The 63721-nt window shown below is 37.5% G+C and overlaps 3 protein-coding genes and 1 pseudogene across 3 annotated transcripts in view; all 4 read right to left on the minus strand.

Moving 5' to 3' along the window:
• Window positions 1-1553: 1553 nt before the first annotated feature.
• Window positions 1554-10777, minus strand: metrnlb (meteorin like, glial cell differentiation regulator b). The gene is made up of 4 exons (XM_055204095.2): window positions 10025-10777; window positions 7561-7958; window positions 4144-4203; window positions 1554-2385 (listed from the first exon to the last, which is right to left on the minus strand). Exons 1-4 carry the CDS (start codon window positions 10105-10107, stop codon window positions 2063-2065), a joined length of 864 nt encoding a protein of 287 aa, XP_055060070.2. The 5' UTR covers window positions 10108-10777; the 3' UTR covers window positions 1554-2062.
• A 187-nt stretch (window positions 10778-10964) lies between these two features.
• b3gntl1 (UDP-GlcNAc:betaGal beta-1,3-N-acetylglucosaminyltransferase-like 1) lies at window positions 10965-27220 on the minus strand. The gene is made up of 12 exons (XM_055204091.2): window positions 26917-27220; window positions 25728-25844; window positions 25542-25641; window positions 25303-25367; window positions 21498-21563; window positions 19426-19521; window positions 16575-16670; window positions 16368-16492; window positions 14324-14459; window positions 14170-14238; window positions 13286-13360; window positions 10965-13067 (listed from the first exon to the last, which is right to left on the minus strand). Exons 1-12 carry the CDS (start codon window positions 27046-27048, stop codon window positions 12987-12989), a joined length of 1158 nt encoding a protein of 385 aa, XP_055060066.2. The 5' UTR covers window positions 27049-27220; the 3' UTR covers window positions 10965-12986.
• Window positions 27221-29238: 2018 nt separating this feature from the next.
• Window positions 29239-55773, minus strand: LOC141354872 (uncharacterized; annotated as a pseudogene).
• Window positions 55774-58842: 3069 nt separating this feature from the next.
• Window positions 58843-63721, minus strand: part of LOC141363557 (uncharacterized) — a 16855-nt gene continuing 11976 nt past the window's right edge. The window contains exon 3 of the mRNA XM_073866408.1: window positions 58843-60499. Within this exon, the coding sequence (XP_073722509.1) occupies window positions 59178-60499 (1322 nt within the window). The 3' untranslated portion in view covers window positions 58843-59177. The remainder of the gene's footprint in view (window positions 60500-63721) is intronic.

Below are 63721 nucleotides of genomic sequence, written 5' to 3' on the forward strand. Positions count from 1 at the left end.
CACACATCTGAGTTATCTGTAGTTTCATTCCATTCGTACGTGAGACAGCTGATGGAGAAAAGCCTTCGGATGACAAACACGCACATACTTTTACACAAATTAAATTATTAAGGCATTTAACACAAAAGCAAAAGAAAAATTAATTCTTCCCATTTTTCATTCTTCAGTCAACTGTGTTTGGCCGTCTGCCCGCCTCTGATCGGCTGCCGTACGGGAACTAACGGTCACATACAAAGTCGTCTGGACTCTGAACAATGCTGCTATGACATCATGAGAACCCCGTATCCATGGAAACACAATTATCTGTTGTCATGGTTCTCATGTAATGACAGCACAGTCACATTCTTGTGTGTGAGAGAGATGTTGAATGAATAGAGGGATGTTTGCCCAGTATCTCTAAGCAAACAAAAGAAACACTCTCTCTCTTTCCTTCTGTTTGCTTCTCAGTCTGAAACCAAAACTTTGGTAGAAAACACTTATTCAGATACATCTCAGATCTCTGGATTCAATGGATGAGACTATAAATCTAAACATCTGCTGTGTCTCTCATAGCGAAGTCAAAAGCCAAATTCACACAAATTCAGTGCAATGATATGATGCAATGACCCAACGCTAAAGAAGCCATGAAACATCAGTGGCAGCTAAATTGAAGTGGGAAGCATTTTGTGTCCCTCACGCCTGTCAAAAAGTTCAGTGCACGAGTCCAACAGAGCATTAAAACTCATTTCAGAGATTTTGGCTTGAAATATTTTGCATAAAAGATTAATGACCATCTGGATTTGAGAGTTTCAGAAAGTCTATCTCACTAACTTACAGTCGTTTTCTCACTGAAAATAAAATTGGCACAAATGTTAATGTGGAAGAGACGAAAACATAAAACAACAGAATATTAAATTTAAACCAAGCATTTTTACCTCATAAACATTATATGCATTCTTGCATTACCAGTTGAGGATTCAACTTTTAGTTCACTTAATTAATGTACTTATTTAGACACTTATTTGGTATTAAATATTCAGTAATTAGTCTTTAGTACTGAAAATAAACTTAAGACCATCTAACCCAGACAACAGACGACTCAGGGCCAGATCTGCACTGGAACTGCCCTAGCACTAAAAATCAATTTAAGTATTACTGGTATTTAGTATACTATTTTCAAGTGCACTAAAGCACTACTAAAGTAAAATTAAACTTTTAATTAAAATATTTGTCGTGTATAACTTTTACATTTTTTTAGCAAAAAAAACAAAGTACTACAAATGTACTTGCTGATATTTAAGTATTGTTTTAGTACATTCAAGCATAATTTATTTTTATCTGGGTTAGTGTGGTGAAATAGTTTCCATAAAATGTGTTATCTCAAGCTATCTAAACAACCAGATGAATATGTTGACAGTTGAACTAACTTTTTCAGCATGCTTCTCAATAAACCTTCTCTGCTATGAGGGTAGTACAAGAGAAAACTGGCATTTAAAGCATTAAAATACAATAATGCAAAGATTTGGCATTTGTCTCCTCAGTTGGAACATTGAGAAAAAATGTTAAATGTCAAATCATTTTGCTTTCAAGAGTCTCTTTTATTCCTGGAAATTTGATGCGTAACAAGAACAGCAAACTCATTAAAACTGCAGAAATACACATAATTTACACACATCTCACATGTGAGCATACAAACATGCCCATAAACATGGAAAAGAAATCGGTCAAGAATCGACCGCTCTGAATATGAACAAAGCTTTAAACAAAAGCATTAGCAACCTTCTCTCACGGCACATGTGTGCAAGCAAGAGTTAACAGATTCATAAACTTTGATTCACAAGTGTTACAACACACTTTCTTAATATAATTTTTTGAAATAAGGCAACATTGCTTTGGAGTCATTGATGATGGAGTGATTCAATCTCACCTCCGTCTGAGTCCAACTTTTCTACAGGGACTAATCTCTTGAAACCTGCCTTCAGAAATAAATAAGAAATTATATTTGACTTTATGGCAATTAAGTATTTTAAGAGATATTAAGAAGTTTTAAATTGTGAAATTTTCACATCAAAATTTCAAAGTCTCAGTCTGTATCTACTTGACAGGGGTTTGTCCCTAAGTCCAAGGCTGAGCGGTAGAAGTTGAGAAAGTCTTTATAATTAGGAGCACATCCCAGCCAAGCTTCTCCAAATCTCACAGCTCCTGTGAAAAGAAACTCATCCTGTCCCACCCACGGGCCGCAATGCTGTGGAATCTTCATGCGACCCGTCCACCGGCCACGCCCGTGCCCCCCACCGCCAGATACGAACACGCGACTCTTCTGGCGATACACTTGACTCAAAGACACCACCACTGTGGTCTGATCTTCATCCTCCTCTTCAGTCCTCTGAATACTGCCACGAACCGCTGCGAGACAAAGACACAGTTAGACACACTGACAAAGATGTAAGAGAGTTATCTGAGAGATACCTTGACACATCAACAGTACAAGGAAAACTTTCATAGACTGAATGTGGAATAAAAACTAAAATAAATATTTAAGACTCCTGCTTTTCAAATTAAAGTTTATCCCCAACAAAAGTGCCTTTCATAAAATCATCTTAAAAATTATGCTCAGACTAGGCGAACAAGTCTACAGTTTAAAGTAAGAGAAAAAGAGAAATTCAAAAATGTTTAATCTGTTTATACCAGATTTACCACATTAAACTAATGCCAGAATAGGAGATGAGAGAGAAGTAAAAAGAAGAACGATAGAATAAAACCAACAAGACAAAAAAGAGGAGAAAAGAGTAGATAAGAGAGAAAAAGTAATGAAGAAAAGAGGAGACAAGAGAGACTAAAGGAGAGAAGAGGAGACACAAGAGACGAGAAAAGAAAGAAAAAAGAGGATACAAGACAGAAGAGAAAAGAAGAAATGAGAGGAAGAAAGGAGACAAGAGAGAAGGGGAAATAAAAGGAAATAGGTGACACAAGAGACGAAGAAAAAAAGAGGAGATGAGAGAAAAGAGGAGACGAGAAAGGAAACAAGAGAGAAAAGTGGAGAAATTAGAGAGAAAAAAAGAGGAGACATGAGAGAAAAGAGTAGACAAGTTAGATAAGTGGAGAAATGAGAGATAAAAGCAGACAAGAGAGAAGAGGAAAGAGGAGACACAAAAGAAGAAAAAAAGGAGACGAGAGAAAAGTGAAGAAATAAGAGACGAATAAAGAGGAGACAAAAGAAGAAATATGAGAGAAGAGAGAGAGGAGACACTAGGGGAAAGTGGAGAAAGGGAAAAGAGGAGAAAGGAGAGAGAGAAAAAAGTTGAGACATTAGAGAAACGGGTAGACCGAAGAAAATAAAAAAAGAGTAAACAGAAGAGAAGAGAAAAGAGGAGACAAGTGAGTTAGGTGGAGAAATGAGAACTAAGAGCAGACACGAGTGGAGAGGAAAGAGTAGACGAAAGAAAAGTGAAGAAATAAGAGACAAGAAAAGAGGAGACGAGAGAGAAAAGTTGAGACATGAGAAAAGAAAAAGAGGAGACGAAAGAAAAGTGAAGACATGAAAGAAGAGAAAGAGAAGATGAGAGAGAAGAAAGGAGACAACAGAGAAAAGAGAAAAGTGAGATAAGAGGAGACACAAGAGAAGAGAAAAGAGAACACACAAGAAAAGAAAAACACAGGAGACAGGAGAGAGGAAAGAGAAGATAAGAGAAAAGAGGAGACAAGAGAAAAGTGAAGAAATAAGAGATGAGTAAAGAGGAGACAAGAGAAGAGATATGAGAGAACAAAAAGAGGAGACGAAAAAAGTGAAGACATGAAAGAAGAGAAAGAGAAGATGAGAGAGAAGAAAGGAGACAACAGAGAAAAGAGGACAAATGAGAGAAAAGAGACAAGTGAGATAAGAGGAGACACAAGAGAAGAGGAAAGAGAACACACAAGAAAAGAAAAACACAGGAGACAGGAGAGAGGAAAGAGAAGATAAGAGAAAAGAGGAGACAAGAGAAAAGTGAAGAAATAAGAGATGAGTAAAGAGGAGACAAGAGAGAAAAGAGGACAAATTAGAGAAAAGAGACAAGTGAGATAATAGGACACAACTGAGGTAAGAGGAGACACGAGAGGAGACAAGAGAAGCGAAAAATGGAAACGAGATTAGAGAAAAGAAGAAAGAAGAGAGTAGAATCTTACCAAAGTCACTGGTACACAGGGCCATGAGCACCTCCTCATCACTGCAGGGTTTACACGAAGCTGAAACAGACAGACAGAACTTACATCAGACTGAACCTGCTGCCTTCATATACACACTCATGAGTAGAAGACAATCTAAACAACACTACTAACCAAATGTTATACTATGCGACATTACAAACAGAACATTTGAGATTGCTTTTCCAAACACGCACGTCTGGATTGTGTTACGTCACACCTGGAAGATTCCAGCTGTACCCAGAGCTGTGTGATGTTTAACCTCTGACCCCACTTAAACATTATTATCATCAACCCACTCCAAACCCCTGTAAGTATCTCCAGTAATGTTAAACCACAAAACAACACGTGAAGGTTTTAAAATAAATATATGCAAAAGACTTGACACAATTTCAACATATCCCTTGACTTCAAGTATCAAGTAACCTGAACCCTCAACTTGTGTGGCTTGCAGAAGAGAGAAAGAGAGAGAGGCTACTGTTTTTAGCAATTTGTGAAAACCATTCTGAGGACCCGGGTGAATGCATAGCAATACCTTAGCCACCACCACAGACGAAGTGTTAAAATGAACAGTAATTTGATTATCAACAGGATACTGTCTTAAGCTCCAACGACAGACCTCAGATCAGCTGTTAGCATAATGATGTGATGAAACGACATTTAATATAAACCCACAACACAAGTGTTAGCAAACGTACGGCTACGACAGAGTCATGACTGACTGAATAGTGGGATTTCATGAGTTGGGCATAATTATCACAAATCTTACATTCATTTTATTTATGCATTTGCTCGGTGCATCCAAATTGACTTGCACTGCACTACACGGTATACATATCATCGCCATGTGTGTTCCCTGGGGACTGAACCTATGACCTTTTGTGGCTGAGCAGTGCTCTATAAATTGAACTACAGGAAAACCGAGCTCAGTTTCAAGGCTAGTGTGTATAATAGTCAGGCAAGGTAAATCATAGCCTACTAACACACACGTTTTCACACTTAAATCCCTTTGGACCAATCAAAGGAGACCTTCACACGTTACAGAGTGAGTGAAACTGACAGGTGAGGACCTGAGATCCCTCAAGACCTGAATGTTAATAAATCCTCTTGGTTGAGAAGAGAAGTGAGCAAGGCAAGACATTTTTTTACTGTGTTTTAAAGGAATAGTCTACTCATTTTCAATATTAAAATATGTTATTACCTTAACTAAGAACTGTTGATACATCCCTCTATCATCTGTGTGCGTGCACGTAAGCGCTGGAGCGCGCTGCGACGCTTCGATAGCATTCATTCAATGGTACCAATCAGAGATAAAGTTAGAAGTGACCAAACACATCAACGTTTTTCCTATTTAAGACGAGTAGTTATACGAGCATGTTTGGTGGTACAAAATAAAATGTAGCGCTTTTCTAAGCGGATTTAAAAGAGGAACTATATTTTATGGCGTAATAGCACTTTTGGGAGTACTTCGACTCGCCTGAAAAGTCCGCTCCCCTTCTCACTCTCATAATGGGAGAGGGAGGGTGTTACTGCGCCGAGTCGAAGTACTCACAAAAGTGCTTTTACGCCATAAAATATAGTTCCTGTTTTAAATCCGCTTAGAAAAGCGCTACGTTTTATTTTGGCAGCAAGATAAAAAGTAAAGATAAAAACTTTAAAAAAGTAAGGCTACTAAGCAACAGTACTACTTTGTATAATTTAATATGTTCTGATTAATTAAAATGTATGTTTTAGAACACATTTGTCATACATTTTCTTTGGGGGGCCGCAAAGGAATGCACCATACACAAGGGGGGGGGGGGCACGTTAAGAAAGTTTGAGAACCACTGTATTACCACAGTAAAGTTAACGTTAATTCACCTCACATGAACACCCAATACCAAATACAAAAGCAGTCAATAAGAGTCACATCGGCAACCATAAGGCCAATCATACGCAGGCCCTCAGCAGAGCTCTGTGATTTGCAGCACTAGAGGCTGATTGACCAGGGTGTGACCTCTTGATTATAGTTTTTTTTCTTATGCCACACAGAACATGGGACCCGGGGAGGGGCATCGGCGGCGATCTTTGTGTCTGTCTTTCAGGGTTTATAGGGTCAGGGAGGGCAGACATTTTACTACCTTCCTGAACTTTCATCTTTCATCTGAATGACAACGGGTTGACAGCGTTGTTATTCTACCCTCAAGGCCTCTTACACACACATCTCTGTCGCGCACACACTCGGACTGGGTGAAATAAATAATACATTTGAAATAAAGAAGCATTGTGAAGATTGCAAGGTTTTAACAGGTTTCAGTGGTACATTATGCTTTCTAAGGATCAGGGCAGAGGAGTAGTTTTACATGAGCTGAGCTTTTTGCTGTATGGTATAAAGCCTTGTTAAAAATGTTTTTTTTTAAGAGTTATTAAGCAAGAATGATAAATACATAATACACGGTTAATGTAAGTTTGACTTAATTTAACTTTAATCGTAAATAAAATAAGTAATTTGCAATTTCATCTGTCAAACAGAGATGGTGATAAAGAGGGAAATGTTACGAATTACTCCATATCAACTGAAAAAACTGCATTAAATACTTATACCTTAAATACACAATTTATAAAAATTGGGGGTGTGTCGATACCTCTTTCTATTACCGATCTGATATCTGAATTCTGAGTATCGGCCGATCCTGATTCTATTTTTTAATTCATTTAGAATAGTGCGTGTACACACAAATTAATATATATATACACACACACAAAATCAGGAGAATATCATGTCAATAGTTATTTAATGCTATAAAAATGGTGGTGTCACGTCATGATTGACAGCTATGATATGCGCATTCTGCGAGGGTGGGGCCTTGATTTCGCAGCTTTACTTCCTGCTCACTACTGCGCAGGACTAGTCTCGAAATCACTACTGCGCAGACTCAAGATGTCAGCACCGTATCGTGACACTGGCGGCTTCACTTTTCACCAACGGGCATTGTCCATCTTTTTTTTTACAGTCTATGAGTGTACTGCATTTATTCAGTGAAGATTTTTTTTAATCAGATGCTTAAAATACGGTTATTGTGTGTGTGTGTGTGTTTGTCTGTCTCGTGTGTGTATGACGAGTTTAATTCCCTGTGAGCACCACAACATTCAGTTTTTATGTGTTTTTCCAAATAAAGCTGTTGAATATATAGGGAAGACTTTGAATGTATTGTATGAAAATGTGTATGGTGCCTTTATAATAGTCTGACCTTTCTATAGCATGACAGTAACAACCACGAGTAGTGCACAGTATCGGATTTGGATCGGCCCTGTTAGTCCGATACCCGATCCAGCAAAAAAGATCTGGATCGTCCCACCCCTAATAAAAATAGTAAAAAATCTGAAAAAATTATTGTGTACACCGGCCTCTCTCTTTACCTGTAGGCGAGTAGAGCTCATCTCCTGTCATCTTTGTTGAGATCAGTTGATATTGAAACGCTGTGATTCTCTTGCTGATGTCCTGCTGTCCGGCCGCCTCCACAAACAGCGCCCCCTCCTGGAGACTGAAGCAGCGTACGAGACCAGCGGCCTGCTCCGCCTCTGACAGCAGGGGTCTCAGCTCCCCGGCCCGCTCCACATACAGCACGGCCCCTCGCGAATCACTGCGAGGTTTGATGCAGGCGTGCAGTCGCTCGCCGGGCCCTGCAGACGTCTGCAGGTTGGGCCTGAGGTTGACTATGATGGCCCCTGTGGGGTAGAGCCACTCCAGAGAGCCTTCAGCACAGCGCAGATAAACCTGCTCCACATCCCGGGCATGAGACTCGTGTGTTAGACCACTTTAAAGAAAGAAACAAATGAAAAACAAGATAATCAAGGGGTTGCAAAAGTTGTTACGTAGACGCTTCTATTTATAACACATCTATAACGAATCTTTGATGGATAGGAATTTTGAGGGTTTGGAAAGAGTCGGCTGAATCTGAAATTGGGAATCATTTGATCCAAGTCAATTTTCTCAACTTTGGTTCCACAACAGATCAATACTTTTGCATGTTTCTTTACATCCATGCAATGTCCCCACTGAAATGAAGGGTTTTCTGAGGTACTCTGTCGAAACTCTACCATGTAGGGTAACACTACAGGAATGGTCCCTTGGAGGACCCTGAGGTTAAGTGTCTTGCTCAAGGCCACAATTATGGTAGTTCACAGTTTGATCTTGATCTTCTGGAAGTCAGCCCCGAGCCTCAAGAAATGTTTTAAATAAGACAGAAACCTGAGAACTTTAAAGACTAAATTTGGATGTCTTGCGTGAGCGTGACCTTTCCAAAGAAATCTTTGAGACCTCACAAGAGCTTTCAGTCAAATGAGGACAGATAGATGTCAAAAGAAATGAAGTAAATCCAAAGCCAAATGTCTGACTAGCACTGAAGCTTTACAATATTGATTTGATCTGTATTAAGAGCTCATCTATGATGACGATAAGCAGGGGAACAGATGAAAGATATCTTATAAGATTTAAGAGGGATGCCATCTTTTCCCAGAAAACATGAAACATGAACGTTGGTTATATAATTATCCATTAAAAATTATTTAATATAATTTCCATCGGTTGTATAAACTTAAAGCGTTATCGTATTACATAATTTTATGACTTGCTACATTATTTAGTATTCGTATCGCATTTTTCAATATCGTCCAGCACTGGGTTAGAGGTCGAGAAAATATATTTTATAACATAGACTACAGCTCCAGGATTCGTGATATGGCATTATAATGAAAGTAACGCATTTCTCCAGACAGAGGGTTTGGTTTCTGCTCTATTGAGTTACTAAAAACGGTGCCAAATGTGCTCAAGAGAAAATAAAACCCCAATCGCAGACGCCTGACCCCGAATTCCCCCATTTCATCTGGCTGGCTTTTAATTAACGTCATTAAAAGGTTTTCTGCAGCCAATTAAGCCGTGGAGTGTGTAATAAAGGCCAGATTCACCTCAGTCAAAGACTTAAACAAAGAGACTGAGGAAAAAGTGCAAGCTCCTAAATTCAGTCCCCTTTCTGAATGTTAAACAGAGTTAATAAAGAGAGAGAGACATCGATTGAGTGTGAGAAAGAGACAAATGTCAATTGTTTTTTAACGTTTTAAGTGATTTTTAAAATGTATTTTTCAAAAGCTGTTTAAAACAGATTACGTTATATTAAAATATTGTATGTTTTCTTAATCATAACATTTCTTACTACGTTTTCGTTTACGCCGTAGATGTAAGTTACTGTTTAAGATTTTAAACCGGCCAACCACTTTCTCTTCACTCCCGATTTGACCGAATCAACAAACAGAACCGGAACCGAACATGTCAACACACGTGCAATTTAAGGGCATGTCCAGACTTCCCATCACCTTCATTACTTGAACCACATTTTATATTACAACGTTAACTTTCAAAATGTATATATGAAACGAGACCTGTTATAATAATTATAAAATAAATAATTTAATCCAATACAAATTACTAAACGAAATAAAGGACGCATATTTTGAATTAAGTAGCCCACCACAAAGATAATATGTAAACAAGAAATCACATTTTTCTTACTTTAAAAAACAAATGTTATTATAACACATACAACTATACATAACTAACTATATAGTATTGCAAAACATTAATTTTTTTTTTTAAAGTCACACTTTGGTATCACTGTTACAGTGTAAGTATACATTAAATTACAAAGTAATAATCATTAACAACATGTACTTAGCCTACTTTAGGGTTGGGGTTAGGATTAGTTGCTTGTAATTATGCATTATTAACTGTTATTACTATAATAATTACAATTAGCATGTGAAACAAAGACCGTAAAATAGTGTTACCAAAAACGTCTAATAAAAAAATTACATAAAATATTCTCACCTTCCAGTCCAGTTGCATTGGTCACTGGAGTATTGTGCAGATCCACTAAGTACCAAAACTGATAAAATAATGACCAAAAACATCCTCCAAAACCTAAAGATCTGCTCAAATCTTCCGAGAAACAAAATTATTGGATCAAAGATCTTCTTGACCCATTCATGACGAGGTGATGGACCTCAAAGATATATCAAGAAACTAGCACTCATGTTCGCGCGCGTGTCTAAAACCCGATAGAGACTGAAGGGAATCCTGCTGATACTTTCTCCCACACAACCCCTCAAACCACGCCCCCGTCAACGCAGCCACGCCCCCACTGAACGACGCACTTATAAAACAATATAACCTGACTTCTACAGAGACATTTTCTTTCAAACTAAGTATAAACAATCATTTAAGGTCTAAAAATGATATTAACTATATGTTGCATCTTTTGTTAAATAAAATGACTTTTTAGGGATGTACCGTGTTCTTTAAAATAAAACATATGGAAGTGTGCTATCATGCCCAAAAATACATAGTAATAATTAGATAGTATATGGTAGATGAATATAAACCTTCAGTACTTTGGTATACTGGTATTTGCATTTTCCCCCAAGTATATGGAAACCGCATTACTTTTTACATTAACTATGGTAGAAATCTATAATTTATCTTTACTTATATTTATGTACCACAGTAACATTATAGTATAATAACATGTTAAGTTACTACAAAAGTATAATTGTTTTATTATCATCTGATACCAACAGTATTTGTGTGCGTATGTGTTTAGCTCTATAAACACGTATATATCAGATGCTGCTGACCAGAGCTCCTTACACAAAACAAGACAGATGTACAAAATATACAAATTATAAAAAAACATCATGCTGAATATCAAAATATAAGAACAATAAATGCATAATACAGTAAGTTCAAGAAGAACCGCAATAGGGCAATATTATTGCAATGTGGTATATTTGTAATGTGCAGGCATTATTAAATACAGTAAACATAAGAGGTGTGATGTGCGTCAGGAGGAGAGTCTGTGATCTATGTACAGACATGTTTCACTGACACATGTAATGATCGAGCCTTCATCTCTACACCATCCTAAATATTTACAGGTCGTGACCTCTGACCCGACCCCCCCTCTGAACGCACACACAACAGGCTTCATCACCTGAGACACGTCAAGACTGATGACAGACTCAACACACAAACAGACACACACACAAAAACGCAAACACACAGACACAGAGGAACGTGCCCGCTGACCTCAGATAATGTTTTAATAAAACACACACACAGACACACATTCCAATCTCTCCCTCCCTTCCTTAAAAGAGCTAAACTATCCTGACCAATCAGAGTCTGACATGAATTACCTGCAATTATTTAGCAATACACACATAATAAATATTCTAATAATGTCTGCTTAACATTATGAGCATTTGAAAGAAAACAACATAATATTGAAACAAAATATGTCGTAAGATTCATCCCACACTGTACAGACAGTGCAGTTTTACCTTTAAAATGTATTTTCTAGCAAATTTCAACATTAAAATGACTTTCATAGGTGAAGCCAACCTGATTCAGTCAAAATGCCTTTGACTTTAAACTATTTGAAATTACCACATTTACAGGCAACCTGACTTAAAGGGGTCAGGCTAAAAAAATCAGACTTTTTCCATGTTTAAGTGCTATAATTGGGTCCCCAGTTCTTCTGTCAACCTAGAAAAAGTGAAAAATAACAACAAAGTAACTTAGTTTTGGTAAACTATTCTCTGCAAACGTATGTATTGTATGTTTTGTGACGTATGTAGCAAGTCTTATTACAATAATACCGTCCCTAAATCTGCACTATCCAACCACGGCACTGCCGTTCAGTGCAAAGAGAACAAGAGAGAAAAAATATTAGTTTCAATTTCAACAAACCACCATCATTGTGATCAGAGTTGCATTTCATCAGCTCATTCGCATTTTAAAGGACACACCCAAAAAGTGGCAATTTTAACATGCTATAATAAATTGTCTGTGGGTCTTTTGAGCTAAAAACCAAAGACTTATTTAAAAAAATAATCTCATAATATGACCCCTTTAACATCAGTCAGTGCACATGGACTTTACACATGCAGAATTCCATGGAAAGCACAGATTTGATCAAATCTAATCAGAATCAGTCGTACTGTTTAACCTGAAATCAGCAGAGAAAATACAAAAAGTCTGCTTAAATTGATCCACAGCGACTTTCAAGGTACACATTTTTATCCGTATTTGTGTTTTCTGGGATCGAACCTGTGCAAAGCTCTACCAAGGAAAATGAACTTAAAGGCGGAGTCCACGATGTTTGAAAAACGCTTTGGAAAAGGAGACGGGCCGACTACCAAAACACACTTATAGCCAATCAAATCAAATCAAATCCGGGTTGCGTATGTGTGGGGCGGGTCTATCAACAGAAGGTCCAGATTCTATTGGGGTAGGGGCGTGTTTGTTTGGGTGATTTCAAATATCAACATTGGCTTTCAAACATCATGGACTCCGCCTTTAAGTTACCTAGTGCCCACATCTGTCTTTTCTTACCTGTTAACTATGATTTCCCAAGTAAGAAACTTTTTTTCTTATTTGCCTGAAATACCATTGTTTGTAACTAGAAGAGAAAACACTTCATTTATTATTATTACTTAATTTAAGACACATTAAAACAACTCTTTCTCTATTTCAGCCGCTTTTAGGCTGTTTTTTCTGAGATAACCAAGCAGGTCTGCGGGAAAAAGCCTGAGGTCTGTAAGACAGGTCATCCAGAAAAAAGGGCGACATGGGGCATTAGGAATGCAAACAAACATCACTGTGTGTATGGTTATGTGTGTCTACAAGTAGGTGCTAATAGTGATGTGAGAGGTCTCTCAAGACAGAAATACTGAGAAGTAAAGCATGAACAGGTTCCCAGCACATACACACACACACTTGTGTTTTAGGTTCAGTTGAAATGGTAATAATGTTTTCCCTCTGTTAGCTTCAAGGACAGCAGATTTTCCTCCATAACTCCATCAGTCATGTCCTACAGAGAGACAAAACAGGTGAATTTCATGAAAGCCTTTTCACTTTAAAAATATTGCATCCCACTGGACTTTCATTAGCAGGGAGAGTTTTTCATTATGATTAATATGAGCCTTACAGTTATTTGGACATGCACGTGTTTGTTTGCACATCAGACATTGAATTAAGGACTTGTCTCCAGACCTGAGGCTTGAAAACAAACACTTAAATGCAACTTACCAGTTTCACACAGACTATAAATGGAGCACATGCATTTTTGAAATGCACTACGGGAATCTTGGGTTTAGGACGTTCCTGGAAAAGATAAGAAAAAAATAAATGAGTGTGTGCAGAGGGGGTGTGTTTGGATAAGACTCATTAGTTTGTGTGTGAGAGCTTTGTAAATAAAACTGACACTTTTGCAATCACCGATTAGTGGTTACGATTATGTGGATGTCTTCATGATGGAGGTTTCTCAGGAGGTGAACGTCCTTGAGGAACTATTCATGTGCAATTGTGCGATTTCTGCAAAAACTTTGTGACTCAAGATTGATTTTACAAGGATTAATTATTGGCAAGAGCAACTGTATACGGTTTTATAAACAGCTGTGGGCTCATTTCTGTCTGGACATAAAACTTGATTCATTACTATAGGGTTTGCTCAATGTAGTGCACCATTAATAGTGGACGATCCCTGCCAGTATCAAACCAGGCCTAAATAGATTTTGAAATCTAGCCTCTTGAACCACTAGCTCCCATTATTGGGAAGGCTAAATGTCAGGTTCACCCTCCACAGCATCTCCACATGACCACGACCACATTCCAATGTATCGTAAGAGCGAAACAACAGTACTGCTTATGAATCATTCTTACAATACTTTGATGTCATCAGCCGATCGGTCTGCGCAGTGCCACATAAAGAAGTCAAACACACCAATCGTAGCAAAAGCAGAAACTGCATAACCCAAACATGACACCATAAACACGTGACTCTCTGAACAGGGAGAAAATTCTCTGAATTCAACACTGTGCTAGTAGTTTGTAAATATGTTGATGCGAATCTTAATGCGTCTTCAAGTTACAATGAAATATCTATTGGATTTTTTATTTATTGGATTTCTTACCTTTGACTCCTCATACGTGTAAAAGCCCTTTTGGATTTTGTTTTCATCGACGTCACAGAACGCCTTCACCTGTGTTCACACGATCGCCCTGAATTAACACTGAATAATCACTTTAATGTTCATAAACATGTATTAACACGCTGTGGTTTATCACCTTCCTCTGATTGGTCGGAGATAAGCTGCGGTAGAGTTTTCGTCCCTGTTTCCCAGCATTCCATATGGTAAATGATTCCCATTGGCTGAGCACTCGCTCCTGCAGGAATTCCACACGGAGTCTCCAGATCGTCTCCCTGAGAACAAAACAACAGATGGAGAATGAATACACCTCATCGCCAATGTTTAGTGTTACCTAAAAATTATGTTCTGGTTTTTATTACTAAAAACAAAACACTCAATTACAATAAAACTATTTTGTGAAATAGTACCTTAAAAATGTGAACCGCCTTTTTATTTATAATTGTATGAAAACATGTAGTAAGATTACTTGGATTCAGATTAAGTCATTAACCAGTAGATGGGTTTCCATGGAATTAAAGCAAATCTTTTGAACATTTGCAGAAAAAGAAAAGCAATCAAATGCGAATTAGGTGCATTTCCATCAAGTTGACGGTGGTATTGGGAACCTATTAACCAACAGTAAATAAACAAGGCACGCTTAGAAAATGGAGACAGAACTGCATTTAGTTACGATTTGGCAAGTTATAAATTTACTAGCAGTGCAGCTTGTAAATGCCAAACTGAATGCTGTGCACAGAAGAAGAAATGCAGAATTTTTGATGCAGGCACTAACGTCGAGCCCCATATATGAGAAAGACAACGTCAGCAGATACAGCTAGATGGCCAGTCACGTGGATTTAATGTTCGCTACGTCAAAATGTAATTGGCAAATGCGTTTTTATCTTCCATTGTTTGCATTTACTAGCCTGGCTAACACCAGACCAGTCTTATAGAGAATGAGACTTGGTCTGGGAACCACATGTTCATTTTCTCGTATTTGAGGCGTTGTTTCCGAATGCCCAGAGCCGTTTATTGGGCGCTATGAATGTCTATCAAATGCGTCTGTACGTAGCTCATAGCCAATCAGTGTGTCGCATAGACGTCATCATCGTCTTTTTGCCCCCTCCCCATTCTGTGATTGGTTCCCTATTTCAGCCGAAAATTTTGGCCATGGTTTCCATGCTAGACTTGCAGCGTGAATAAATTTGCGTGCAAGGCAGCATGGGGAAACACAGGCTACGCATTTACTCTTTTTCGCATAAATCAAAAACCACCTCAAGCGAGCGTAAAAACTTTTTTACGAATTAAGTGATTTTTATTTAAAATTTGGCCTTCGATACGTCAAAATGCGCATACAAAAAGAACAGGCAAAAAAATCTATAAAAACAGGCTTATTTACTGCAATATTTTTTTTCTCGTCAATTAAACTTAAAGGCGGAGTCCACGATGTTTGAAAAACGCTTTGGAAAAGGAGACGGGCCGACTACCAAAACACACTTATAGCCAATCAGCAGTAAGGAGCATGTCTACTAATCGACATCCTTGCCGGGTTGCGTATGTGTGGGGTGGGTCTATCAACAGAAGGTCCAGATTCTATTGGGGTAGGGGCGTGTTTGTTTAGGTAATTTCAACTATCAACATTGGCTTTCAAACATTGTGGACTCCGCCTTTAATTTAAACTGCAAACGTTTTAGTGTAGATTCAAAAACCATACAAAACCAATGCAGAAATAAAATGGATGCGTGTGTGTGTGTAAGCTCATCCTGTGAGCCAAGACTATGACTTCATATGAAGTGGGGTTAGAAAATAAAAAAACGTAAGGGTCAGAAAATTACGTTTTGTGCTTTTTAAAGAACACAAAGCGCCCTTTGTGTACATTCCTCTGACATCATAAAACTCAAAAGTAAACACATTAACAAAGACAAATCAACTCAGAGCAAACACACACACACACACACACACACACACACACACACACACACACACACACACACAGTATTGTAAGTATGAGTCCAGCTGTGGTCTTTTGGAAGGACAGTAGAAATGTATAAAATGCCAAACATGCAGAGAAGATAAATACTGTCCACACAAGATCAAGTATTCTGTAAGAACATCAGGATCCTGAAATCTTATTTTCAACCATTCTTCAATCTTTCATTGAAACATTCATTTAATCAATACTGATTGAGATTGAATCTTACTCTAGAACAGAATGCGTTGCGGCATTTTCATGATATCGATAAACCAGTAAACAGTCGTCTACTCTGACCACACCCCCTCCACAACGAAGACTCTCATAGAAGAACAGCAAATCTTCTGGAACGCCCTGAGAGTGATAAAGTGAGAGAGATTAAGTAAAAGATAAATCACAGGTTGTTTATGAAGGAAAAGCGAAGTTTTAGTGTCACCTTTCCTCCCTCATTAAACGGACCAACTTTCTTGAACCAATCACGTGAGCAGAACCAAGTTGGCATGATGACTGTTGGCCCATGAGAGGTGTAGACCTGACACACAAAAAAATTAAGGCCTTTTCACACCAAAAGCAAAACCAATACTGACTGGTTTGAACAAACACAAATTGTATTCCAACAATAAAATCGACAAATAATACTCAACTCTGGAAACTTGTGTTTCAACAATTTTAACCAAAAACAGAAAACGTTTTTTGTGATTGGGCAACAACAGTGTTTTTGAATCCTGAAAACACAAACTTTTGGAAATGGCTTTCAAATTGTAAATTAAAACAATGTAAATGTAAACGAGAAAAAAGTTTTGTGAAAACTTATTACGCGCATGGTCTACAGATATGCGCGAGCACCTGACAACCACAACAACCTACTGTACCTCCTCGTCCATCTTAACAAAACTGATTGACTGCTTTTACCAACAAGATTACTTGTATATATCGCTCTGTAGAAGTATTCGTATGTGCGCAGGTGTGAAGTGCTTCTTTACAAAGTGACATCGCCATCTACTGGCCTGGCATGCATAATTCAGCACTTTTAGAGTTCATTTTGACAACAGTATCGTGTATTTGCAAAATTTTTCTGAAAAGTTTTTTTACTACTTCATTGTCTTGTAAATGTAGCTTTAGTATAAAACCAATACATCTATGAGAAGTCATTATTGGTCATAGTGTGTATGCATCAAAATCAGATGCTTGTGTTTCTCAGTGTTTACAGCGTTACCCTGAGCAGTTCTGAAAGTGTCATAACAAAAAAAAGATGTTGCCCTCTGTTATTCCCTCTGGATGCCTGTGCGTGTGCATGTTTCACTGAATAAACTTTGGCTGGAATGTGCAAATATACCCGAGAGAAACATGAAAAACAGAATGTGCCGATTTTTACATTTTCTGATGCAATGTGTGAGAGAAACGGCACCATCAATTGTTTTCTGAGCATTTTAAAGCATTGACATTACTAGGGAAGTTGCAATGGTACTGAGTGTTCTAGGTAGTTGACGACTATGTCAAAAGAACCATTGTGTTACTGTAGCTTAACTAGTAGAGCACTGCACTAGCAGCACAAAAGGTTGTGGGTTTGATTCTCAGGCAATACCTTAGACTATAAAAAACATGGACGTAGTAGCCGTTTCTCAATATGCGTTCTTGTCTGTACTTGCGTTCTTGTGGACTTGTGAAACGTCATCAGTCGCGGCCCAAGTACTGTTCCAATTCAAAGTTTTATCGAGGATGCATCAGAGGAGACTTGTGTGGACTTATGACAGCGAAGTTTCCCAGAATGCATTTCGCGTCAGAAGTTCGTTCTTCCGAGTCTGAACTTGCAAGTTCGAACTACGAAGGACACAAGTCCGAGTTTGGCATACTTGGTATTGAGAAACGGCTAGTGTCCGTGATGTAACCCACAGGTTTGTGCAGAGCTTATTTTTTTGCAAATAGTTGGCAAAGCATGCCGTCGCCATCTTGGCAGCGTGTCACCTTGCATCACTCGCAGATAACCGAAAATGGGCACAGGCGGGATGTCGGTGGGGTGGGATTGCCTGGTTGCTAAAACCACACCCGCCTAGCTCGACGATAGTGACAGCAGTGTCACCTGTCACTCAAGTGGCCACGCCCTTAATTATGCAGAACTTTAATGCTGCGTTCACACCAAATGCGAATAGAGCGTCAAATTCGCGTATACCGCGTCTAGTTTGCTGCTTAAAATTTTGAATGCTATTGCACGTCATGAGTGAAATATACACGCGTCAAAAGCAAGCGTTTGAAGTGAAGTTGACGTGCGTCCGAGGCGAAATCCTCTTCTTGTGGGAGGGGCAAAGAGTGACTCTGGGCGGGCCTGCCGCCAAGGCAAAAAGCAGGCTCCTGATTGGTTAACATGGCATGAATTTGACGTCAAAGATTGAATTCGCGTCTTTTGCGCTAAACGCCTCATTTGTGCCGTGAGACCTCCAGATGCCCCCTGGGTAAAACACAAACTGATAACTGATGTACAGCTTAAATGCACTGTAAATCGCTTTGGGAAAAAGGGCCTGTCGAATACATAAATTTAAATGCACCCAGCCTCAAAGTCTAGGTAAGGTCCCTCCTTTAAAGAAAAATAAAAATTTATTTAGTAAAAGCCAATATTTGTAGTGTAAAAAGTTTAAAATATGACTTTTTTCATACACAAACCCAATGTTTCACTTTATCAATACATTTACTAACCCTCTGGAGACACATGAATTACTTTTATGATTGACGTGTGTGCATTACAAAGGGAATGAAAAGCAGGATAATATTAAATATAGACTCAAATTTTTTCAGCTAAAGATAGTCATATACACTAGGATGAGTAAATCATAAGATCATTTTCATTTTTGTACAAACCGTTAAATAGGGAGTACTAGTAGTTTAATATTTATGGTTAGATGTTTATTCAAATCACTAATTACAATCTCTTTCTCTCTCAAGTATTATAACCAATATGTTCAGTCTAAAAGGTTACACACGTCTCTCTGATCTCATGACCCTTGGGATCCATTTCCCGTCTGCACGTGTGGATGCTCTCGCTTACATTTCCGTGGAAAATCTGTCTCCAGGTTCGCATCCTGTTTCTACAGCGACCTACTGACCGCATGGCACGCGACCCCTCTAAACATAACACGACTCGCCTTTCCTGACACACGCACACACATCCTGCTGACCCACCTACACACACTGAGAAATTAATAACTTTCATTTGGTCTGCTTCGCTGATCATGTTGACGTACAGTAAAATAATTATTAATGTGTATTAATCAGTAAACGTGTGTTTGTGTTACCTGTGTGAGGAGTTGGTCTGGTGTGAGACTGTTAATCCATCTGGTGTATCGTTCAGTGGAGCCTTCAGGTACTCGACAAACTTTACAACCAACAATCTGAGACACAACATCACATTAGTGACGACTATACTGATCATTTGGCAACAAGTACAATACAGAAAGAATAATGTTTGTACACACAAGCATATAAAGAAACGTGTTAATCTGTTAAGGCAAAAATATAGTCCATTTATTATGGCTAAGCGATTTTACTGTATGCGCCTTGCCAGATTTTTGAAACCTTTCGTTCGTTGTGGTATGTAAGCCACGAGAGCTATTAGAATTTGTCGCAATGTGCATGCGCCGTGTATGAGTCAAATGAACTATTCTTTGCAAGGCTGTGTGTTTCTGTCTGATCAGCTGCTGTTGTGTTTGGATATCAGTCTGTTGCTCACTGTGATCTGAGATCAAAGGTCAAAGCAACAAATCACTTTCTCCAAATATCACATACTTTAGTGTCATAAATAATCACTGACCCCCAATACTGCAGCAGATAAATACAACTACCATTCATATACTGTAAAACATCAGTAAAAAAAAAAGACATTTCAGTTGATATATAAATTAAATCTGGGTCATTATTACATAAGAAGAGGAACAGACAATCACCCATTTCTCTAGCAAATGCATCACTACTATGAAAACAATAATATGCCCATTTGAACACAACACATATGTATATGAAGAGTTTGGTTCCAAAACGCAATAAATCCATTTTGACTCATTTCGGTAAAAACGTGTTTTCTATAACAAGAAGGTGACAAGATGAAAACCACTATTTCCTGTTACAAATGTTCACATAGCATCTTTGGGTTATAATAACAAAAAACATCTAATCCATAATTGGATTTTACAAAGATTTGTTATAAAAACTAATTTTTTTTTCGGCAAAATGCAATAAATCCATGAAAAGTTTTCTTTCTCAAGATGCTATAAAGGGAAATGGATCCCAAGGGTCATGAGATCAGATAGCAATTTTGTTCCGGCCCGGCTCTGGCCCACACGGCCGGTTTTCCTTGGCCCACGTGCAGCGGGGAGTGGCGGCCCTGCAGTGGCCCAGTTCTGGATTGCAGATAATGGCCCGTAACTGGGCAGACTTGGGCCAGAACAGGCCTGATGGCGGCCCTCGCTTAGCCCCTTGTGTGGGCCGGAGCTGGGCCAGAACAAAATTGCTATGTGGGATGGCATTAATCAAAACACTTACTTTGTCATATTAAGAACATTGCTGCGGTTATACTTGGGACGTCAACGCTGAACTTTTTTGACAGCAATCAGCTGTAAAATGTTTTGGTCCTGCTTAATTTTTGTTGGCTTCGCGTAAAATAATGGAAAGTTTTTCATTAGATCCTCTTAAGTCAATGTGTTAGCATGAGAGAAGCTTGATGCTGTCGTGTGAGAACAAGCAACAGCCGGCATTTTTCCTTCGCCCGAGTGCCTCTCTCGTAAATTATTAGATTTTGATGGCTTACGCTTCTTCCCCGTCACAGAAAACCACCACATGTTTATCAAAATTACTATTTTGAAAATAGGATTCAGTGTGTATTCAAAGCGCTGCCCTTTTTGTTTACAATGCGTGAAATGGTGCGCTCTGATTTGTTGAGCGGATTTATTGCATTCTGTAGAGAAGGAGGACTGGCGTTTATCACGTTTTGGAAAATAAGGAAGAAACAATGACAGAATAACATGGCGGATATGGGATTTTGCATAAAATAAAGAATTTATTTTTTAATACTAACCTGATACAATATTAATTTTAGTTTTTAATTTTTTTAAAATGGCATTTATCGCGTTTTGGAACCAAACTCTTCATATATTTTGCTTATGTCAGACACCATATATATGTATGGTGTCTGACACAAGCAAAATTTTCAAATACAAAAGGCTAAGATTAATACTTATATTTCTAGCGAAATGTACCATGGTAGTATGATTTTAGATTTAAGACCGCACAGATGATCTCAGCAGACCAGGACCATGAGCTGAAACCACCATGAGTTGAATGTATGTTAGTTAGTTTGTGTGTATATACTTACTGTAGTGGGGTTTAACACAGCAGTTTCATGTTGTAGTCTCACTCTCTGAGGTTTCATGAGATCATCCTGCAATACACAAACATTTATGCATTTAGATTTGTGCATCAAGCAGACGCTTTCATCCAAAGGTACATATTATTTCTGTTCTGTACAATATAATATCAACCATTAGGCTTTATTTGTATTTGTTAGAAGATTCGCCACCTTCTAAATTATGCAAAATGATGTTTGATTTGTGAAAATCTTTAAAGTCGCCATGAAACGGAAGTAGCGATTATCCTATTTTCCTCGTGGTGACGTATATACGAGTCAAATAGCTTCTGAAATTATAAAAGGCAGGGCTGGACTTGATTTTGTCCATCGAGAACTGATTGGATCTTTTGAAGTTGGTGTCACGTTGCTATTTGCTAATAGTTGCGATATTTTGCCGGTCCCCGCACACCTGCCATAGCTGTGACCGGAAGTAAAGAGGCATCATTTCGAGGAAGGGAGGAGATTTGTATTTTTTACTGAAGATTATGAGGGCACATGGATATGTAAAAAATAATGAAGCTCACAGATAAGTTATTTGTAAAAAAATACCACAATATTCCAAAACAAATAGAGTTTTCATTTCAATTTCATTGCAACTTTAACTTAAAAATTATTTGTTACTGTATAAGTCATTAAACTAAATGTTAATGTAGACTTATTGCATTTAATCTTTGGAGGTTTTACAATAATAAGACATTAAACATACTGCAAAAACAAACAGAAGCACAAACGCAGTTTTGTACATGCTTACATTGCATTAGCAACGCAAATGTCAAAGGTTTGAGCCAATGCAGGGAACACGCAAGCGTATACTGAAAAACATTAAATGCACTGTAATTAGATGAAGAGTTTAGCTTGAATGGTAGGTTTCCAATATTCCGGTGTTGGATGAGAAAAGAATTCCTGGTGTTCCTGTTAACCTCAAGGAAAGCTGATTTTGGCCCTCTGGAAACCAGCAAAAGGGAAAATCCCTCCAAAATAACCAGCCCACCGTTACACACATATAAACCAGCCATAAAACATTTCAACACATACAGAATTTCAGTCCAGACAACAAAACCAAGAGTAATACATGCGTGTTTGTTTCCAGTGGTTTATAATCATATGCTGAATGGTTAAACAGTAAACTACACACCCTAATCTGCCAAAGTCCTCATCTGCTTTTATATAAAGCTCCTTATAATTACTAAACCTAGTCTCCATTTACTCCCAGTATAAGGAAATATTCAAGTTCTCTGAATTTTCATTCTGCTAAACATCTTTTAGTTCATTAGAGGTAATGAAAGTCAAATGATTTGGATCACCATCAGGGTGAGTAAATGATGTCAGAATTTTCACGCTCTATTCGGGTGACCTGTCACTTTAAATCTGGAAGTGCGAAAGGCGTAGGAAAGATTATTTTTCTTCTCTTTTCGGTCTCACGCTCTTTCTTGCGACAGATTTGGATGAGATCGACTCCAGCAGCTCCGCATGAGACCGTTCAGTCCCGAAGCCAGCGGGAGACACAACATCACAGATCTCCTTACACAACAGCGCAGTAATAATAACACAACACTAAATCAAACGCAGAGGAGAGTATGTTTGGTTTATGTTCATTTTAGAAAAACCTTGAGACAAGCGTGAGAAGATGAAGAAGATAAAAACATGAGAATAAATACACTAACAATAAACCGTGGAGCTGGAAATGTCCACACAGATGTCTGATATGATTTATCTACAAATGTCCACAGGGTTTAAATAAAACCTGTATTAGCTACATTGTGGAAAGCGGTTAAGGTTATGAGAACAACAGCTTTAACAATAAATAATTATGTTAATATACTTTGTAGGTGAATCAAAAGGCACAAACCAGAAGCAATAATACCCAACAACAAACGGAGAAGGGACAGCTCAAAGAACAAATAATATTTATTTTATTTTAATATTCGCATGCGCATTTATGAGGACAAAATCAAGTTTTCTTCGTAATCATAAAACTGCACATACGAAACAATTAAAATGTTTGAAAATGTAAACAGAGACCTCAAATTGGCATTTAAGCAACCAAATATTGACATCTGAGATTTCCGTAAGGTTAAAAACTTTTGGTAAAAACTATTTTTTTGCATGGAATTGCTCATTTATGAGTTAAAAAATTTAAAATATTAGCTTTTAAATATGTAAGATATAACACTTTACATTAGCATTTTATTCATAAACATGAATTAAAGAGCACCTACTTCACTGCTGCTTTTTATTTTTATTTTGTCTATTTGGTATAATACAATGTATTATTTTCCTAATTGGCCAACTAGTCCGTATGTAGTGATTGGCCTGAATACCTCTGACGTCAGCTGAAAATGTGAAGCTCCTTACCATGTTTGAAAGATTCGGTTGCTAACAGGAGTTAACTTACAGCTGTGAGTCCGAAGCGGGAAGATTTATGATAATGTCATTCTTGTCTACATCACCAATCCCAGGAAGTAAACTGTTGTCTACAATCTGTGTGTTTGTTGTAGTCCAAGATTTACATTGGAGATAATAACTTGCGTTATCATTTACTTTAGGATTTGTACCTTTTGCACATCGTTCCCATGTACTAATAAAAACTTACACACCAAAGGAAATGTAAAACGTGAATTGGACAATAGGTGCTCTTTAATGCATCTTTAATAAGCAGCTAATTTTAACAACCTTTGCTGTTAAAAGGCATTAATAAATGAAAAAACTAAAATGGCTTAAGATCAATAGTCTAAGTATTATATATTGTTATTTTATGTTAACTAATGTAATTAACTTAAATGTTGATAAATGTAATGTAAATTGAGTGTTACCTTATTAATATAATAAATATAATAAGTGACCCTGGACCACAAAACCAGCCATAAGTGTAACGTTAAAGCTTTCCATTGACGTATGGATGGTTAGGATATAACAACATTTGGCCGAGATACAACTATTTGAAAATCTGGAATCCAAGGGTGGAAAAATCTAAATATTAAGATGTTTTATATATTTACAGTAGGAAATTTACAAAATATCTTCACAGCACATAATCTTTACTTAATATCCTAATGAATTTCGGCTTAAAAATTTATCATTTTGACCCATAACAATGTATTGTTGCCTATTGCTACGAATATACCTGTGCGACTTATGACTGGCTTTGTGGTCCAGGGTCAGATATAATAATGAGAGGGATGTTGAGTTGTTTAATAGATTTAATACATTTAGATACATGACATAAGAAATTTAAACGTTCACGGAAAGTTTTCATTATAGAATAACAAACACGTGTGTATTTCTCATGATCTAGAGGACATTGAATCCTTTCACACTCCACAGGAGATATTTCACACTCACAGACGGCTCACAGCAAGAATAACATTTGTCTGTATTGAATATCTGTATTGAATATCACAATGAGTCAAAGGCTCTCAACTCCAACCACTTGACATGAAACAGATGAGATTTCATCATGTTGAGAGATCCAACGCACGCACGCACGCACGCACACACTAATGACATGTCTGTCAAACAAACTGTACACTGTGGAAGTCACCTGGCTGTGTGTGTCTGTGTTCATTTACACCCACATGTGTGATTTACATTTTACATTTATGCATTTGGCAGACGTTTTTATCCAAAATAACTTACAAAGCATTTAAGCTAAACACTGTTTTATCGATACGTGTTTTGTGTTCCCTGGGATTGGATCCATGACCTTTGCGTTGCAAACGTAATACCAATTGAATTACAAGTAACAGGTGTTATATGTCTGTGTCACACTCACCGCGTCCTGAAAACAGAGGTATCGTCCAGAGCTCTGACACACTGCTTGGTTTTTTGCAAATCCAACTGGTGAGAAATCATATATTATAAATATTAGAATAAATTGTAATGATTCATAATAGGGAATTATAAAAGCCTGCCGATTCAATTTCTGATGTCTGAAACAGATGACGTGTGTGTGTGTGTTTAATATTGTAAAGTACTGAAAGAAACAATAACCGATGGAGGAGAAATGCGCACCTCCTTTAGGGCTGTCTGAGTTATGTCCTGACATCACCATGGAAACGCCTCTCTCCTCAAACCTCTCCCTCCAGCTTTCGATGATTTCTCTGGAGTTATCCTGAGAGACAAAGATAAATGTGATGTTTAAAAGCACTCCTCGGGCCAATATTCAATATAAAATATCTCAGTGGAGTGAGTTTGTACCGAACTGCCGTCATCATACACAGAAAGCTCCATACTGCCCTCGAAATCCTGCTGGAGTATCGCCTGCAAACACTCATCCAGCCATTCAGAGGCGTTATACACCGGCATGATCACAGACTGAAAAACACAACAAGTATGTGATTATGGGGAGTCCTTTACAGAAAAAAGCATTTCTATGACAGTTATTGATTTAATGTTTGTGTGTTTAATAAACAACACAGATTTTTTTTTTAATTATTTTTTATTTCTGTCTTTCTGATTTCTGCCTTTCTCACGTTATACAACAGCCATGCTGAGGAAAATGACAATCTAGCGAATACTTAAGTTTCCAAAGACTTATGCAATGTGTTTAATAGTTTTCTGATATACATATAAGGTCGGTGGCATAATTAAGTGCAAAAACGATCCTAAGATGTCCATTTACAACCCTAGGATTTTCCTTTAGAATGCAATGATCTATTATTACCTTATTTGAAAGGGTCATAAATAATAATGTTAAGCTCTGCTCTGATTGGTTGTTTTTCAGAGCAGCTCCTTCAGTAGCTCTGTGTGTGTGTAAACAGACCTTATGTTTGAGCCTGTATCAGATGAAGATATAGACTTTGAGGAATAATTAATAATTTGGAGATTGTTAATGGACGTTTCTGAGTGGTAAGTTTGTATTTTTTTCAGTATGGACCTGCAAAATGTAACTGTAATGCCAATAATAGAATTTCAGCCTAAACGCTAACTAGCATATAGCATTAAATCAACAGTCACAACTTTGTTTTTAGCATTGTAACTAATTTAATGTGTAATTTAATGTTTGGGCGTACGTCTCGACTGTGACGTCACAGTTGGTGTTATGTTTGGCCTGTTTTCCAGCGGTCTTTTAGATGCACGAGCTTTACACAAGAATGAGGAAATAATAGTGTTTGACGCTCATGATGTGTCATTATTAACATATACAGTTTTATTATGTATTTATTAATTTTTCCTTTTTTAGTAAAACCATATAAATAACACAGATGCAAAAGTTTCTTTATGTTACAAACCATTTAGCCAAAAACGTTTATTCTATGCCATCGCATGGTATCTTTATTTTTATGAGTGTACTTGTTTCCATGTATAATGTTTTCGCAATATCGTAAATAAACTTAACGACACCAAAATAAGTATTTAAAATTGAAAACTGAAATTAATAACTCACCACTTCATAGCTGCTGCTGCCCTCTGCTGGCTGACTGCAGTCACGTGCTCTCATCTGCGAAGGGACTCGCGTGCAGAGCCGCTTTGATTCGGACCCGGACTCTTCTTTACTGGACTTCCGTGGCCCACTCATCTCACAAACAGAAACTAACACACCACAAACTTATCTTGAATCCGTGTTCATTGTTGCTCCTACACTGATAATAATACACATAAAACGCGAATACTGTCTGTGTTTTGATTCTTCATTGACTCCTTCACGACGTGCGTCGATCAGCGCAGGCGCACAGTTCACTTCCGCATGAGGGTGGAACCAGCGAGCTGATTTGTCGATGGAAAACGCGGACATGAGTGTGATTGGTCGAGTTATCTGTCAGTCACGCACGTGTGTGATGAATTTTAAGAGTTTCTCATTAAGTTTTAATTAGTTCTCATTAAATTTGTACATTTAGGAGATGTTAATAAAGAAAAAAAACGGGTCAGGCTAGGATAACACACAGCAAACAACGAACAGCCGTTTAATTGTAAATTGTGTTCACTTAATGCAGATGCATCCATTATTGTGTAATTAGAAAGGCGATTAAATACGACGGAGGAACATGTTGCATATTTTTGCAAAAAAACAAAACCAAAAAACAACAACAACAACAACGTATGAGTGTAGTGTTTTTGGCACAGTGATTCTGCTGGTTAATTAAATTATATGCAATCAATAAATATATTAATAACTTAATAAAATGCATATATCAATATGTAGGGATTAATAATAATTGAAAGTGATGAAGATTGCATCTCCCACCAGATGTTCATATATAACAACAACAACAACACTAAGCCAGGGGTATTATAACTTATAATAAATTAAATGAAGAAGTTCCATATGAGTCTTTTTTAAATCTTGATCTGTGTATATTTACAAATCAAACAAAATATATTTTTATATACAGCACTCAGTCAATTGTACATTATAAACATGCGGTGATGCATTTTAAAGCTTTGAGGCAGAATACAACATGTTAACAGGGCACATACCAGCAACTGAGCATACTAATCTTCTCAAATTAGTGGATTTTATGTCAAAAAACATTGTTGATGTAACTACATAAGGTACATTTTCTAACCAAAATGCATTGCAGTTGTCAGGCACCATTTCTTGTGGCTTTGACTTTTTTAGTATATGAAGCCATGAGGTTGCATAGCCATGTGGGTACAGTAGGTGAAAGTATGTTCCTGAATAAGTTGGTATTTAATTACTTTAGATATGGTTATTATCATGTATTCTTGCCAGTAACAGCAAATCCAAACAAATCATTACAGCATTTTTAAAAGCGATGAAAGTTCAACCTATTGGTTCAGCCCTTCAGTACAGTCTCAGTTTCTTATGGAGCTCACGTCTGGTGTAGAAATGCTTAAGACGAATGCATCATATTTTAAATATTATTTACTTTCTGTCTCTTTAAAATGCAATATGTTCAGTTTTCACAAATCACACTACAATGCGAAAGGGGTGTTTCAAATTTGTCCACTTTGGAGAACATTTTCTAAAAAGCTTTGCTTTGCTGACAGAGTTGTCTCAGTGTAGACGAAGCCTAAACCATGTCCAGATTGTTATTTGTTTTCGCTTATTTTAAAGGGGTCATGTCACAAGACTTTAAGATGTAAAATAAATCTTTGGTGTCCACAGAGTACGTATATGAAGTTTTAGCTCAAAATACCATATAGATAATTTATTATAAAATTGCCACATTGTAGGTGTGTACTTTAAAATGCAAATGAGCTGATAAAATCCAAACACTGATTGCAATGATGGTGGTTTGTTGAAATTGAAACTCAATTGTGCTATCAATTATTTTCTCTCACTCTCTTTCTCTCTGCACTAAATGGCAGTGCTGTGGTTGGATTAAGGGGTGGGATTATTCTAATAAGATCTCCTTATGACATCATAAAGAGCCAAATTTCAATGACATAATTTTTCACATGCTTGCAGAGAATGGTTTACCAATACTAAGTTGCTGGGTTGATCTTTTTCACATTTTCTAGGTTAATAGAAGCACTGGGGACACAATTATAGCACTTAAACATGAAAAAAGTCAGATTTTCATACCATGGCCCCTTTAATGTTCATTTTGTCTTTTTTTACATAATTCAAAGTCATCTTGGGTCCCGCTTGGAAGCTTGTTGAGGCCGCTAAAAGTCTCGGTCCCCTGGTTAGTAAACACTGTTTTGTGTGTGTGTAACTGATCTTATATTATTCTTGCAGCTACATTTTTATTTGTTAATCAGCACGTTGTTTATGAAAAATGCTAAAGAAAAATTCTTGAAATCATTCTTGAAAGACATTATTTATTTTTGCTTCAAATCACTGAACTGATTTGGATAAACAGAAAAACACTTTTCCACGGAAAGCTATGATGATTACGGTGTAGTTTGTTCTTCAGCATGTTTTTTCTGGTGACTCTGAAAACTTCCTAAATAAGCAAATTTCTCTTCACAGATCGAGCAGACATAAGGTTTCTCTCCTGTATGAACTCTCTGATGGGTCTTCAGGACATCTGATCGAGCAAACGTCTTTTCACACTGAGAGCATTTGTAAGGTTTTTCACCTGTATGAATTCTCTGATGCTTTAGTAAATTAGCCTGTTGCCCAAAACTCTTCCCACAAACATTACAGTGATGAGGTTTCTCTCCAGTGTGAATTCTCTCATGAACTCTGAAATGAGAAGGATCAGAGAACGTCTTACCACAGTGGGAACATACGTAAGGTTTCTCTCCAGTATGAACTCTCTCGTGGACTATCAGATGAGGTTTATCAGTGAAACGTTTATCACAGTATGAACACTGATAGTCCTTTTCTTCAGTGTGTGTTTTTTGGTGTAACTTCAAAGAACGTGACTTCGTAAAGGTTTTTCCACATTCACTGCACTGATACGGTCTCTCATTGGTGTGTATACGCACATGTCTCTTCAGATGAGGTTTGTATCTAAATCTCTTCTCACAGTGAAGACACTCGTACGTTTTTTCTCCTGCGTGAATTCTCTGATGAGCATCAAGATTTCCTTTGGTGCTGAAATATTTGTCACATTCAGTGCAGTGGAAAGACTTTTCCTCACTGTGTGTCCTCATGTGAAGTTTAATAAAAGATGACGTTGTAAAAAATTCTTCCCACAGTGCTCACAGTGAAACGCCTGCTGCTTCTTCACCCTGTGCAATTTTGAATGATGACGTTTAAGCTCGCGTAAGGTACGAAAGCTGATCTTACATCTCCTGCAAGTGAAGAGTTTCTGCTCTGTGCGTTTTTTCTTCTCTCTGTGCACTTTTGAATAATGACCTCTCTGCTCTTTTAAGGTAGGAAAGCTGATCTTACATTTCTTGCAGTTGAAGAGTTTCTGTTCGGTGTGTTTTCTCTCATGTCTCTCTAAATGTTTCTGTGAGCTGAATGTTTTTCAACAAGTGATGCAGGAAAGAGTTTGTGCTGTCAGTCGCTCTTGTGATGTTTCTCCCTCAGAACATGAATCAACATTCTCCTCTGAAGGAAAACGAACAGCATTATGAAATCTCTTCTGACTCACATTTCCATAAACTGTAAACACAGGCGACAAGAGGGTAAATATAGTATAATTTCACCCTGACTACATTATCACTCGTGTTATGAAAAATTATACAAATGCATTCTATAATCATACTATATAAAGTGAAACAAACAAATGTATGTTTGATTCACCTGTGCTATATATCAGGAGATATAAAAGTGAGCTTGTTATATTATTCACACACAGTGCATTCTTTATTTCCATTAATTACAGTTATACCATGGGTCTGTTGAATGCTGCATTCTGATTGGCTGAGAAATGTTCTATGGGTGTTGATTATTTTTATGTAAACCGCACAGCTAAACTGTCAAATTTCTTAAAAAATAGGCACCAGTGCATTGTTTGTGGTCACTGTGGTATAAGCGGAATAATTTGATCCGGTCCTTTGAATTATGTGAAAATAATGCACACCTGCGGTGTGTGCATTATTTTCTTATAATTCAATGGCCCGTCGTCAATTATTCCTTACGTAATTCCCATATATTTTCATTCATTCCCATAGAAAGTTTCCAGCCCTGAAAATTCCCGGATTCTCGCAACCCTACAATGAAATATTGTAGATAATAGAGGACACATACCTGAAGGAAAAAAATCCTCATCATCATCATCATCACCACCACGATTGTCTTCATCAATGTGGTCTTCCTCTGCTGTGGTCTCTCTTCTCGTCTTCATCGTGAGGTTCGTGTAGTCGATGAGTTTGACTGAACACATGTTGAGTTTGGTCTGCAGGATCTGCTGCTGTTCTCCAGCGTTACAGACAGAATCCAGAGACTCTGTGGAGGTTTGATCAGTAGATTCATCATCCTGTAAGTCCTGATTACTGTCACACACTGTAGTGTCCTGAGCGTCTGTGTGCTTTGACTCAGTATAACAGAGTAAAGTCAGACTGAGCTCGGAGTCCTGTGTGGAAGATTCACAACAAACCACATCCACATCCTCACAACACAACAACACAACACACACAGAGTAAGATTAGAAATGATTTGATGTTGTCTGATTCAGGTTAAGGATGTTTAAGCTGGACAAACCTCTCTCTTCAGTCCTTCATCTCCTCTTAATCTCAGCTTTGTCTCCAGTAACGCCACCTCTTTCTTCAGCTGAGAGATTTCTGTGATGAAATCATCAATATCCAGCATGGACAGATCAGTTCCTACTGATTTACAGCACATCACATCCATCATCAACACTAAAATACACAGAGACAAGACTCTGTTTACACTCAAGAGAGAAAAACACTGAGGATACACAAACACATCACACGCGAGCTCGCTCTTTCTGTCTTTAGTGGGTTTATATGCGGAGTAAAGAGCTGCAGAGCGCCTCCTGTTGTACTGGAGAGAGAAGACACTCAACACTTCATTCATCTGTCATTCGTACATAAAAGAATGAAGTCACGAGTTACATTGTGAGTGGCAAGTAAATGATCATGTGATACTCATGAACTCACTAACATTTATAAAGATAGTCAGGCACAGGACTATGAAGGGATGTATACAAAGTTTTATTATTACCAAGATCAGAATATGTATTTGGCTATGCACCCAGAAAAAAACGATTTCCCTGCTCCACATGCATTTTAAGACATCAGAAAAGCAAATATTCAGATAACTATAGATTTAATGTCAGTATGCAGTAAATTGAGCTAAAGTGTGTGTTGATTAATGACATAAAGGGAAGCTATTAAATCTGATAGCCCTGAATAACATTAAAACACAAAATACTATTATACTTAATGGTTTGTAAACATATAACATCTTAAAAACATATTTTTAGAATTACTACAAACCTTTACATTTTGCATTAACTTACATTAAACTTACAATTACTACAAAATACCTAATGTGCTTTAAATGATAATTTTTTTTATAAATTTAGTGTGACCGGCCCTTAAAGGGGCATATCATGATAATCTGGCTTTTACAATGTTTAAGTGCTATAATCAGATCCCCAAGTGCTTCTATCAAGAAAATGTGCAACACGCAGCCTATCTTTGTGTTTATCTACATACAAGCATGCCGTCTATCTCTGTGTTTATCTACATAAAAAGTAGCTAGCTAGCGGCAGCATATTTTATGATTTATGATGAAGTTTTATGCCTTCCAGAAACATTTTCTTTTTAAAATATATAAACATACAACATATCAAATAAAAAAAACAGACCCTCTGCTTTAAAAACAATAAAACCTATATATATATCACCTCTAAAATATGGGTAGGTTTCTCTTAAAAACACAAAATTTTGAGCAAAAAGCTGAGATAATTGCATTTTTGTGAAGGACTTTTGATCCGATTCAGAGTGATGATCAAAACATACACAGAGCTAGAACTCTTTGCCCTTAGCTAATACTTCCACGTTTTATAAGTTGGGTAAGAACGCCACCTGGTGGGTAATAGCGGACATACAGTTTGCCGGAAAAACTTGGCAGGGAAGCGTTTTTTTTCTTAATTGATGAGTAAGCTTGTCAATGGCGGGGAAAGAGTTAAAATCATCATCATTCAAGATTAGAAAGGATGACAATGTGCTTTTCCTGGTTCGTCTGATAAAATAACCTTATTTTCCTAAGACCCGGATGTGACCAAAGAGTATAGAAGCACAAGAGGGGAAACTCTCATTCGTTTTTGGCAACAGTCACTAGGTGGCGCTTGAGTAGCGTGGCCGCCATTTTGGAATAAAAATTCTCACAGCCAACTCATTCTCAAAACATTCTCAGCGAATCTAACAGCCAAATCAGAAGCGCAATAGTAAGTTTCTTAAATTAAAATTTTGTTCACTTGCTACACCTACATGAAATGCTGTATTGTCTTGTATGTATGTGTTGATTTGTTGTTGTTATCAGTTGTGGAATCCAATCATATACACATTTGAGGTAGTTTTTTCTTGCTTTATTATGTAATTATGCTACTTTACACATTTACTACTATTATTAGTTACCAACTCCACTATGAAATATATTTTGTACATATTAATCCCCTGGATCCCGAGCAATTCAGATGTATATGTGTATGTATATGCAGCCAAAATATTATGTGTGGATGAGTTTATGTCGGTATGTTTGTATGTAAAATAAGACTTGTCTAAATATCTGAAAATAAGCTGTAAAAAGGGATTAATGATCACTGGTCTGATTGTATGTTATTCTGTGTTATCATCATTCAGTGTGAAACAGGGGCGTAGCCAGTAATGGGCCAGGGCGGCACTGGCCCGCCCACTTAACTCCCTGGCCCGCCCAGGCAAGTTTCATCAAAATACACTTTTAGTTTATTTTTATTATTCAAATGTATTTAAGAAAATATATTAATATAAACCTGATTTATCTTTGACTGGTGTGTGTTTAATTTGCTTTCTAAATAAAATGGAATTGTTGAAGCAAGTTGTAGGAAGCCGCCGGAACGTAATTGGTTTGCTTGGTTGCTCGGGCTTCTTCTGACAGGGAGACTCTGTGGGAAGCGGCGGGCTTAGGCAGCCAGCCAGCTAACTTTGCTAACTGCGTTTTTTAGCTAATATTATTAACATTGCCACAATAATGGCTAAAGTTTCTTTAATGTGTTATTTAAAAACGCAAGTGTTGAGGAAGACAATACGCCACTGCCTCCATCTGCCGAGTCCTACCAGCGCAGTTCTGCAGACTCATTAACCCACAAGAAGGCTAGTCAGGCGCTGGTGGCGCCGGTTGCCGCTTGCTCCCTGGCGGCAGTTCCAGTGCTCTCTCCCGGTCAGCCTGACACAGGTTTACCCGCCGATCTAACGGCAATTGATAAACCACCCTCACAACCCAATTTGAATCCATGACTCGATTACTCGCCTCAAAAACCCGTGCCTTTTGTTTTTTGAGAAAAAACTCTGTGACTCTTTGGAATATAATGAGATCAATGCTGTTTTCAACATTAAACCCAGGCGCTTCCCAGCTAGCAAAAAGTCGTCTATTGGACGTTGAGTAGACATAAACCTTCAACGTCTAATTTTGGTCCACTGAAGGTTGAAAATGAAAATTGAAAAGACGTCAAATTTGTCCAACTTTTCAATGTTGAAAACAGGTCGTTCTTCAATGTCTAATTATGGTCCAGTGAAGGTTGAAAATGAAAATTGAAAAGACGTCAAATTTCTCCAACTTTTCAACTTTGAAAACAGGTCGATCTTCAACGTCTAATTTTGGTCCACTGAAGGTTGAAAATGAAAATTGAAAAGACGTCAAATTTGTCCAACTTTTCAACGTTGAAAACAGGTCGTTCTTCAACGTCTAATTATGGTCCAGTGAAGGTTGAAAATGAAAATTGAAAAGACGTCAAATTTGTCCAACTTTTCAACGTTGAAAACAGGTAGTTCTTCAACGTCTAATTATGGTCCAGTGAAGGTTGAAAATGAAAATTGAAAAGACGTCAAATTTGTCCAACTTTTCAACGTTAAAAACAGGTCAATCTTCAACGTCTAATTATGGTCCAGTGAAGGTTGAAAATGAAAATTGAAAAGACATCAAATTTGTCCAACTTTTCAACGTTGAAAACAGGTCGATCTTCAACGTCTAATTTTGGTCCATATTCATCCATCTTTTCAATGTTGAAAACAGGACCACATTAACATACCAAATAACATTTTATAAAATGAAACAAAGCTTTAAAGGGTGATAATAACTTTAATAAAACAGCACATTTTAAATAGTGCAAACCGTCAAGTAACCAACAGATTTCACAGTCTGCAATAAACAGGTCGGTCCAGTAACCAACACAGAGTGCAATAAACATATACCAACACAGATTTCAGAGCGCAGTAAACATAGGTCAGTCCAATGCAATGAGCCAGAGGTTTTCAAAGCTGTCCTGGAGGACTACTAGTACTGCACAATTTGCATATCTCCCTCATTAGACACACCTGGTTTAAATTTTCAGCTCATTAGTAGAGACTGCCAGACTTGAACTGGGTGTGTAAGGTAACTGAATGAGGTGTGTCACAAAAGGGAAACATGCAAAATGTGCAGTACTAGTGGTCCTCCAGGACAGCTTTGAAAATCCCTGCTTTGAGCAGTCCAGACCTTTATGTAATCTGGCAGTTGGTTGGGCTTCTCTCTGTGATGATGGGTGGAAGATTCGCGTCACATTCACATGCCTCTTCGCTGCTTCTTCTTTAAGTTTTATGGCGGTTGGCAACTACCTTTAATGGTGCATTACCGCCACCTGGTGGGGTGGGGTAATTATATCATGAATCCTCATTGCACCTCAATCGCAGTTTCATATTTTTTATAACTTTGACGTAATATGTAAAACTCTTTACATTTACTTAAGATAATTGTAGAAATGAGTGAAGAGTCCATGATAAATCCAAACCAGCCGTATTTATTACATAAACAACTGTAGTGTATATTCAATTTACAGCTTACACAGCCACAGGCAACAAACCGAAACTAAACATTTCAACCCGGCAGGGGAATATAAAACAGTGCCAACAGGACTCATGCGCACTTCCAATAGTACGGTGTCTCTCAGTGTCCATAGAGTACGCAAGCGCATTCATTAAGGATCTACAATAATAATAAACATGGTTTGGTAAATTGTATTCTCCGTTGTTTCAGCATGTATAACAGATTATCTAGCTGTCTTAGATTATGAGTTGAAAACGTGGTCAGTTGAAAACACGTAGTCAAACAGTCCAGCCAAAACTACTTAGTTGAAATCACGTCTTAACCAGTCCAATGCGGACCGACTTATTTTCAACCATATTTCAACGTTGAAAGACCGTAATTGTTTACTGGTAGATTATGAGTTGAAAACATTGACAGTTGAAAACACGTCGTCTCACAGCCCATCCAAAACTACTTAGTTGAAATCACGTCGTAAACCAGTCCAAGGCGGACCGACTTATTTTCAACCATATTTCAACGTTGAAAGACCGTAATAGTTTACTGGTAGATTATGAGTTGAAAACATCGTCAGTTGAAAACACGTAGTCCAACATTCCAGCCAAAACTACTTAGTTGAAATCACGTCGTAAACCAGTCCAAGGCGGACCGACTTATTTTCAACCATATTTTAACGTTGAAAGACCGTAATTGTTTACTGGTAGATTATGAGTTGAAAACATGGTCAGTTGAAAACACGTAGTCAAACAGTCCAGCCAAAACTACTTAGTTGAAATCACGTCGTAAACCAGTCCAAGGCGGACCAACTTATTTTCAACCATATTTCAACGTTGAAAGACCGTAATTGTTTACTGGGTTGCATCTTGTTTTGTAGAATGAAAACAACAAAGGTAGGCCTGTTGTTTAACTCGTTTCCTTATTTTTGCTCCTGAAGTGATTTAACTAAGTAGTGTGTTGTGTATAGATGTACGCCTTATAGGTTAACTTACATTGTTTAATTTAAATGAGTTGCAATGAGTTTATTTATTTCAAACCGTGCTCTGCTGAGAGTTTTCATTTTTTCAATTTTCTGTTACGTTTAGCCTACTTTATTTCAGGTAAACTGTTTTTGCACTGCTGATTAGCCTGAATAAGACAGTTTATTGTCTATGCTGGCCTGGTTTGTCCAGCCTTTATTGAGCTCTGTGTTGATTGAACATGTTTGTTTTATTATTTTCTTTGCCGAAAATTGCAAAGTAAAGATGTCACTGCTTTGCAGTTTGTCTATTCTTTTTTTTCTACTCTAAGGTTTAATTATTATTCAAGTAATTTTATTCTTATATAAACTATAGGCCCACTCACTTTTGCCCCGGCCCACCCAAAATACAATTTCTGCCTACGCCCCTGGTTTGAATTTGATCTTTTAATATACAAAGTAGCTGATATTGCCATCACTTCTAGTTGACTCCCGAGTCGCTTTCATTCCAAAATGGCGGATTTGTGGGGCTGCTGCTGGGCGCTGGTGTTGCAATGGAACGTTCTATTGAGTTTCCCTTGTGCTTCTATACTCTTTGATGTGACATAAAAGTTTTTTGATGTTTGCACCATAATACTTAATTCTGTGTAACTGGAACCTGTTGTTAACAAACATAGACAAACACACCGCTTCACGTTCTTAGAAAACAATTTGGTTATTCTATTTATTGGTTCTTCCTAACCCCAAAATAGCTGGTAGATATCGGGAAAAAAACCCAAACCCCCTCTCTTAAGAGGTTAAATATGTTTTTTAATAGAATATGAAAAAAACAAAGATACAACGTGAGGGAGTAAAGCAATAATGTAGTATTATTGCTCCTATTTACCCTCTTTATAAGCCATTACAAAAATTAACCATGGTTTTATGGTGGTAAAAGTGTAGTTACCATGTTTTTTGGTGTATTGATTTTGTGTGAGTGATTTACAACACTATCCATGGTTTACCTGAAAATCCTGGTTGTCAAACCCAATTATTTTGTGGTTACTATGGTTTTACTACAGTAACCATGTTTTTTTGGTTTTAACTGTTGTAAAACCATGCTTAATTTTCTCTTTATCATCTCTGTAGTCAGAGTAATTTTCTCCTAAGCAATAAGATTAAATAAAGAAACAAAGACTTGAGATTTTTATTAAAGGTGTTTTCTTTTGAGGAGTAAATCTTAAAGATCTCAGGTGTGTATCTTGTGAATATCTCAAACGGATGTTTTTAATATTTTTAACTCTGATTAAAATTCTGTAAGGAGAAATCAAACCCAGCAGGCATTTGAACGACCTTCAATGTTGAAATTTGGTTGAAATAAGGTCAGTTGTTTGTTCAACGTTGAAACAACTGTGAATGGTAAACGGCTGCAAAAGGTTAATGAAATGCTTAAAAATCAATGTTGAAATTTGATTGAAAAAATGTCAGTTGTTGTTCAACGTTGAATAAATTTGCTAAATCAAAAGGTAATTCAACGTTGATTCAACCTTGTCCTTGACGTTGATTCAACGGTGAATCAACATTGTAATGCCTGCTGGGAAGGCTTCAAAATGAACTCAACCATTTCTCATCAAATGATTGTGTTTTTCACATTCAGTTTACAGGCATCTAAAACAAAACCAATACTTAACAAGACTGAAAACCCCATTAAGGCCCTCAAATAATGAAAAAAATGCTTGGGCAATAACATCTTGGACAAAGTGAAAACACATCCCATGTTCCTCTAGAGATTTTACTGTAACTCAATTACAAGTAGATCCACGTGTAGCTGTTCTCTACCTGCAGGCCTGGATTTATTATGGCTGATGTCGTATCCTCAGGGCTTTGCAAACTGATGCTGAGCTCCGCCCTCTTCACGTGTGTCACCACAGACAGGTCGAGCCAGTCTGACACATGAGTCCATCAGCAGCATGACTGTCTCTGTCTGTCTGTCTCCACACCTGCTTCAAAAGAAGATCCATCCGAGGTACCAAAAGAAGTTCTACGATTGGGAATATTGCACTCTCCTCTAGTGGCTGATCGAGTAGCTCTTTTCTTTTCTGAGTTGAGTGCAATACTTTTTTTTAGTGGAGGAGCGACACCATTATGAATTATTTTAAAAAGTAGACAAACATTTGAATACATTATTAAATTTTCAAAACTTAAGATATTGGGCTCTATCTTCGCAATGCAGCGCAATGCGCGACGCAAGTGTCTTTCGCTAGTTTCCACCCTAATTTTCACGTTTAGCGCCGCGTTGTTTAACTAGCAAACGCATTTGCGCCCCCTTTTGCGCCCATGGGCGTTCTGGTCTGATAACGAGGTGTGTTCAGGCGCATTGTTGTCGCGTTGCTATTTTGAGGCAACTAAAATAGACTACGCCATTGACCAACAAAAACCTGCTCTAAAGTGTAAAGTCAATGGCGCAATGTGTTTTATATTATTTAAAGAGCGCATTAGTAATATGCGCCGCGGGTTTGCTTATCACAAAGTACATGAATGCGTAGCAGCACAAAAATGCTTTTAAATATGAAAGATTAAAGGATTGAATGTAAAAGATTATTATTGAGTCTCTTGGACATAAAAGAGGACTAATTATGAGACGTTGGAAGGCGCAAAGAGCTGCTTCACCTGCAGCCTTGTAAATAAATGCTTTGCTTTAAACAAATGCATCTGTTTTTAAATGTTTTTTTAATGCTACCTCACGGATTTATTGTATATGATGACTCTGTACCAGCGTATAAGTAATGCTTAAAAAAAACCTCTTTGCTAAAAACGCTGTCCAAAGTGCTGAAACGCGCAGAGAGCCGTTTGTAAATTCTTTATCTCCTGTTTGTTACAAATAAAGTATTTTTAGAGTATAAACCTTATCTTACATACTTGTAAATTATTTTTTGATGATATTGGATAGCCATACATTTAAAGCAATTACAAGCCTGCTTTTTAACTTCCATGACTAAAAGAAAACGGGTTTTAAAGGTTTTAATAAAAAAATAACAATTTCAATACAAGTGAAAAACAACACAATTATTTAACATTAATCTTAAACTGGGGATCTTCTTCCTCCGCTTAGTTTTTCAGTTTACAAAGTTCGTCATCTAAATAGGGATTAGACATGGCGCCAGCGCAACTTGCTTTTAAAGGGGATGAGAGCTGAGACTCTCATTGGTTTATTCCACGTTACGCCCAAAATACTCCCATTACAATAGGACCAACCCTTTTCGACCATGCGCTCGGCGCACAAACCATTTTTCCCGTCGTTAAATTAGCAAAAGTGGATTCGGACACGCCCATTTACACGTTGCGCTGTGCGCTTTAGACAATGCGCTTAGATCGTTAAAATAGGGCCCTAAGTATTTAGTCATTATTTACAGTGGTGATATTGACGTGTTTTTTTTTTATCATGGATCTTAAGGGCTGTTTTATATAATGTTTCAAGTGGTCTCAATGCTGTCTTACTTGCTTGAGACCAACTTGTCATACAATACAAAAAGTGCGGAACAATCATTGCATTTAAATAAGTGGTTGATGCCTCAATAGTAAGAGAGTTTCTTATATGTCTGAAATTAAAAAGATTAAATTTAAGTGTACTACTCAATTTTTTTTTACATGTTTTTTAAAAGTAAGAGTTGAGTCCAGGATAACACCCAGATATTTAAATTGGTCCACATTTTTAATTATATGCCCATTTGCTAAGACCTCAGGGCATTCTTTAAGTTTACATCTATTTTTAAAAAACATGGTTACAGTCTTTTCAATATTCAAAGTGAGACATGAGCTATGTAACCATTCCACAACCTTATGCATTACATCAGATGTTAATTTTAACAACAAAACGAAAACGACACTAACTCAAGGGTATTATAATTTATATAAATTAAATGAAGAAGTTCCTAATGAGTTTTTTTTTAAATCTTGATCTTTGTATATTTATCAAATAGGCACAAAATAATAAATATATATATAGCACACGGTCAATTGTACATTATAAACATGCATTGTAAGCTTACATACTACAGTGTGATGCATTTTAAAGCTTTGAGGCAGAATAAAACATGTTAACAGGGCACATACCAGACACTGAGCATACTAATCTTCTCATATTAGTGGATTTTATGTCAAAAAACATTGTTGATGTAACTACATAAAAATACTTGAAGCCAAAATGCATTGCAGTCGTTAGGCGCCAGTTCTTGCGGCTTTGACTTTTTGTAGTACGTGAAGCCGTGAGGTTGCATAGCCATGAGGGTACAGTAGGTGGAAATATGTACCTATATAAGTTGGTATTTATAGATATGGTTATCATGTATTTATTGCCAGTAACAGCAAATCCAAACAAATCATTACAGTATTTTTAAAAGTGATGAAAGTTCAACCTATTGGTTCAGCCCTTCAGTACAGTCTCAGTTTTTTTTATGGAGCTCACGTCTGGTGTATGAAATGCTTAAGACGAATGCATCATATTTTAAATATTATTTACTTTCTGTTTCTTAAAAATGCAATCGGTTCAGTTTTCACAAATCACACTACAATGCGAAAGGGGTGTTTCAAATTTGTCCACTTTGGAGAACATTTTCTAAAAAGCTTTGCTTTGCTGACAGAGTTGTCTCAGTGTGGACGAGGCCTAAACAATGTCCAGATTGTTATTTGTTTTAGCTTTTTTTAAAGGGGTCATGTCACAAGACTTTAAGATGTAAAATAAATCTTTGGTGTCCACAGAGTACGTATATGAAGTTTTAGCTCAAAATACCATATAGATAATTTATTATAAAATTGCCACATTGTAGGTGTGTACTTTAAAATGCAAATGAGCTGATAAAATCCAAACACTGATCACAATGATGGTGGTTTGTTGAAATTGAAACTCAATTGTGCTGTTAATTATTTTTTCTCACTCTCTTTCTCTCTGCACTAAATGGCAGTGCTGTGGTTGGATAGTGCAGATTAAGGGGTGGGATTATTCTAATAAGATCTCCTTATGACATCATAAAGAGCCAAATTTCAATGACATAATTTTTCACATGCTTGCAGAGAATGGTTTACCAAAACTAAGTTGCTGGGTTGATCTTTTTCACATTTTCTAGGTTGATAGAAGCACTGGGGACACACTTATAGCACTTAAACATGAAAAAAGTCAGATTTTCATACCATGGCCCCTTTAATGTTCATTTTGTCTTTTTTTTACATAATTCAAAGTCATCTTGAGTCTTGGAAGCTTGTTGAGGCCGCTAAAAGTCTCGGTCCTCTGGTTAGTAAACACTGTTTTGTGTGTGTGTAACTGATCGTATATTATACTTGCAGCTACATTTTTATTTGTTAATCAGCACGTTGTTTATGAAAAAAGCTAAAGAAAAATGAATTGAAATTTTGAAATCATTCTTGAAAGACATTATTTGTTTTTGCTTCAAATCACAGAACTGATTTGGATAAACAGAAAAACATTTTTCCACGGAAAGCTATGATGATTTCGGTGTAGTTTGTTCTTCAGCATGTTTTTTCTGGTGACTCTGAAAGCTTCCTAAATAAGCAAATTTCTCTCCACAGATCGAGCAGACGTAAGGTTTCTCTCCAGTGTGAACTCTAAGATGGGTCTTCAGGACATCTGATCGAGCAAACGTCTTTTCACACTGAGAGCATTTGTAAGGTTTTTCTCCTGTATGAATTTTCTGGTGCTTTAGTAAATTAGCCTGTTGCCCGAAACTCTTCCCACAAATATTACAGTGATGAGGTTTCTCTCCAGTGTGAACTCTCTTATGAACTCTGAAATGAGATGGATCAGAGAAGCCCTTTCCACAATGAGAGCAGACAAAAGGTTTCTCTCCAGTGTGAACTCTCTCGTGGCGTATCAGCTGAGTTTTCTGCCGGAAAGGTTTATCACAGTATGAACACTGATAGTCCTTTTCTTCAGTGTGTGTTTTTTGGTGTAACTTCAAAGAACATGACTTCCTAAAGGTTTTTCCACATTCACTGCACTGATAGGGTCTCTCATTGGTGTGTATACGAACATGTTTCTTTAGATGGGGTTTGAGGCTGAATCTCTTCTCACAGTGAGGACACTCATGCAGTTTTTCTCCTGTGTGAATTCTCAGATGAGCATCAAGATTTCCTTTGGTGCTGAAATATTTGTCACACACACTGCAGTGGAAAGACTTTTCCTCACTGTGTGTCCTCATGTGACGTTTAATATAAGATGATGTTGTAAAAAAATTCTTCCCACACTGCTCACAGTGAAACGCCTGCTGCTTATTCACTGTGTGCAGTTTTGTATAATGACCTCTCTTCTCTTGTAAGGTAGTAAAGCTGATCTTACATCTCCTGCAGGTGAAGAGTTTCTGCTCTGTGCGTTTTTTCTTCTCTCTGTGCACTTTTGAATAATGACCTCTCTTCTCTTGTAAGGTAGTAAAGCTGATCTTACATTTCTTGCAGTTGAAGAGTTTCTGTTCGGTGTGTTTTCTCTCATGTCTCTTTAATTGTTTCGGTGAGCTAAATGTTTTTCCACAGGTGATGCAGGAAAGAGTTTGTGCTGTCAGTCGCTCTTGTGATGTTTCTCCCTCATAACATGAATCACTGTTCTCCTCTGAAAGAAAACGAAAAGCATTATGAAATCTCTTCTGACTCACATTTCCATAAACTGTAAACACAGGCGACAAGGGGTTAAATATAGTATAATTTCACCCTGATTACATTATCACTATTGTTATCAAAAGTTATACAAATGCATTCTTTAACAATAATATTAGGGGTGTCACGGTTCTCAAAATCCTCGATTCAATTCTAGATTTTAATTTTTTTTATTGAAAGCACAAAAAAATGCTATGCCATTTTTAGACAAGACTTTTATGAAATATAATATCTGACCTTGAACCCGGAGACGCCCTGCCATGTTAGTCGTGCTGCCAGTGGAAAAATATGGTACACGCACATACCTGATAAAAAGAAACTTAAAAAGTTTTGCACTTTAAAAATGTGCTTTTATTACCGTCAGACGAGATTGTGAGACTCTACCCCAGTAAGTCATGTTTAAATGCTGTTTTCATTACTCAAAGCAACTGAAATAAGTTGCTGAACTAAGTTAAACAGATATCAGTTTCTCTGATCTCTGCAGTTTTTCAAATTACCGTTTCAGCAGTAACAACATAAACAAGCGGCTGTGGCGGTCCGCACGTAACTTCCGGTAAACTCCGCCAAGAATAAATAACAACAAAGTTCTTTAAACGTAGTTTATTTATATTACAAGCAACAAAACAACACATAGATTACCTACGAATCCAAAACATTTGTTATTTTCGACGAGGCATTTGTTCAAGAGATCAGTTTAGCAACTAGTCAGACCATTAAAAAAACACCGAGGTCAAGCCAGCCGCTGTTTGAAAATACACGGTCAAGCCAGCCGCCCTTCAATTTAAGCGTGTGCGCCTATTACTAAACATACGGTAATTTCAAGAACAGCAGAGAGAACGCGCTTTCAGACCGCTTGGTTTCCTTTCGCTCGCTTTCTCTCTCTCTCTCTCTTTCTCTCTCTTGCGCTCTCTCTATGAGGTATGCATACAGTATGGGACGTCCCCTTCAAAAACAGATAATAATTTTTTTCTACTCTTTTGAAATGAAGTCTTTATAGGCCTCTAAAGTGGAGTGATGGTATATATTTCCAAAATGGCGCAATGAAATGGTTAAATATGAGGTATGCATACTGTATGGGACGTCCCCTTCAAAAACAGATCATAATTTTTTTCTACTCTTTTGAAATGAAGTCTTTATAGGCCTCTAAAGTGGAGTGATGGTATATATTTCCAAAATGGCGCAATGAAATGGTTAAATATGAGGTATGCATACAGTATGGGACGTCCTGTATAAAAACAGATCATAATTTCTTTCTACTCTTTTGAAATGTAGTCTTTATAGGCCTCTAAAGTGGAGTGATGGTATATATTTCCAAAATGGCGCAATGAAATGGTTAAATATGAGGTATGCATACAGTATGGGACGTCCTGTATAAAAACAGATCATAATTTCTTTCTACTCTTTTGAAATGAAGTCTTTATAGGCCTCTAAAGTGGAGTCATGGTATATATTTCCAAAATGGCGCAGTGAAATGGTTAAATATGAGGTATGCATACAGTATGGGATGTCCTCTGTAAAAACAGATCATAATTTCTTTCTACTCTTTTGAAATGAAGTCTTTATAGGCCTCTAAAGTGGAGTGATGGTATATATTTCCAAAATGGCGCAATGAAATGGTTAAATATGAGGTATGCATACAGTATGGGACGTCCTGTATAAAAACAGATCATAATTTCTTTCTACTCTTTTGAAATGAAGTCTTTATAGGCCTCTAAAGTGGAGTCATGGTTTATATTTCCAAAATGGCGCAATGAAATGGTTAAATATGAGGTATGCATACAGTATGGGACGTCCTGTATAAAAACAGATCATAATTTCTTTCTACTCTTTTGAAATGTAGTCTTTAGAGGCCTCTAAAGTGGAGTGATGGTTTATATTTCCAAAATGGCGCAGTGAAATAGTTAAATATGAGGTATGCATACAGTATGGGACGTCCCCTTCAAAAACAGATAATAATTTTTTTCTACTCTTTTGAAATGAAGTCTTTATAGGCCTCTAAAGTGGAGTGATGGTATATATTTCCAAAATGGTGCAGTGAAATGGTTAAATATGAGGTATGCATACAGTATGGGACGTCCTGTATAAAAACAGATAATAATTTCTTTCTACTCTTTTGAAATGTAATCTTTATAGGCCTCTAAAGTGGAGTCATGGTATATATTTCCAAAATGGCGCAGTGAAATGGTTAAATATGAGGTATGCATACAGTATGGGATGTCCCCTGTAAAAAAAGATCATAATTTCTTTCTACTCTTTTGAAATGTAGTCTTTATAGGCCTCTAAAGTGGAGTCATGGTATATATTTCCAAAATGGTGCAGTGAAATGGTTAAATATGAGGTATGCATACAGTATGAGATGTCCCCTGTAAAAACAGATCATAATTTCTTTCTACTTTTTTGAAATGAAGTCTTTAGAGGCCTCTAAAGTGGAGTCATGGTATATATTTCCAAAATGGTGCAGTGAAATGGTTAAATATGAGGTATGCATACAGCAGGGCTATTCAATTAGTTTGTCGTGGGGGCCAGTTCATAAAAAGTATCTTAAATGAGGGGCCGGAGATATAACAGTGATGATGACTAAATTTTTCTACATTTAAACATATTCATGTTGTATTTTGAAACTGCATAACAAAATCATCAGTGCATTGTACAATAGGCTTTTTCTACAAACATGTATTTTGAAACTGCATTCAACAACATTAGTGCATTGTTAGATGTCAGAGTAGGCTTTTTCTACATCCAGACATGTTCGTTGTATTTTAAAATTGCATAACAACATAAGTAAGATGCCCAAGTAAGCTTTATTATACATTTAAATAGGTAAATAAGATCCATATCACACTTGAGAATTTAACTCATTTACTCACTTCAGTGCACATAACAAAAAAGTTTATAATATGGAACAATTGTTTAATGCTGTTTTTTTGTCAAAACCTAATTATTACAGTAGCCCTATTTAAACTACAACAGCCATCTTAATAACTGGCAAACATTAGGCTACCTTCTAATAAACATAATATGTTTTTAGATTTCGCAAGAGCAGTAAAATCAGGTGTGTATTTGTCAGCATGATACGCATACAGTGGTGCAGGTGCTGTGAGCGATGGGCGACTAACTGTTACTCGTTTTAATTGCATTCTTATGTGAGAACGATGACTCGCATAATATTTGAGCTTTTGTCTGCTTTGAATTTTGGAGAAACGACAGGATCTTTTTGTCTAGTTCACAAAATCGTTTCAACGAGTTTCCTTTATTAAGACATCTAACGTTAATGTAATTGTCGGAAAAGGCAGTGTTTTAAGCTGAAAATACAACAAACAAAGTTAAAACAACCATAGAGTCCGGTCTCTTAACTCACCACTGTCTGTCAGCTATCGCGTCTTGAGACGCGGGCGCGAGCGGGGGAGGCGATAGCTTTGAACTTGTGGACAAAAGCGCGAATATAATCACGTGACACAGCTGCTCGCACCAGTCACGTGACTCGCGCTCTGCAGCTCATGCTGCATGAAACAGACGCACGCGCATCAACTCGTAACTGTACGGCCCGTTGTCTAACTTACTAAATTTATTTTAGAGATGTCTTTTTTACAGACTACATAAAGGGCCGGATCAAATTACCTTGGGGGCCGGGTTTGGCCCGCGGGCCGCCAATTGAATAGCCCTGGCATACAGTATGCAGACATCCCAACCTGCAAAAAGTCATTTCAGGGAGGTATCCCAAAGCCCCCCCCCCAAAATAAAAAATAAAAAATTAAGGAGGACAAGGATATGACATTTCAAGATATAAAAGCATAATATTAATTTCTAGAGGCCTATGCAATTATTGGTAACACTTTACTAGGTCTCATTTGTTAACATTAGTTTATGTATTAACTAACATGAACTAACCATGAGAAGTACATTTGTTACTGTATTTGCTAATCTTTGTTAACGTTAGTTAATAAAAATACAGCTGTTCATGGTTTGTTCGTGTTAGTTCACAGTGCATTAACTAATGTTAACAAGATTTGAATAATGTATTAGTAAATGTTTAAATTAACATTAACAAAGATAAAAAATGCTTTATAAATGCAGTTCATTATTATATGTTAACTAATGTAGTAAACTAATGTTAGCTAATGAACCTTATTGTAAAGTGTTACCCAATTATTTGTTAATTATTTTACAATATGTAGATCACTTTTACTATTTATATAAGCTGCTTATAATATTTATATAAACTGTTTTATTTATATTCTATTGCAACTTTAAGCAGGTCTAAGGATTTTGTTGTTTTCATGTAGCCTTGGCAACTAGTAGCCAGCCTGAAAAATATGCACATGATATTAAACTTGTTGAACTCACCTTCGGGAGAACTGTATATATCTATGTCCGGAGAAAAGATAAAAGCCCGCCCACACTGACAATTGATTGGTTGATTTACCGGAGCAGGCCAATCAGGATGCTCTCTGTCTTACATGCGCTTAATGAGGCACACTAGCACACACACGCAAGGTCTCCCCCTCCCTCTCTGCCGTGCGCGTGCTACTCTTTCTTGCTCGCTCTAGATTCCGGGAGATTTTAACTAATTTGCGGGCATCAGGGAGCCGCTATCAAAATGCGGGAGACTCCCGGAACTTCCGGGAGACTTGGGATGTCTGAGTATGGGACGTCCCCTTCAAAAACAGATCATAATTTTTTTCTACTCTTTTGAAATGTAGTCTTTATAGGCCTCTAAAGTGGAGTGATGGTATATATTTCCAAAATGGCGCAGTGAAATGGTTAAATATGAGGTATGCATACAGTGTGGGACGTCCCCTTCAAAAACAGATCATGTTTTTTTTCTACTCTTTTGAAATGAAGTCTTTAGAGGCCTCTAAAGTGGAGTCATGGTATATATTTCCAAAATGGTGCAGTGAACTTTTATTCCTCTTCATTTATGTATCATACATAATCACAATAAAAATTAATAATAAAATAATTAAATATTCAATATCAACTGACCATCTAATAACACACATAAAATATCTTTAAAACACCATATATCATAAAACAGCATTTCATTATTCACAAGTTTATAGTAAGCAAATTCAATTTTGATTTTTGAGAGAGACAGAGAGAGAGAGAGAGAGAGAGAGAGAGAGAGAGAGAGAGAGAGAGAGAGAGAGAGAGAGAGAGAATTTAATAGCTCTTTAATTATTCAAATGTCCATAACAAGATTTTCTACAATACTGTAATCATAAAAAACAAAAACAGTACAAATAGGCTATAGCACAATTTAGCTCAAAACAATCCCAAAAACCAGATTATTTTCCACCACAGAGCATAAAACATCTTTAAAACACCAGATGTTTGTGAATTCCTCAACATTGTTTGTGGTACTGTAAAAGTTGAAATCAACTTTTAATCTGGCTTTTATCATCCTGACAAAAACATTAATTACCTCAGAGTCAGAGGACTCTTCTATCTTATTTTTTCTGCTAACATAAATAGCCATTTAGCCTGACCCAATACAAAGTTAAACAATTGACATTTCATTCTCCACTTCTGACTATATCTAAAACCGAGAATAAACAGCTGTTTAGAAAAAACCTCCCCAAACATCATGAACATTTGTTGTAACAACTGAAACAGAAAACACAGTCTACTGCAATCCAAAAAACAGTGATAAACTGTTTCCCTCTGCAAGCAAAAAGGACAATCCTCACTTACATTAGGGTTAATGACAGAAATAAAAGCATTAACAGCCACAATACCGTGTAGGATTCTCCATTGCAAGTCCCCTACTCTTTTTGTCAACGGTGGTTTGTATATTGCTCTCCACTCAGGTCTAACCTCATTTTCAAGCCCTAGATGAGCTCTCCAAGGAGTGTCGGCTCGACCACTTAGTTTGCTTTTGTTTAGAATTTTTACAAACATTTTATACATTGTTTTCCCCTCCATGACATCAAATTCATTTGTAAGAGTCTCTGTGGACTCAAACAATTGACCGGTACATTCTCTAAAATCAGGAACAAGTGTTAATGCAGGAAAAGGATCATCAGAAGCTGGTTGACATTGCTTGTTACAATAGTCACTTAGCAAAGATAGTTCGGTAGTTGTAAGTTCATGCTTCCAAGTGTTAAGCAGCTGATCCACGGACCTAATAGATCTTATTCCCACACGAGAGGCCAGACCTACAGCGTCGCTCAACATAGGTCCACATAGATCAACCACATGTCCCAGAGTGACAATCCGAGCTGAAACAAACAACTGTAGCACGAAAGGTCCCATTATACGTTCTACGTTGAAACGAGTGCCATGCACCACTGGCTCTTTCAACAGCCATGACAGTGACTCACATTCTGTCATTCTATTCTTTTGGAACATTTTCCACACAGTGAACAGTCCATGGTAAAACTTTGGAAGATTACAGAGTTTATAAATGTTCAGGTCCATCAAAAACAATTGTTCAGCAAGACCTAAATTCCCGCCTCGAGTCAAAACAGTTTTGGCTAAGGCTCTCCAGACAAGGTTAGTCGTCCCAACAAGAACTCTCTGGATAAAATGGAGTCGGAAAGCAGCGCCCCTACTGGCAAGGTGAATGAGTCCCTGCCATCCTTCCTCTTTTGGCAGAAACAGCATGCTCTGAGGGACCCAATGCATACGATCCCAGAAAAAGTCTACCATAACTGCTTGGATCTTAGCCAGCAGTTGCGTTGGAGGGTCTACACATGATAATCGGTGCCATAGCATGGATGCCACTAGGTTGTTAATCACTAGTGTTCGACCTCTAAAAGACATGTGTGGCAATATCCATTTCCATTTTTTGAGACGTCCTTCGACTTTCTCCAAAACATTGTCCAAATTTCATTTCACAAAATTTACATCACCAAGATAAACACCAAGATATTTAAAGCCATTCTTTTTCAAAATTAACCCAGGAGGAAAAACAAGCTTTCTGCTCAACTCATCACTGAGTTTTACGGCTTCACTTTTTCCCCAGTTAATTTTAGCAGAGGATAACATCCCAAAAGCATTAATATTTTCTGCCAAAGTGTCAATATCCTCTTGTTTTTTGACAAAAACCACAACATCATCGGCATAAGCAGATAATTTAAAAACTGTTTCACAACCAGGAATTTTTACACCAAAAAGAGTTTGTCTTAATTTAAACAGGAGAGGCTCAATGGCTAGGGAATACAGCATGCCTGATAGTGAACAACCTTGTCTGATTCCCCTTTGGACCTCAAAAGGAGCACTTAAACCACCGTTGATCTTTAAAAGACTCTCAATGTCACTGTACAAGACTCGAATCATGTTTATAATTCCAGAACTGAATCCAAAAGCCTCCAGTGTTTGCCACAAATACTGGTGTTCAACCCTGTCAAAGGCTTTTTCTTGATCAATTGAAATCAAACAAATTCCATAGCCCACTGAATTTGAAAGGTCCAAAACATCACGAACTAAAATAATGTTATCAGTTATCAACCTATTGGGTATACAATAAGTCTGGTCAATATGAATGACATGCTCCATAACTTTTCTCAGTCTCATTGCCAACACCTTAGACAAAAGTTTGTAATCCGAGCAGAGCAGGGCGATTGGACGCCAGTTCTTAATCTCTTGTAGATCACCTTTTTTGGGAAGGAGAGTAAGGATTGCTCTCCTACAGCTTAGGGGTAAAAGTCCTTTATCTAGACTGTCTCTGAGAACAAGCATCAAATCATTGCCAATCACAGGCCAGAAAGCTTTATAAAAATCCACTGGGAGGCCATCAATGCCAGGAGCCTTGCCACTCTCTAGGCTCTGTAATGCAGAAAGTACCTCATCAGCAGAGATGGGTGCCTCCAACTCAGCGTTATCCTCCTCAGACACCTTAGGCAAACCCCTCATAGAAAGACTGCGCCACCTCTGGTCTCTCTTGAAATTCTTTCTCAAAAAGTCTTTTATAAAAAGCAGCCGCACTCTTACGAATCTCCCCAGAGTCTTTCAGCAGCTGTCCAGTGCTGGACTGCAGAGAGTGCATGAATCTCCTTTGTCCATTTTTCCGCTCAAGGCCGAAGAAAAAATGAGAGGGTGCATCCATTTTTACAATATCTTGGTGACGGGAGCGAACCAGAGCACCTTGTGCAGAAAAACCCAATAGGTTGGATAAAACTAACTTTTTCTTTTTAAGGACTTTAAAATGTTCTGTTTCTCTTGTGGAGTCCTGCCATATCTTGTAGCTGCATTATTTCATTCTCTAAATTTTTCATAGTCTTTGTCATGTTTCTAGTGACATTGAGAGTGTATTGTAAGCACAGCTGTTTTATCTTACCCTTCCCTATGTCCCACCACTGTTGTAAAGAATTGTATTCAGATTTTGTCTTTGTATAACCACTCCAAAAACACTTAAAAACATCTTTAAACACCTTATCAGAAAGTAGGGACACATTAAAATGCCAATAGGCACTTTTACACTTCACATCTTTTAAAAAGATGGAAACTTGTACAAGGGAATGATCTGAAATACCAACTGGATGTATTGAACAACCTTTAAGTACATTACTCTGATGTTTAAAGCAATAAAAATGATCAAGCCTAGCGAGGGACAAACAATTATCTTTAACATGAGTCCATGTGTATTGGCGCTGAGTTTTATAAAAAAGCCTCCAAACATCACACAGATCATTTGTCTCAATAAGTTTAACAAGACATGTTTTACTAGCTCCATGTGGTTCTGGGTGGTTCCTATCTAAATTTGCATTTACAGTGCAATTAAAATCCCCACCCAGGAACATATATCCATCATCAGCAGTACAGTTACATAAAACATTGTTTAGAGTGTTTAAAAAAACCACCCTTTCTGTGCCTATATTTGGAGCATATACATTGATGAAAGTCATCTTTACATTTTCAAAAACAGCTTGTATTTTTAACAAGCGGCCAGCAATGATTTCCTCAGTCACACAAGAAATGGGTAAAAAATCTTTAGAAAACATAATACTAACTCCAGCACTGTTACTACTCTTATGACTAAGAAAAACTTCCCCATCCCATTCTTTCTTCCAAGCAATTTCGTTCTCAGCTGTACTATGGGTTTCTTGTAAAAAAATAACATTTAGTTTTTTTGCTTTAAACAAACTAAAAAGGGAAGCTCTCTTCATGTCCTCTCTAGCACCATTGATATTTAAAGAGCCCAGCTTTATGTCACACATAGCAAATGTGAAGTTGCATTTGAACACAACAAAAAAATTAAAACAAAAAAATAAAAATAAAAACAAAAAACAATTAATCATCATTTGCTATTTGAGTTCTAACTTTTAACACAATTTTCTTAAGGCGAAAAACTTCTTGGTCTGTAAAGGTTGGTTGGTCAGGGCTTTCTGTGTTTTTCATGAAATATTTAACTGACTCAAGGAACAATTTTAAATCAGAGAAATAATCATCCACTTTAACTAATCTCATGCCTTTTGTTGTTTGTAAAAATGACTGAATTTTGTTAAAAGAGTAAGCACTTTCTACATCAATCTGTGAATTTTCACTAAAATTGCTTTCAGACTCCTGTGTGTTCATCAGCCCATCATCTGACTGAGAGGAACTCATTTCAATCATCTTTGATACTTTTGTGACTTGATCAGTATTTGATTTGTTTTCTGGGTTTTTTCTCTTAGTTGACAATTTTGAAACATTAACATCCATTAAAACCGCTTCCTCATTAAACAACACTGATTCCGCGACTCTAGTCGCCGTTTCACCAACATTTGAATCCTCTTTTAAGTCATCTTGTACCTTATTTTCACTCATTACACTTTCCCTCACCTCATTTTCCTGACTGATATCATCTTGACTTTCTTCCTGCACAATTTCTTGCGATTCGTCGGGTAAAGAGGCTCTCCTCTCAGCCCGAACAGACGGCTGTTCAATAACGTTAGCGGCTGCCCGGCCTCACACCTGCTCTCTCCCGAGGCACGAACGAATTAAATGCCCTACAGTACCACACACCCAAAACATTTCATCGTTTCCGATGTTACATGCACGGTATAATCATAATCATCAGCTCTAAACTTAAACACCAAGTTCAATTCTTCATTGCTGTTTTTGAGAATCATTTGAACTTGTCCTCCTAAAAGACACAACATGTTTTAGATGAGGGGATTTGCAGCTGATAGGTATCATCTTTATCGGAGATACTAATCTTCTCGTTGCTCCCTAGTTCTTTCTCTAAAAGCTCATTTTTCAGAAACGGGGGTACGTTCGAAATAATGATCTTTCTAGCGGGACTTACTAGGGAAAAAACTGGTGTATACGTATCATGAATCACAAGACCAGCTCTCAAGTAGCTGATTTACCTTTTCAACATTATCCAGAAAAATCACAACAGCACTATTCATCCCTGGAAGCCGATTTAATGCTTTCATAGCCAACAATCTCCCCCACGGCAAGACTACAGTCTTCAACCGAACACCCGTCAGGCGGAGACACTTTAATAGCATGTCCTGCGCGTGAGTTTGTGTAAACTAGACTGCCCGGCTGCAGCCATGCTAACCGGTCACACCGGCAGCAGCCCGCCTCCACACAACAAACAAACAAACAAAAATACTTCACCAAACACTTATTTCTCTAAACAGCTCTACAAAACATCAGCAGAAAAAATGTTAAGAGGAGAGAAAAAACTTAGAAGAAGAAAAAAAGAAACTCACAAACACCACGCTCTCAGCAGCAGCACTCACGCACCACGCTCACTCCCAACACGCACGCGCAGTAGAGAGAGAGAGAGAGAGAGAGAGAGAGAGAGAGGAGGAGAGAGAGAGAGATGAGAGAGAGAAGGAGAGTGAGAGAGAGAGAGAGACAGTGAAAGAGAGAAAAAAAGAGAAAGAAAGAAAGAATGAATGAATGAATGAATGAAAGAGAGAAAAAAGAAAGGGAGAGAGAGAGAGAATTTGAATTTAAAAGTCCATTTAATGACAAAAAAGGTTACTTCTAATACATCTCTTCAAAGAGAGAAGGAGAGAAAGAGACAGAGAGGTTTTAACACGCCTTTATTATCCTGCTTTACATTACACCTCAAAAAATAGAAATATTAAAACCAACCAAAAGAAAATCCAAAAGAAGAAAAATAAATAACAAATGCAAAATATCAACATAAACAAAGAGAGAGAGAGAGAGAGAGAGAAAGACAAAAAGAGGAGAGAGAGAGAGAGAGAAGAAAGAGAGAGAGAGAGAGAGAGAGAGAGAAGAGAGAGAGAGAGAGAGAGGAGAGAGAGAGAGGAGAGAGAGAAGAGAGAGATAGAGAAGAGAGAGAGAGAGAGAGAGAGAAGAGAGAGGAGAGAGAGGATGAGAGAGAGAGAGAGAGATGAGAGAGAGAGAGAGAGAGAGAGAGAGTGATGAGAGAGAGAGAGAGAGAGAGAGAGAGAAAGCGAGCGAAAGGAAACCAAGCGGTCTGAAAGCGCGTTCTCTCTGCTTTTCTTGAAATTACCGTATGTTTAGTAATAGGCGCACACGCTTAAATTGAAGGGCGGCTGGCTTGACCGTGTATTTTCAAACAGCGGCTGGCTTGACCGCGGTAAAAAACTGCGAAACCGTAAGTAAGGTTCGGAATCGGATCCAGACGTGTATCACGTGCGTACGATGAAACCGTCTATAAAGTTTCCAGCCTTGAAAATTCCCCAAATTTTGCAACCTTACAATGAAATATTGTAGACAATAGAGGACACATACCTGAAGGAATAAAATCATCTTCATCATCATGACTGTCATCTTCCTCAGTGTGATCTTCCTCTGCTGTGGTTTCTCTTCTCGTCTTCATCATGAGGTTCTTGCAGTCGATGAGTTTGACTGAACACATGTTGAGTTTGGTCTGCAGGATCTGCTGCTGTTCTCCAGCGTTACAGACAGAATCCAGAGACTCTGTGGAGGTTTGATCAGTAGATTCATCATCCTGTAAGTCCTGATTACTGTCACACACTGTAGTGTCCTGAGCGTCTGTGTGCTTTGACTCAGTATAACAGAGTAAAGTCAGACTGAGCTCGGAGTCCTGTGTGGAAGATTCACAACAAACACACACAGAGTAAGATTAGAAATGATTTGATGTTGTCTGATTCAGGTAAAGGATGTTTAAGCTGTACAAACCTCTCTCTTCAGTCCTTCATCTCCTCTTAACCTCAGCTTTGTCTCCAGTAACGCCACCTCTTTCTTCAGCTGAGAGATTTCTGTCATGAAATCATCAATATCCAGCATGGACAGATCAGTTCCTACTGATTTACAGCACATCACATCCATCATCAACACTAAAATACACAGAGACAAGACTCTGTTTACACTCAATAAAACAATTAAGAGAGAAAAACACTTCACACGCGAGCTCTTTCTTTCTTTCTTTAGTGGGTTTATATGTGGACTAAAGAGCTGCAGAGCGCCTCCTGCTGTACTGGAGAGAGAAGACGCTTAACACTTCATTCACCTCTCATCATAAACACTAAAATACACAGAGACAAGACTCTGTTTACACTTAATAAAATGATTATAGAAAATCAACAATCACAAAATAAAACTGATGTAAACGAATAGCTGTTTTCTTCGTCGTGCTTCTTCTTCTTCCCGTTTAATGGCCGTTCACTCCTTAGAAGTATTACCTTCTTTGTGCTTATTGGCGGGTCGCAATCTTATGTAGAGCATTACCGCCACTATTCTTTGCTGTGTGTAATGGAACTCATTATCATCAATTGTCTTCAATAATACACACTTGTACAATAAACTTAATTGATTCATTAACTGCATAAATGGATAATATAAAGTGTAGATTAAATACTGTTTTAGTGTCATGCTTTAACACTTGTTGGTGAGACTCATACAGCAGCAGTGCACATTTAACAGTGGTGATTCTGCTGTGGTTCACTGCACTTTTAAAGATTGTTTATTTGTTTTCTACAATTCTTCTAGATTGATGGATGTGTTTTTTAACTGAGTTATTTATGAGGTGTTTTGAAATTAAGGCAGCTCAAACATCTATTTTAGTCTGGGACTAGGAGAAGCCCTGTCCGGGAAACAACCATAGGGGAGCTTTCTCGGATACAGATTAGCTTAAACCAGGACTAGACCATAGTTAAATTGTCAAATATAACTAACATGCCTTACTAAAAACATTACTTGTGTGCATTTTGAGGCAAAACAAAGTGCACTGATGAATTTTAAGATGTCTGTGCAAGTTGTTTTCAGTTTGGACAGGTCTAGGATTGGTCTAATCCCTGTCTGGGACACCGCACCTTTGTACCTGGATACCTTTAATGTTCAAGACTCATTTCAGTCTGGTTTAAGATCATTGCATAGCACTGAATCAGCAATACTGAAGGTCACAAATGACATTTTGGTTTTTATTGATTATGGTTCTTCTGCTATCCTGATTCTTTTAGATCTGAGGTGGCATTTGACACTATAGATCACGCCATTCTTTTGAAAAGTTATTAACGTCTGTAAATACTCATCATTGTTGCGTTGCCGACCTTCAAGTATATTTTCCAATCAAACAAGGCAATGAGTTTTCCTTCGATCATCTCTTCTCATGTCTAAAGTAAAGTCCTGGATGACAAATAACTCACAACCGAAGTGCTTCTACTGAGTCCTGCTGCTACGAACAACTCAGGTTCTTTAAGTAAAACCTGCACAATCATGCAAAAAATCTTGGTGTCTATTTTGACCCTCTTTTCCAATTTGACAAGCACATAAATGCAGTCGTAAAGGAGTTGCTTTTTTCAACTCAGATCCATAGCAAAAGGAAATCACTTTCTTTCTAGCAAAGACCTTGAAATTGTGATCCACACACTTATGTCTTCTCGACTGGACTACTACAATTCACTTTATGTTGGCTTACCTCAATCTACACTGTATCTGTTACAGATGGTTCAGAACTCTGCAGCCAGATTCCTGACAGGAACTAGAAAAAGTGATCATATGTCCTTGCCCCATTGCATTGGCTCCCCATTAAATTTAGAGTTGACTTCAAGATCCTTCTATTCCAGGGATGGGCCACTTCGATCCTGGAGGGCCGGTGTCCTGCAGAGTTTAGCTCCAACTTGCCTCAGTAAGTTTCTAGTATGCCTAGTAAGACCTTAATTGGCTGCTTCAGGTGTGTTTTATTATGGTTGGAGCTTAAGTTTGCTGGACACCGGCCCTCCAGGACACAAGTTGCCCATCCCTGTTCTATTCACATACAAAGCATTGCACACATTGGCTCCGGATTATATTTCTGATCTTATTAAGCCATACACAACTGTTAGGTCATTAAGATCCTGTGATCAGTTACTTTTCTCTGTCCCTCGTTCTCCTTGCAAATCAAAAGGAGATTGAGCTTTCTCTGTAGCCGCCCCAAAGCTTTGGAACAGCCTACCTTTGTGCATTAGAGTCTCTCCATCACTGGATGTTTTTAAAACCAGTTTAAAGACTTATTTTTACACTTTAGCTTTGTGTTATGTTTGTGTGTATATGTATACGATAGAATGTAACATCTAACATTCACACAAACAAGAAACAGGTCATAGCTTTAAATTAAAAGTCAAAAGCCCTTCTAAAGCAAACATTGATCACCATAATGGTGGTTTGTTGAAATGTATTTTTTTTACACTAATTGAGGTTGCAAATGTGGTATTAATTTAATGCAACAAACAATCAAAAATTAACAGTTTTTAACATTAATGGTTGCTGGCTATCTGGGAACATTTTGCTGTTATGTTTATACTTCATGTTTAGTACAATGTCAAGGGTATTATAGAAGTGATTTGGTAAGTGAAAAATGCATAGATGACATTTTAAAGAATAAACTCAGTACGTTATGCTATGCTAATATTAATTCTGTTGTCAGTTTATACTTCAAATCAACAGAGACGAAGTGATTTGATTAAAATAAAGATGTTTTATTAAACAATCTTAGTTGTATTTCCGATGCTCTGGCTAAAATGAGGAGGTGTTATTATACCAAACGCTGACAGTGGACATCACAACATTCTCTTGACATTAGGCTGCACAATTAATCGCATGCGATTGTCACGTGCATCTCATCAGTAAAGCCGTTCCTGGAGTAGTAATAAATCACCATCAGCTGCTTTCAGATGGAGCGGTATTTACTACACAGAGCCGTAGCTCACCGATAAGCGGGGAAATATCGCATTCATAATCACGGATTAATCGCCTGTGAATATGAATGCGATATTTCCCCTTGTCATTCAACTACGACTCTGTGTACCCCTGCTGAAAAAAACAATAAAACCATTACAGAAAATTCTAATGGTTTCCATTAAAATACCAATAGGAGTGTAGTGTGTTTTGGGCCATATTCCATTAGAACCAATAAAATTCCCAATAAAACCATTAGAATGTTCGTTATTGGTTACGCTCCATTCTTCAGGAACGAGAAGAGCAGGGGGTGTTCATTAGATTGATACAAGAGTTGAAACTATCTTGATCGTTTTCATTTGTATTTCAGGATGTCCTTCGATCACTTTAAAAGTTTCGTAAATGTTTCAATGGTGTGATTGCATCATGCGCTGTAAATACAGTTTTGTGTGCTGTACCGCAACGTCTCACTCTTTTGAGATACACCAGAGGCTCTGGGAATGTGGCGTTATGATCAGATCTCATTGGTCGACCTGGGCAAAAGAGGGAAAATTCAACAGTGTCCAATTTTTTTTATCTTTTTTGTGGTGCAAATAACCTCATTTAATGTCATTTATAGAAAACAATTGTTTTTGTTCTAGTGTGTTAAACATTCATTTCAAAATTCTTTAAGGAACTATGATGATTTCAGTGTAGTTTGTTCTTCAGCATGTTTTTTCTGATGAGTCTTAAAAGGTCCTACATTAGCAAATCTCTCTTCACAGATCGAGCAGACGTAAGGTTTCTCTCCCGTATGAACTCTCTCATGGACTTTTAACATACTTGAAAGATTAAACGTTTTCTCACACTGAGAGCATTTGAAAGGTTTTTCACCTGTATGAATTCTCTGGTGTGACACTAAATTGCCATGTTGACTGAAACTCTTCCCACAGACATTACAGTGGTAAGGTTTCTCTCCAGTATGAAGTCTCTCATGTACTTTTAAGGTACTTAACCGAGCAAACGTAATCTCACACTGAGAGCATTTGTAAGGTCTTTCACCTGTATGAGTTCTCAGGTGTCTCACTAAATTTTCACGTTGATTAAAATTCTTCCCACAAACACTACAGTAGTAAGGTTTTTCACCTGTATGAGTTCTCTGGTGTTTTACTAAACTGTAATTTTGACTGAAACACTTCCCACAAACACTACAGTAGTAAGGTTTCTCTCCAGTATGAATTCTCTGATGTCTCACTAAATTTTCACGTTGATTAAAATTCTTCCCACAAACACTACAGTAGTAAGGTTTCTCTCCAGTATGAATTCTCTCATGGGTTTTTAAGGAAAATGACTGAGTAAACGTCTTCTCACACTGAGAGCATTTGTAAGGTCTTTCACCTGTATGAGTTTTCTGGTGTGACACTAAATTGTAATGTTGACTGAAACTCTTCCCACAGACATCACAGACGTAAGGTTTCTCTCCAGTGTGAACTCTCTCATGGATTATCAGATGAGATTCATGACTGAAAACTTTATCACAGTGTGAACATTGATGGAGTTTCTCCTCAGAGTGAATATTCTGGTGTAATTTTAATGAACCTGAATCCTTAAAGGTTTTTCCACATTCACTGCACTGATACGGTCTCTCATTAGTGTGTAAAAGCATGTGTTTCTTCAGATGATGTTTTTGTGAGAATTTCTTCTCACAGTGAGGACACTCGTATGGTTTCTCTCCTGTGTGAATTCTCTGATGAGCATCAAGATTTGCTTTGGTTCTGAAGTAATGGCCACATTCAGTGCAGTAGAAAGACTTTTCATCACTGTGTGTCCTCATGTGAACTTTCAGCTGAGATAAGAAGACAAAACCCCCCTTCCCACACTGTTTACAGTGAAACTTCTTCTTCTTCTTCTCTCTGTGCTCTTCTGAATGATGTTTTTTCTCTTGAGTTTGTGCTGTCAGTCTCTCTTCTGATGTGGAGGACGTTATTTCTGCATCCAAAAATGATTTACTCTTCACATCTGAAAGAAACATGATAAGAATTAAAATCCTCTTTTCACTCTTAAGCCCTATTTGGACTGTAATTCTTTCTCATGGGGACGTAAAGTATTTTCAACATTTACAGGGAGTAGTCTATGATTTTATTGCCACCCGAATACATAATATCTACGTTTTTCTCTGACCACCCATTTAAAAATTCCCAAGCAGTGTGGAAATGTATTCCCATCTGAATGAGTTTATAAAAGAGGATCAATGAAAATTAACTCTGCACATTGTTTAAGACCAGGGGTTTTCAAAATGTAGTCCGGGGCGACTTTCTTTGCAAGCATTTTTAACACCTTCATATCTGAAATGATGAAAAGTTAGGGTGACCATACGTGCCATTTTTCCCAGACACGTCCTAGCCAGGATTTCGGGTGGGTCCTTTGAAAGTCGCATTCGCCGACTGCATATGTCATCGAGGTTTATCTATTCAGAACGTGAAATACATGACGTATGCAGTCGACAAATGCGACTTAACTCAGGTTGAGTGCCAATCTTCAGACCAACACCTCACCAATACAAAAGAACAAAGAAAGGAAATGAGGTCTCATCTGGGGATTATGTTTAATCAAGTACACTGACAATCGGTGATGCAGTCTGCAGAGGATTGTGGGAAATTTAGTAAAAAGGAAAAAAGAAAAACAAGTCTAATTCACAACAATGACATTCAGCTATATAAACGAGTATTACCTGTTAAAAACGTGAATTTATAATGTTCATTAGTGAAACTGAAGGTTGGATTATACTTGAAACACACATGATTCTTGTCATTTGTGAGGCGACCAATCACAAAGAGTTGTGTCGTCATCAACCGCTCTGGAGGGGTTGCATCAACTGGCTACTCTCGAAACTGTCTTGCTGTACTTTAAAACCATATGCTACAGACACATGGACTGCATGGATGAATGTTCTCTGCAAATTTATGTTCATCCAAACATATGTTTTATCGCTGAGTATGTATGCAAATTTATTTTACAGACATCACATAAGAAACAATTACTATCCAAATAGGGCATTTTTCCCCAAAGACGGATGAATTAAAAGTCTGTATCAGCAAAATCCATTGAATTATTATAATTGAATTATAAGAAAATAATGCACACCCAAGGTGCAATGCAGCACGAAGCAAAGCAAAGTGCCGTAACACCGCGGGTGTGCATTATTTTCTAATAATTCAAAGGACCGGAGTCAATTATTCCACTTATACCATGGTTATCACAAACATACCTCTGGTGCCAATCAGACTACAGCAGGGATTCCCAAAGTGTGGTACGCGCACCCCCAGGGGTACGCGAGCTGCCACCGGGGGGTGCGCGAGTGGAAAAATCTAATGGCGGTCTGGTTCTTTAAGTGGGATTTTTCCATACAATAAATGAATAAAAAACATGAACAGTAAACATTTCCTTTGTAATCGCTTTTATTTTAAATAAAAAAACTATACTTTTAGTTTTTGATAGAAACGTAGAAGACAGCTGCTTTCTTTTTCTACGCACTGCTCTTCTGTTATGCACTGCAGCCGCTATATGCGCGTCAACTCGTTTCATTCATTCCATATTATAAATATGCTTAACTGGCTGAAATCAGGGAAACTGTCAAGTGGGACGTCTTATGATAAAGTTGTTAGTCACGAAGGAGGAGAGGGACCAAGAGAGAGAGACTTTTTTCTATGGCAAAAATAGAAATAATGAAATGTGACGAGACATGGGCACGTCTAATGCACAGGATACGCGAGCAATGTGCTTTCATGCATGGTAGAGAGACCGGCAATTAATTTTTATAATAAAATACATAAATTCTTACAAAGACACTGTAGAGAACTTATTAAAAGCTTTCATTTAATTTTGTTTGAAACTTGAGCTGTTATAATGAATCTGCAAACTGTTATACACCTTTTGTGCGAACTGTAAAGGCTTTTGTGAATGTGTTTGATGGGTCTGCACGTGACGCACGCATCTTGAGGGAGAGCGCACTGGTGAACATGAGGAAAGCTCTCATATGTCATCTATTAGCTGGCGGCAGTAAGTGTACGTTTCTTACCATAGTAAACTCGAATGGCGTCTAAATATTAAACGCATACACGGGGCGCGCATCATCCACGCTGAGCGTAGCTGCGTCTAGTCGTAGTTTCAGATGGTGCAACACAGGCGTAAATATTTTTCACAATGTCAGACGTAGCAAAGCCAGACGTAGGACTTACACCCAACTTCTTTACGTCCTGCCGGTGAAACCAGCCCCTGGTTATTTTGAACATGATTAAAAATGAGTATTTATGGCGAGTCTTTATTTTTTTTAAGTGGGGTTTGGGGGTGCGCCAACCCGGTCGGGACATAGAAGGGGGTGCGCAGGAAAAAAAGTTTGGGAACCGCTGGACTACAGCATTCAACAGACCCGTGGTATAAATAAGTATAACCAGCTAACGAGCTAAAGTAACACTGAAGCAATGTTAGACTTAATAAGACACCTAAGTGATCATTCAAGTGATTATTATTTGATTATTCAAGACATCTGAAAATGAGCAGAATCTCTGAAGAGAAACACAAGAACTACAACTAACTTCCAGCCCTTGCCTTAGATTAAATCAACTGACAAAGTGGACTGACTTTATTTTTAAATTATTTGGTCACAATTATGGTGATCAGTGGTCTCTTTAGTTGGGCAGTTTGACTCTTGTTTTTTACTTTGAGGTCTTTGCAGTGAAGTGGTAAAATGTCTGCTCTTTGTCTTAATTCATTTCTTTATAAGAAAAACTCAGAAGCAAAGGTTTCCAGGTGCCAAACAAAATTTACTTTATATAAGACTATCCCCAACGTCTCTGATTCCATATTTATATAGTTACATCAGACACTTCTTATCTAAGATGACATACTCTCTGCTTATTACTTTTAATAAACCTTGGCCTATAACAAACTTAACTTAGTTTTTTATTATAATTGTAGCACAAGACACAAAACTTTCAGTGCTTCTTACTGCTTTGTGAGACAAAATATATTTGTGGAAACAATAATCCAGTGTAACATATAGTACCAGTGTATAATCAATCATTAAACCAATGAAAACCACCATACAAAAACTACCAAAGCAACAGTGTTTATCAAACACATTATTTGTTGCAAACGATGTTAAAGGGGTCATGGCATGGTAAACTGACTTTTCCCATGTTTAAGTGCTATAATTGGGTCCCCAGTGTTGCTATCAACTTA

This window comes from Misgurnus anguillicaudatus, chromosome 3, assembly GCF_027580225.2.
Source record: "Misgurnus anguillicaudatus chromosome 3, ASM2758022v2, whole genome shotgun sequence".
Classification (NCBI taxonomy): Eukaryota; Metazoa; Chordata; class Actinopteri; order Cypriniformes; family Cobitidae; genus Misgurnus; species Misgurnus anguillicaudatus.

Coding starts and splice junctions, on each gene's coding strand:
- b3gntl1 (XM_055204091.2), bottom strand. CDS start 27,048: ATGAGTGGGCCACGGAAGTCCAGTAAAGAAGAGTCCGGGTCCGAATCA. Junction 16,671..19,425: donor CAGACCAACTCCTCACACAG/GTAACACAAACA, acceptor TTTGTGTGTCAG/GTCTACACCTCTCATGGGCC. Junction 16,493..16,574: donor CGTTTAATGAGGGAGGAAAG/GTGACACTAAAA, acceptor TATCACTCTCAG/GGCGTTCCAGAAGATTTGCT.
- metrnlb (XM_055204095.2), bottom strand. CDS start 10,107: ATGTTTTTGGTCATTATTTTATCAGTTTTGGTACTTAGTGGATCTGCA. Junction 7,959..10,024: donor CAATGCAACTGGACTGGAAG/GTGAGAATATTT, acceptor CTTTCTTTAAAG/TGGTCTAACACACGAGTCTC. Junction 4,204..7,560: donor TGAGCTCTACTCGCCTACAG/GTAAAGAGAGAG, acceptor TGTCTGTTTCAG/CTTCGTGTAAACCCTGCAGT.